Raw genomic sequence first — 60,948 nt, forward strand, 5'->3', positions numbered from 1 at the left:
GGAAGAAAAAAAAAATAACAGGCTCAAGTGGTATTGACCAACTTTGAGCAGAAAATCGATTCGTGAAAAGAAATTAGAATATAGCTATGAGGCTAAATTCTAATCGACTTCGAACAAAAAACCACGAAAAAATTTGTCTCGAATAGTGGTTGCACTGATTTAAGATGACCCCGCTCTGATACCAATTGTTGGATCGAGATCGCGCTAGAGGGGGGGTGAATAGCGCTCGTGGCTATTTTATTCGATTATCGGAATCGTAAGAATTATCGGAGTAATTAAGCAGCGGAATAAAACAAAACAAGCACACAGAGACAGGAGGATTTTTACTTCGTTCGGAGCCTTGATCGACTCCTACTCGAAGGCCCGCGATCCTTGATCGCTTCCAGTGGGCAACAACTATAAGCTCGATAAAAGGATTATAAGATGAGGTACAAGTAAATGGAAAAACTAGTTATACCGACGACAAGAGTAGAATTTTAAAGCTTCGGGTCGTCGGAGACTTGTAGCAGCACTTCTGGGCGTCTTTCGGAGTAGCACGTTGAAGAAGGAAAGCCTCAAACTTGATTGCTTGAAGTGCTGGTCGAAACCCCCTTATAAAGGATGTTCAAGGCGCCTCCATGCTGCCTAGTCTTCCGCGTTGATTAGATCTGAACTGGTCGAACTTCATCCATTGGAGGCGCCTTATACCCTGCTCAAGGCGCCTTCCAAGGCGCCTTATACTCCCTTCAAGGAGCCTTCGATGAACTTTCGCAGCCAGCTCAGCTTTTGCACCCGAGGCGCCTCCAAGCTCCATGGAGGCGCCTCGGACACTGTTCATCCGAGGCTTTAGGTTGCTCTTTTGCACCTGCAAGATACGTTAGTCCCAAACAATATCCTGCAACACAAAGTTAGCACAATAAACATGATAAATGAAGTATAGACAGTCTCCGGACTGTCCGAGTCTGACTTTGGATTTTCAACCGGAAACCCTAGGTCGACCCGACGCCTACTGTTCCCTCTACGGGGAACGCGTCCTCACCTACTCCACTCAGGAGATTTACCTGTTGCCAGTCGATCCTCTAGATCGACTGGACTTTTGCTCAGCACTCGACGCTTCCAGACTTTCTGCTGGACATCCGCTTCCCGGCTAGTCTAGTCTTTCACCTGGTTCGCGACACCAGGACTTTCCACCTAGGGTTTCCACCCCCTAGGACTTTTGTCTGAAGCCATCGACCTGCCAAGACTTTCCGCATAGGGTTACCACCCCCTATGACCTAGGGTTACCACCCCCTAGGGTTTTCCTCTACCTAGGGTTACCACCCCCTAGGACCTAGGGTTACCACCCCCTAGGGTTTTCCATTTGCCTAACCGCAGCTAGGACTTATGCCTAAGTTCCACTTAGGACTTTTCCTGCAAACTTGTTCAACATATTAGAAACCAAAACACCTTAACTTTGAACCCTTTGACATAATCAAAACATAGGTTCGATCGTCGGATGCTTCCCGCACCAACAACGCATTCCCGGGAATGGAACACTAGGCGTCGATCCGGCTTAGATCCATTTCGGATATCTAAGTCGAGATCGTGACTAGATTCCGGTCTCGGAAAGACGGAATCTAAGTCATACTTTTTCTGTTAATTCATTGTGCTAACAATCTGTGTTGCAGGGTATATTTTACCTTGGACTAACCTTGTTTTGCAGGAGAAGGAATCTCTGGAAAAAGGTGGTCCGGGCGCCCGGAGGTCCGGGCGCCCGGAGGTCCTGGCGCCCGGAGGTCCGGGCGCCCGGAGGTCCTGGCGCCCGGAATGGATCCGAGCGCCCGGAGGTCCTGGCGCCCGGAGGTCCTGGTGCCCGGAAGGGATCCGGGCGCCCGGAGGCAAGTTTTATCCTCTGCGTCGCCTCGCCACGTGGAGCATCCTGACTGGACTTGCCACGTCGCACCAGGGTGCCCGGAAGGGATCCAGGCGCCCGGAGCAGCATATAAAAGAAGCCCCAGGGGTGGAGCTTCAAAAGTACATCTCTCAGAATTCCCAGATTGCTTTGCTGCTCTGTGCTCCAGCGACGCTAACAAAGCTCCGACAACGCGCCCTTGCTCCTTAAGTTTTCTTTTCTGTCGGTACAGCTTTGTGCTTTGTTTCATTAGTATTTCTTGTACTCTTTTTGTAATCACATTCGAATTGCTAGTGATTGCCCAACGAAAGTGGTCAAGGACCACGGGCCTTCGAGTAGGAGTCGTCACAGGCTCCGAACGAAGTAAAATCAATTGTGTTCATTTACTTTTCCGCTGCGTACTTTTACACTCGAGTTTTCGAATCGATATTCACCCCCCCCCCTCTATCGAACGATCACAGTCCTACAAGTGGTATCAGAGCAGGTACCGCTCTGATTTGGTGCAACCACAAATCAGACAGGGGGTGAAATTTTTTTTTTTTTTCGATTTTCAGTTTTATGTTTAATTTCAAACTGGTATTATTACCTGCTTTGAATTTTTTTTCGTTGCAATTAAATCTAAATTGGTGCAACACCAATTTAGATACTTTTATTATTTTTCTTCTTCCGCGCTACTAATCTAAGACCAAGTCTTGGGATTTTTGTTTTTCTTTTCTTTCTTCTGTGCACAGGACTAAAATGTCTCAGACAGAAGGATTCAGCACAGTACGACCTCCACTCTTCAACGGGGACGATTTTCCGTACTGGAAGAAGCGCATGGAGGTTTACCTCAAAATAGACTTCGACCAGTGGATGAGCGTTACGAGACCTTATAAAATTTCAGCGGACAGCTCCGGGAATATACTAGATCCTGAAGACTGGACAGCATATTTGAAGAAAAAGGCGTCAATAGAAAATAAAGCGATCAACACTCTACAGTGCGGATTAACAAGAGAAGAACTGAACAGAGTCGGTCCACACAAAAATGCTAAAGAGCTGTGGGACAAATTGATCAAGTTGCACGAGGGAACGAGCGACGCCAAGGTAACAAAACGAGACCTGCTTTTAAATAAAATTCTTAATATAAAAATGCAGGAAGGTGAAACGGCGAATCAGCTCCACGCGAGGATCAAGGACATCCTTAACGGGCTTCATGCGATAGGCCACCAGATGGAAAATAGAGACTTAATAAGGTACACATTAAATGCTTTTCCACGTAATAGTTTGTGGGTATCAATTGTAGATGCCTACAAAATTTCTAAAAATCTTTCTAAGTTAAAATTAGACGAGCTTTTCTGTGAATTAGAATTACATGAACAAACTAATGCTGGAGCCGAGAAAGGTATAGCTTTATTTGCAGGTTCCTCCAAAGAAAAGAAGAGCAAGCCTGAATATGAAGAAGATTCTTACCAAGACTCCGAAGACGAAGAACACCTGGTGAACTTGGTAAGAAAAATGTTCACCAGGAGAAAAAGGAGCTTCAGCAAAAAGGACCTTCAAAAGATCAGTTCTCCCTCAGAACAAAAGAACGTGACTTGCTTCGGCTGCAATAAAAAGGGACACTACAAGAATGAATGCCCAAAACTAAAGTTCGACAAACCGAAGCCAACCAAAAAGAAGGCCCTCAAAGCAACGTGGGACGACTCCTCGGACGAATCGGAGGAAGAAGAGCAGAAACATCAGAGCCACCTCGCACTGATGGCCCGCGAAGCTGAAACAGAAGACGAGTCGGAAGATGAAGACGGGTCTGAACCCGAAACAAGCCACGAGTCCGTACTCGTTTCCGAAGGCCCGAATGAGGTATATTTTAATTTAAACAAAAAAATTTTTAGAATCATTTCCTGTTTAAATAGTAAATTAATTAAAATAGAAAATGAAAATAAATCACTTCTTGAGGAAAATCAAAACCTCAAGGAACAAATCAAAAATTCAAATCCAACTCAAGATCTAACACTTGAGGAGGAGAATTTATCATTAAAAAATGATATTAACAATTTAAAAGAAATGCTAGAAAAATTTACAAAAAGATCAAAAAATCTTGACTTAATCCTGAACAATCAAAAAGCATGTTATAATAAAACCGGATTCGGATATAAGTCGAACTCAAATAAAACTTTTAAGTCATTAATATCTCAATACAAATCAACTAATCAAGCTTGGGTTCCAAAAGCGTGTCTGACCACGCAAGTAGAACTTAATCAATATTATATACCTAAAGAAAAAGTATATTATATAAACTCGATTAAACCAAATAAAAAAACCAAAATACAAACCTAAATCGAAAAATTCAAAATTTAAAACTCAACAAAATATAAACTATCATCAAGTTAATTATAACTATAAAAGAAACAGACACAAACCTAAAATGAAAATTTAAATTAAAGGTCAATAATTCAGGGGAGGCTCCAGAATAGCTGGCACCTCCAAAATTAACTAACCCGGCAGGGTGATTAGGATTAGTTAAAAAGAGACCAAGTTTAACTTGAATCATGGTACTGGTGAAGTTTTTGGATGATAGTACGTTAGGGAAGCTTGGGCATCGCATGTCTAGAAAGATATGGTTTCGATCTGGTGCATTTGGCCAAGTGGAACTGACCGAAGCTACCCTTAAATGAATCCTAACTAGTTAGACCAAGATTTAGTACTAAGCTCTGTGGATAGGACTATTCGGAAAACCTCGAAAGGTTGGTTACTACTAATGACGTCCATGTGACTCACCAAGCTTAGAAGTTTATCCGAAGATTGCCTATTTGTGGAGACCAAAGCTAAATCTGAATCTAACACAAGTTAAACCAAAACTCCATAATTAAAAATCCAATTTCATCTCACAAAATCATAGGATTCCCTGATTGATAATATAGATCGGGTGAGATGAATAAGGTTTAAATTTATTTAATTAAAATTAATTTCAAAATTTTAATTTTAAACTTAAAAATTAATTTCAAAATTTTAATTTTAAACTTAAAAATTAAATTTCAAAATTTTAATTTTAAACTTAAAAATAAATTTCAAAATTTTAATTTTAAACTTAAAAATTAATTTCAAAATTTTAATTTTAAAACTTAAAAATTAATTTCAAAATTTTAATTTTAAATTTAAAAATTAATTTGAAAATTTTAATTTTAAACCTAAAAATTAATTTCAAAATTTTAATTTTAAACTTAAAAATTAATTTCAAACCTAATCTCTAAATCTTAAAAAAAAAAAAAAAAAAAAAAAATCAGCCCCTGGTATTCACTTCCGGGGCGCCCGGGAGGGAATCCGGGCGCCCCGCCTAAAATCAACTCCGGGTGTCCAGAATGGCTCCAGGCGCCCGGAGCTCCCTATAAATAAGGGGCAGCGGGCGCCCCCAACCCTTGCCCCACAAAATCTTCACTTTTGCCAAGGTTCACTCCGAACCTCCGTGCGAGAGTATTTTAAATCAAAATTTTCTTGCGGTGAAGACGCTGCTGCGATTCAACCGAGGTCGTCAGATCTATATTTGTCGATGGCTCCTCGGTAAAACTTCTTCCCCTATCTGAAAATTTATTAGAATTTGTCTTCTCATTTTTCTTCTTAGAATATCTTTTTTATATACAGTAGGAAACGAACAAATACTGGTGCTGGACCCTCTAATGCTAGCACTGACCCTAGGTTTCCCACAGATGAACTAAGGATTAAGTTTGAGTCAACCATTTATAAGGCCATTAGGACTAACTGTATAGATAGATCGTTCTTTCTAGGTTTATGTGCCTCCGTTATAGAGGTTATAAACCACTATAACTTAAAGAACCTTGTCGAATGTACCAGTCCAGTAAACATAAGTCTGTGTGCTGAATTTTGCAATAATCTAGTGAAAGTAGACGATCTCACCTATACCACTAGGGCAGCGGGTACTGATATCACGTTTTCCCCTATGACTATCCGAGAGTTTTTAGAGTTACGTCCATCTACTTGTCCTTTCTTGTGCTATCCTCCCAGGGATCTACCATTCGGAGATCCCTACTCACATATTACTCTCGATACGATTTATTCGTATTTTTTTGGAGGAGAGCGAGATCCCACTGTGACCCAGTTTAGGTCGGTAGAACTTCGAGTCCAGGACTACGCTCTTTATAGGGTCTTAGTCCTTTGCATTTTACCACTGACTACTCGGGACATCGCTGTGATGCGCCCATTCCATTCATTTTTACTCTATGCCCTGAGTCATAGGTTAGATATTGACATCAGCCTACATATCTTCTCCACCATTATCTACTCTACTGGATACGTGAGTGATAGACGAGTCCACATGCCATTCTGTCACATTCTGACTATCCTCGTTGCACATTGATGTCACTAGAGGAGGCATTGCCTATATGACCGAGTTCGATGTTATAGCAGCTAGGAACTTCTCCCTAGCTAGTATCCACGTAGATAGGGATGACGGGACTATGTCTTGGCGGAGGGGGGCACAACACCAGCCCGATCCAGACGCACAGGGGGATGAGTTCATGCTTGCACTGTTTCCAGAGGAAGCCGCACTGGCCCCACCACCGCCCCCAGCTTGAGCACCACGTCATGCTCCCCGCACTCTAGCCGACCGTATGATCGAACTAGAGAGAGCTATGGCGAGTCTCCAGCAGGAGAACTCTGATTTTCATCGGGACATACGGCGAGAGGTTGCCGAGTTACGAGCTGCCGGGGAGACGCGACACACTGAGCTGATGGCGCTTCTCCGATCCTTGGGATCTGGACCACCCCCTTCATCATCTCGGTAGCTCTAGTTATGACTCACTTCTGTAGCTACACTACCTGTAAAATATTTTGGATCTATCTAGTGATATTTCAGACCTGCATTGATTATATTCTATCTTGGTAGCCTAGGAATTTTGAATTTCAGAAATATTTTCAAAGATGATTGTTTTTAACTCATAAGTTCAAACATGAGTCAGTTTTTAAAACCTTCCTATTTTTAGAATTTTAAATAAACTTTTAGCTTTAGACTAGTTCAAAATCCTTAGAGAACATGCACCCATAGGACTAGTTTTGAGCATCTCACCAAAACCCTAGGCTTACCTTGCTTGTGTTTGCCGAACAATAGAATGGGGTGAGATGCATAGGCCACTTGCCTAAGACTTAAGATGCTTATTTCAGTGCATCGACATAAGTCTGGGTGTTAAAAACAAAATATATATTAATCAAGTTAAGATTGACCTTAACTTGACTAACCAAGTGAAAGCTGCTATCTTTTGATAAGTCAGTCAGTAATTAACTGGTTAGACATTTGATTTAATGTCAGGTCCAGGGGGAGGAATCAATTAAAATTTTTTCAGTTTTTTTAAAACATTTTTATTAAAAATTTCTTAAACCTATTTTTGAAAACTAAGCTATTGAATTTCAAAATTAGATTTAACGTAGTTTTGAAAATTGAATTTAAAAATCTAGTTCTGAGAACTTGACTTTACTTAATTCTACTTAATTCTACAAAAATTAATTTTTGTAAACTAAGCGTAAGTTTATAAACTAAGTCTTTTTAAAATTTTTAATCTTTTACAAACTTAGTGTTGAAAATTAAACTTCAATCAATCTTGAAATATATTTTAAAACTTAGTTTTGAAATTTTGCTTATGTTTGAAAAGAGTTGAAACCTGTTTTAAAAAAATTATTTTTCTTGAAATTTAGAACTTATTCTTAAACCTTAACCTTAGAAGCTATACTTGAAAAATTAGCTATTTTTCACAAAACTTAGCCTTTAAATCTGGATTTTTTTATATATACACCTATTTTTGAAAACTAGCTTTAAAAAATCAAGTCTTTTATGTACTTAAGTCTTGAAAGTTGAATCCTTTACCAACTCAGTTTTAGAAAATCAATTTTACCTAGTTTTGAAAAATAGATCTTTTAAACTTGTCTCAAAACTTAGCTCTTTTACAAAAGATAAATTACTAAGTTTAACTCCCCTAGAGTAACTTGACATGATTCCTTACTTTGTCTGAAGTCTATATTTTTAATTACTTTAAACATGCTTATTTTTTATGAATGCCAAAGGGGGAGGGTTAGGTGGGTTAAGTTAGCCAAACCAATTGAAAATACAAACTAACTTAAAAAACCTCCACATAATGATGTTATCTGTTTTTTTCTTGCAAATGTCTTCACTAACTTAACCAGGTTGTCATTCCATCAAAAAGGGGGAGATTGTTGGTGCAGTTAGCACTAACGATTTAACCCAGGTTTTGATGAATGACAAATAGGTTAAGTTAGGTTTATTGTTGATCTAACACTCTGATCGAGTGTGCAGGATAAGTCCAGACAGGTCGACGGGCTGACCAGATGTCTGGCACGAAGCCCAACTAGGTCGACGGGCTGACCAGATAGCTGGCACGATGTCCAAGCGGGTCGACGGGCTGACCGGACGCTTGGCAAGAAGTCCAGCTAGGTCAATGGGCTGACCAGATAGCTGGCGAGAAGTCCAGACGGGTCGAAGGGCTGACCGGACGTCTGGCAGGTAAGTAAGGTAAGTCACTGGAGGGGAGTGATTGCGAGGACGCGTTCCCGGGAAGGGAACACTAGGCGTCGATCCGGCTTAGATCCATTTCGGATATCTAAGTCGAAATCGTGACTAGATTCTGATCTCGAAAAGACGAAATCTAAGTCATACTTTTTCTGTTAATTCATTGTGCTAACAATCTGTGTTGTAGGTATATTTTGCCTCGGACTAACCTTATTTTGCAGGAGAAGGAATCTCTGGAAAAAGGTGGTCCGAGCGCCTGGAGGCAAGTTTTATCCTCTGCGTCGCCTCGCCACGTGGAGCATCCTGACTGGACTTGCCACGTCGCACCAGGGCGCCCGGAAGGGATCCAGGCGCCCGGAGCAGCATATAAAAGAAGCCTCAGGGGTGGAGCTTCAAAAGTACATCTCTCAGAATTCCCAGATTGCTTTGCTGCTCTGTGCTCCAGTGACGCTAACAAAGCTCCGACAACGCGCCCTTGCTCCTTAAGTTTTCTTTTCTGTCGGTACAGCTTTGTGCTTTGTTTCATTAGCATTTCTTGTACTCTTTTTATAATCACATTCGAATTGCTAGTGATTGCCCAACGAAAGTGGTCAAGGACCACGGGCCTTCGAGTAGGAGTCGTCACAGGCTCCGAACGAAGTAAAATCAATTGTGTTCATTTACTTTTCCGCTGCGTACTTTTACACTCGAGTTTTCGAATCGATATTCACCACCCCCCCCTCTATTGAACGATCACAGTCCTACAGCTATGTCCGTGGCGGACGCTTGGCCTACAGCGAGAGCTACAAGGTCGGTCGGCAGAGAGTACATTGCGAAGGAGATGACGGAGAGTACCAGTGGCCGACCGCTGATGGCTGAGAGGCCACCGACGGCTAGCTGGAGACTCCAAAAAGGAAGGGAACCGGGCTGGGTGGCGCCTACGCGGAGAGGGAGAGGCGGCACGATGGCTCCGTTGAGGGTCGGCTGTTGCAGTGAGGAGGAAAGGAGATTTACGGAATGAGCTGACCGTGGTCGCTTGTGGCTGACGGCGTGCGTGGCTGCGGCACAAAGGCCACGGAGTGCGACGGCAACACCCTAGGCAATGGAGCGAGTCGAGGTGGCCAGCGGACGACCGGCGAAGGCAATGTCGCTGGAGGCGACGACGTCTGGTGGCGTGGAGAGGAGAAACGGGAGGAGAAGAAGTCATCATGCTCGCGTGAGGCCCCGTGCCTAAGAGCAAGGAGTTGCCGACATCAGACGTCGCCAGTGTCGGAGGCAGCGAAGGTGGCCTCTTCCTCGTGATCTTCACGGCGGCGGACAAAAAATGAAAAAAACTGTTGGTTAGTCCTAGGAAAACGTACCGGTTCCACTGTACAAAAATTTTTGTACAAGTGTCGAACCTTTCCTTAAATAACCTATTGTGTTCTTTAGAAGTTAAATTAGGAATCGCAGACGGAACTTAACATCATTGATTCCAAATTTAGCTTATCTGTTCTTAATGGTTTAGATTTGAATCGCAAGCGGAACTTAACTATTGATTCAAATCTACCTAAGTTATTAATTCCATAAATATTAATTTCTTAAATTGGCTTCCAGAACTGCATGGCGAGGCACATGACCTTCTTGGATATGTGAGCAACCACCACCGCCTAGGCAAAGACTTTTAAGGAAAGTCAATATTTATTTTCTTAAATAACTCTAGGTTAACCAAAAGGAACAATCGAATCACAAATTTCGAAAAAGAAGAAAACACAAACTCGAAAAATAAATTCGAAAAATTAGATCTAATTGCCTCTTGTATTTAGAATTCTTACAAAGAAAATAACTAGTATGATGCTGAAGAAAACTACTAGTTATACCTTCTCTTTGTAAGCTAATGACCTCGAGATCTTCTGTCGTATTCCTCGCCTCGCCTTGGACGTCGTGTGGGCGACGATCCTCCAAGATGAACACCACCCAAAAGATCTTATCCTCCTTGTAATATTCGGCCACCACCACCACAATAGAAAAGAGAGCAAAGGGAGAAGAGAGGGAGAGAGGGGCCGGCCACCAAGAGAGTCTCCAAGCCAAAGAATAACGGTTGAATCCCGATCTATGTGTTGTCGTCATTGTGTTCTAGACCGCCAGACGCGGTTGTATTTCGCATTGTGTGTTTTAGGTCTTTTCCCGGCCTGCACGTCGGTGTCATATCTCGACCTTATGCCGATGTCATAGCCCGGCCTACGTGTCGAGATCGCATCCGATTTTGTGCCACCGAGTCCGGCTCTGCATCATTAGATCCAGCTCTTCATCAGACTCCCGTGCACTTGCTCTTCCGGGTCACGACAACTTGAGCAGCGTCCCATCCGAGGGCACCCCCTGGCCAGGGTAGTTTTTCCGTATTCACCCCTCATTTGTCTCATTATTATATTATTAGCCTGTTATTCATATATTCGTTGGATCTACCTCGAGCCTTGGGGTACCAGGGACCGGGGCAACCCGACCGCTAGCTGCAAGTAGTGTTGACCAGAGGACTTTTGAAGACTTGGTCAACACAAAAGTCATCTCAGCACACCCTTCCTCCGGGACATCACGACTCGGTCAACATTCTATCCACCTCATTCGACGATCCGTCTGACTCAGATTCTGAATAGGATCAATAGTAAAATTACACCAAGAGAAAAGATAGAAAAATGAGAGAAAAATAAGACTCAACAGAATTTTTTTTCACACTATGTTTTTTTTGTTTTTTTTTGTTTTTTTTTGCACGATTTTTTCTTTTTTTTTCAGCTCGTTTTTTTTTCTTTTTCCTAACAGAAATGGAAAATAAAAAAAAACAAGGAAAAAAATAAAAGGAGAAAAAAATTCCACAAACAAATAATAATTTCGATGTAGAAAATTCTATAGCTGTTGTAATAAAAATTTAGAAGAAGAAAATTAAGAAGAAGAAAAGATACTCTGATACCCTATTGAAATCATCTTGTTACTAAAGTCAATAGACTTATTTATACAAATTGTCAACACAATAATAGAAAGATTAAATAAGACATACAATTATAATAATTATAAACATAAAAATATAATATACTTAGAAATATTATTTTTCTTATTTAATTCATCTTGTGTGCCAAATATAATAAATTCTAATCGATTGAAATCAATTAAAGATTATTTTCATTATTATTATTAATATATCTTTTATTATTCCAATAATGCATGATTATAAAATATTTTCTAGTGAAAAAAATAGTAAGATTCTACCTTCTGTAAGTTCCTGGTTTTCAGTCTTGGAATCTATTTCATAGTTATGCTTCTTCTTCTTTTTCACGCCACCTCCCTTCACATCCAATGCTTTTCCTTTCAGTTTAAGCTTCCCACCAACATGAAACATAACTTAGAGCGAAGGAAAAATACAATATGTGAAAGATCCTACATAGTTAATAGGGGTGAGTATGTCACATATCCAGTAACCACTAATAGAGTCAGTCAAACAGTCTCATGACCCTAGAGATACCTCCTAGAGAACATGCAGTCATATAGCCGAAGCTAACAATAAATAACAATATCAGTCATAAGTTACCGTATCAGTCATATTTGGAAGGGCCCTTCCCGAAGCTCATCCCGGGACACCCAACCCGTACTGTCACCACATATGCTCATACCCATCCAATTAGCCACATAAGAAAATATGCTCAATCCACGTTATACCTATAACAATAGTACATTCAATTCATTCTATATTCACAACAATTCATAAATCATGTATAACATAGGATAACTAACGAATAATAAGGACTCATGCATAATAAATAAGGACTACAGCTCTAGTTCTTCCATAATTCTACACCTCCTAAGCAGTTAGGTGAAACAACTACATTAAACTTCAATAGTGCAATAACGTTCAAATTTCACAGAATTGATGGATCACAACTACCCAAGTTCAGCTATCATGGAATAAAATTCAGCTAACTAGAAGATGTGCACACCATTGAAAGAAAAACCCCTCATCTTTGTTACTGCCAGGAAGAGGAAACCCAATGCCAACTCAATTGAAGAACACTTAAGGGTAACTAAGAAAACTGAAATCCACAGCTGCTTGGGTACAGAAAAACAACGATGCAAGGAAGTCCCATAACATTCCCATTTCGTCCAATCTTTACCGAACACAAACGGACAACATCAAGAACCACAACAAAGGAACAGAACAATCTCGAAAGGTAATATTCCATATCAAAGCCCAATTTCATCCAGTGTTCTCGAAAACAAAAAAGGAATGCAGCAAGATCATCAACAAACCCTATAAAAATCCCAACGACCTTTTCCAAAACTTCCAGATGCGCAAAAACAAATTTAACATCATTACAACTAATCAAGGCTGCCAAAAACTGGATTCCAAGCTCAAATTGACAAGAAGAAACCAATCAAAACTCATTTCAACCACAAACCATAGCAAAAACCTCATGGAAACCCAATCCGAAATCAAGACCTAACAGAAATCTCAAACCGAATCTAGAACTTCACAAAAGTGTTGGTGCAAGTTGCACCAGAATCAAACCTGAGTTTTGATGTTGTCAAAGGTTCCAAGTTAAGTCTTGTTGTGATCTAACAAGTTGATTGAGTGTGCAGGATGTCTACTCAACTGGAAAAGTCCTAGTTGGAGGCTAGGCAGAAAAGTCTTAGCAGATCGTGGAACCCAGGTGCAAGTCCAAGCAGGTCAAGGGGACCCAATGCTTGGCGGTGTGATCGAGAAGTCTGGAGGACTGAAGATCAAAAGAAAAGTCCTGGGGAGCCGATTAAGGCTGAGTGAAAAGTCCAAACTGGATCTGGAGGATCAAAGTTTGGCAGGTAGGTTGAGGTAAGCAAACTGGAGGAGCGACAGTGAGGTCGGGTTACCAGAGGGAACAACCTTAGGTCGCTGATCCAACTAAAGAAACCGGGAAGGTTTCAAAGTTGAGATCAAGACAGTTCTACTGTCTTTTATATTACTCATGCATTATAATATTATTGTGCTAACCTTTATATTGCAGGATGTTTTTGTCCTAACACTGTTTTGCAAGTCAGGCTTGATTGGTCGACCGAACCAGAGGATCGGTCGACCGAAACAGAAGTTATCAAAGCAGTGTTTCAGATCAGACCAAAATAGACTGAGGGCGATCAAAGCTTGATCGGTCGACTGAACAATAAGATCGGTCGACCGAACCTTGGTGACTCAGCACAGCCAGTGCATCAGACACGATCAGCAAGCAAAGGAAAGAAGGGATGATCGGTCGACCGAACAAGAGGATCGGTCGACCGATCCAATCAACATTAAACGCGCATTAATTCAAGATTCTGGCAGACTTCAACGAACAAGGTAAAAGCTTGTTCGGTTGACCGATAAAAGGGTTCGGTCGACCGAACCATTAAAGGCCAGTTAATGCAGAATTTACGAGCCAGCGTCAGACTCCAGCTGTGGATGATCGGAGCTGGTTCGGTCGACCGAACAGAGGGATCGGTCGACCGAATCTCAGTGCACCTATAAATTAAGGCTCGAGGTCAGAGGCCAGTAACGATTTCACTAATAAAAAAAATTATTGTTCTGCAAGCTGCTCGAAGCAACAAGTCTCCATCAATCTCTGCATTCGCACTGACCACAAGCTTCGACTTTCAAATTCATTTGTCGGTAAATTTATTATTGTTGCACTTAAATTATATAAGATAGTAGAGCTATTACTATCTTATATCTCTTGTACTTGTACGATCTGCTTCTCTCCGAGCGAGAAGAGTTTTAGTGCTTTGCCCATCGGTGCGGTCAAGGACTGCGGGCCTTCGAGTAGGAGTCGAGCTAAGCTCCGAACGAAGTAAAATACCTTGTCTCTCTTTATTTTCCGCTGCACGACTTTGGTTTCAAAAGAAAAGAATAGTTTTAAAGCGCGCGATATTCACCCCCCCCCCTCTATCGCTTCAAACGATCCATCAATTGGTATCAGAGCAGGTTAGCTCTGAAATTTCTTAATCAATTTTCAAAGTAACTTTTAAAATCTTTTCTTTTCACTATTTTTTTGAATAATTTTTATTTTTTCAAGCACTACTAATCCCAAGACAAAAGTCTCGGAAATACTTTTTCTTTTTGATCTCTATTTTGCAAGGATGTCGAACTCATATCAAGAAGGCTATAGCACAGTTTGACCTCCACTATTCAAGGGGGAGAATTTTAGTTACTGGAAGAATAGAATGGAGTGTTACTTGAAGTCCGACATCGAGCTCTGGTTCACAATTTTGAAATGATATACTGCCCCAACGAAGGATGGAACAACAATAGAACTAGAAGAATGGACTCCCCAAATGATCATGAAGGCACAACTGAACTACTCAGATTCGGATTTTGACAAAGCCTTCTTGGGTATAGGAGCATCCACCACCGCCTAGACAAATCCTTTTAAGGAAAGCTAATATTTAATTTCCTTATATAACTCTAGGTTTAACCAAAAGGAACAATCAAATCACAAATTCGAAAAATAAAAAAAAACACAAACTCGAATAACAAATTCAAAAAACTAGAATCTAATGTCTCTTATGTTTGGAATTCATACAAAGAAAAATAACTAGCATGATGCGGAAAATAATTACTAGTTATACCTTTTCTTTGTATGCTAATAACCTCAAGATCTTCTGCCGTATTCCTTGCCTCGCCTTGGATGTCATGTGGACGACGATCCTCCAAGATGAACACCACCCAAAAGCCTTCTTTCTCCTTCTCTAAAATCCGGCCACCACCACAAGAGAACAAAAGAGAGCAAGGAGAAAGGAAGAGGGAGAGGGTCGGCCACAAGAGGGAGCACCAACTTGAGAATAAGAATTGATAATACATGAGGCCTCCTCTCTCCTTTTTTTATATTACTTGCCCAAGGCAAATAAGGAAAGATTTTTTACAAAAATTAAAATCTTCCTCTTGTTTTTCCTTTTCCCCCTTTATTTTTCCTTTTCTTTCCTCTTGATTGATTCAATCATCAATCATTGATTTAATTGATTAAATCATGGATGATTGGATGCTTTTAATGGTCGGCCCCTTGTTTGGACACCAAGCAAGGGTGGCCGGCCACATCATCATCAAGAGAAATAATTTTTTATAAAATTTTATAAAAGAAGAAATCCTCTTATAAAATTTTACAAGCTTTATTTCCTTATATGGATGTTAAAAAAGGAAAGTTTTAAAAAATTAAAACCAAGTTTTAAAATTTAAAACTTCTCTTCTAAAATTTTCTTTTTTAACATGGTTACAAAAAAGGAAAGTTTTAAATTTAAAACTCTCTTTTAAAAAACCATGAGGATGGTTAAATAAGGAAAGATTTAAAACTTTTAAAACTCTCTTTTAAACCATGTGGCCTAATTCAAATAAGGAAAGTTTTAAATTTTAAAATCTCTCTTTTAAACTTGTAGTTATCTATAAAGAGAAGATTTAAAAATTCAAAACACCCCTCCTAATTTGAAATATAGTGGTTGGCCCCTCCTTTGCTTTGGCACCAAGCATAGGGTCGACCCTCTTGAGGAGATGGTGGTCGACCCTTGGCTTGGTCACCAAGCCTTAGGCAGGCCCCCTTCTTGGACACCAAGATGGACTTTTATTTGTATGGATTTGAGGTTTTAATGAGGCTACGACAGGGACCTAGAGGAGAAATTGATTTTGACCTTCCGACGAGTTTGAGTATTCTGAGTTCGCCCCGAACACACAACTCAAGTTCATCAACAATAACTCATTCCACTAGAAAGTTATTATTGCACTGCCGCACCAATCCCAAATTACATTATGGGCTCCTTCTCATCATGAGTGTGTTAGTCTCCCTATGTTTAAGATATTGAATGCCCACTAATTAATTGAGTTACTGACAACTCATTTTAATTAATGTCTTAGTCCAAGAGTAGTACCACTCAACCTCATTGTCATGTTGGACTAAGTCCACCTGCAGGGTTTAACATGACAATCCTTATGAGCTCCTCTTGGGGGCCTTCTCAACCTAGATGACTAGAACACAGTTTCCTTCTATAATCAACAACACACACTATAAGTAATATCATTTTCCAATTTATCGGGCCTATTGATTTATCGAGCTAAATCTCACCCTTTGATAAGTTAAAGAAATAAATACTAAATATATATGTTTGTTATTATATTAGGATTAAGAGCACACACTTCCGTAATAACTAAGGTCTAGTTCTTTTATTAAGTCAGTATAAAAAGAACTTACCTAAAATGGTCCTACTCAATACACTTAGAGTGTACTAGTGTAATCTATTAGTCAAGAAAAACTAATACCTAATTACACTATGACTATTCCAATGGTTTGTTCCTTTCCATCTTAGTCGTGAGCAACTGTTTATAATTTATAAAGAACTAATAACATGATCTTCTGTGTGTGATACCACACACCATGTTATCTACAAGATAAATTAATTGAACAACTATACTTAACAAATAAATGTAGATATTTGACCAATGTGATTCTTTTATTTCAAAAATAAATATTTACAAAAGCTAGGCTTTTAGTATACACTCTAACACGTCGGTGGATCGACCGGCGGAGATTCTAACGGATCTCGAACGCTGGCGCCACCTACCAGAGGCTTATGAACAAGGTGTTCTAGCGGATGATCAGCCGAAACATAGAGGTATATGTCGACGACATATTAATAAAATCTCCAAGAACTGTTGATCTTTGCACAGACATTAAGGAGACCTATCAAACTCTGAGGGCTTATGAAATAAAGCTAAATTTGAACAAGTGCATGTTCGGCACCAAGAGCAATCGATTCCTGAGATACATCGTCATCGAGCGGGGGATCGAGGTGAATCCGAGCAAGATCAAGGCTCTACAAGATATGCCACCGCCACGCAACTTGAAGGAAGCCCAACGGCTGACCGGGCATATTACCGCTCTATTTAGATTCATATCCAAATCATCTGACCAGAGCCTACCATTCTTCAAGGTGTTGCGTCAGGCAACAAAATTCTAATGGGATGCAGAGTACGACTGGGCGTTTGAAGAGCTCAAAGATTATCTCAACTCCTTACCTATCTTAGCTAAGCCGAGCGTAGGAGAGCCGCTCTAGATCTATCTATCGTCCACCAAAAATGCGGTCAGCATGATATTAGTTAAGAAGAATGGGCAAGAGCAACAACCTGTGTATTTTTTATGTCATATATTGAAATATGCTGAATCCCGCTACACTGGTCTGGAAAAATTAGCTTACACTTTAGTACTAGCCGCTCGAAGACTCCGCCCATACTTCCTCTCCCATCCAATCGTCGTAATGACCAATAGTACCTTGGGAAGAGTCCTCCTCAACCTAGAAGCATCTGGTCGGTTAATCAAGTGAACAACTAAACTAAGTAAGTTCGACATCCAATACCAACCTCGAATGGCGATAAAAGCTCAGGCCTTGGCTGATTTCATCATAGAAATCCAAAACAACGAGCTAGAAGTAACTTGGAGAATATATGTTGATGGCTCTTCCACCCGACAAGGCAGCGGGATCGGCATCCTGCTCATTTCCCCAAGGGAAGACCGAATGCAACTTTCCGTTCGGTTGGATTATCACGCCACCAACAATGAGGTTGCGTATTAATCCTTGATAGTCGGCTTGCAAGCAGCGAGGCATGTCAGAGCTGTAAAGGCCCTCATTCACTCGGACACCCAATTGGTCGCCCAGTAGCTATCAGGGGCGTTCGAGATTAGCAACCCCCGACTCAAGTTATATGCAGAATCCTTCGAGAAGCTAAAGATAAATTTTCACGAAGTCACTATACAGAAGATTCCTCAATCGGACAATCAAGAATCACATGAACTGACTAATTTAGCTAGTTCATTATTACCAGTCGTGATCAGCCAGCTGATCGAACATGTTTCTTTGATGGTGCATATTGACCGGATGGAGGGAGTTGTCTTTTCGAGCGACTGAAGAACACTGTTAATCAAATTTCTCTGATCAAGAAGTATGCCAGCCAACCAGGGCGCGTCTATTAAAGAAGAGGGTCGGACGATTCACCTTAGTCGGAGATTAGCTGTACAAAAGAGCCTTCTCTAGGCCTTTGCTCAAATATGTTGGACCAGAGGACACAACGTACATCTTGCAAGAAGTGCACCAAGGCTCCTGTGGAAATCATCCGGGCGGTCGTTCGCTAGCTCGAAAGATTCTCCTGGCCAGATACTTTTGGCCAACGCTCCAAGATGATGCCACTCAGATGACAACCACATGTCTGTTCTGCCAAAAATATCACAATATTTCGCACCGACCGACCGAAGAGATGAAACCGTCCACGGTATCCTACCCGTTTGACTAATTGGGCATGGACATTGTGGGGTCATTTCCCATGGCAACAGGTCAGCGAAGGTTCCTGCTCGTTGCTGTGGACTACTTTTCAAAATGGATGAAGGCTGATCCCCTGGCAAAAAATAAGTGAGCAGATGGTTATCAAGTTTATCTGGAAGAACATCCTCTGTCGGTTCGGTATCTCCCGCCGGCTCGTCTAGGATAACGAGAGGCAATTCACGAATCAAAAGCTCAGGGAGTGGTGCGAAGGCTATGACATCCAACAGGACTTCACCTCAGTCGCCTACCCCCAAAGCAACGGCCAAGCGGAAGTCACAAACCGGAAGATCCTCAGAGGCTTACGAATCCGGCTCGACCACACTTGAGATAGTTGGGTCGATGAGCTTTCAAGTGTCTTGTGGGCACTTCGCACGACTCCAAAGGAGGCGACCGGCATAACACCATTCCAGTTGGTGTACGGAGGAGAGGCGGTGGTTCCTATAAAAGTGGGAGTAGAATCCGACCGGGTGCGACTCTATGACGAGGAAAATGGCAAGCGAAGATTAATGGAGCTCGACTTGGTGGATGAAGCGCGGGATAAAGTAGTCGTGGGGCTAACGGCTTACCGACAACGGATGAGGCAGAATTACAACAAGAGGGTGATCCTGCGGTCCTTCCAGGTCGATGATCTGGTGTGGAAGAAAATCAAGCCAGTCAACGACGTCACCAAACTTGAGGCACCATGGGTGGGACCTTACAAGATCGTACAAAAACTCCGCTCAAGGGTCTATTACTTGGAAGACGAAAATAGAAGACGACTCAAGCGACTGTGGTGCACGAATCATCACCAATCCTACAAGTCTGGGTGAGAGCTGCGTGAGCAAATATAAATGTACTTGTGTATATGCCTTCTGGATGCAGGGCCAACATGAATAAAACCAAAGCTTTCCAGACTCTTGGGTCGATCAGGTCAAATTAAAAGTCGAGCGACGACTATAAACCCTTGTCTCCATCAACGGTCGAGCGACGACTTTAAACCCCTGTCTCCATCAATGATTGAGGGGCAACCTTAAACCTCTGTCTTCGTCAACAGCCGAGTGACGACCTTAAACCGCTGTCTTTGTCAGAGGTCGAGTGGCGACCTTAAACCCCTGTCTCCATCAACGGTCAAGCGGCGACCTTAAACCCCTATCTCAGTCAGCGATCGAGCGGCGACCTTAAACCCCTATCTTCGTCAGCGGTCGAGCGACGACCTTAAACCCCTGTCCCTATCAGCTGTCGAGTGGAGACCTTAAACCCCTGTTTCCATCAACGGTCGAGCGGCAACCTTAAACCCCTGTCTTCGTCAGCGGTCGAGTGACGCCCTTAAACCCTTGTCTTTGTCAGTGGTCGAACGGTGACCTTAAACCCCTATCTACGTTAGCGGTCGAGTGATGACCTTCAACCCCTGTCTTCATCAGCCGTCGAGCGGCGACCTTAAACCCTGCCTTCGTCAGCGGTCAAGCGGCGACTATAAACCCATGTCTTCGCTAAAACAGTCAAGCGACGACCTTGAAAACAAAACAAATCGATCAGCTAAGTTGATAAGTCATTGCCAATCAGAAGAAACACGAGGCCACACTTAGTTTACGCGACGCTTGAAAATAAGTCGAAAAATTAAAATACTAGAAGAATATAAAGGACGGACAAACATTCAGTGAAACTTCAAAATTTTTTACAGAGGCAGAACTCTCAACAAGTCCACTCCAGATAATCTAAGATATCATCAGGCAGTGACTCATTCAGCTTGTCCCGATTGATAACCTTGCTTGATAGAGCGGCGGGGAGGTAGCCGCCTTCCCTGAGTTGGCCGAATGTCCTTTCGATTGCCAGGTCGAACAAACGAAGTGCCCGATCGACCACCTTGTCATTAAAAGCATCTGAGCGGATGTAAAATCGCTTCATGAGATCGAACCTACTTGACTCGGCCTCTTGATAAGTCTCTAAGGCTGTTCGGAAGGCGTCCAACTCTACCTTCAGTGCCACCAGCTCCTCATCTTTTGCAGCGAGTTGGATTTTTGTGACAATTTGCTCAGTCAACCGTCCGTCCCGCTCTGCTTTCAGGGCAGCTTCAGCTTCCTTCAAGTTCTGGGTCAACACCTGAAACTCTTAGTTTTTGATCTCCAGATCTTCAATAGCCCGGAGTTTCCTAATGTTGGCTGAATGGATTTTGAATTTAAAGGTGCTAGCATGTTTATTAAGCCGAGCTAATTAGTTGGTCTGCTCAGCATTTTTCCCTTCTCCGCCTCCAGCTGCTCGGCGCTCTTAGCTAGATCAGCTCTTAGTTGAGCCATCTCAGCATTCATTTGCTCGAACTGCACCTCGACTGCTTAACTTCCTACTCTAGAAAAGCAAGCTTTTGGCGCATGGCCAGGCTTTCTACCCAATACTGCGAGGAACCAGGAAAATATAAGCGTCGATCAGAGATACACTAAAACATACAAAACACTTACCCCAGTGGACATCTGGGTATGACTGTCCGCGAGCACCCCCTGAGGCATGACCGCTACACGGGCTCGTATGTCCGCCCATATTTGTGCGAGCGACCCCTGAATGATTATCTGGTGCTCAGGGGCTCGAGATTTAGCATCGTCCGACTCACGCCATTCCTTAGTCGAAAGATGGATAACCGTTGTTATGTGGCGCCGACCGCTTAGGGCTGATTGGGTCGAGGTTGCTCTGTCGGATGACTGAGATGTTGACGGCAGCCGGATACCAGACTTTTGAATCTTTGGCGGTGGCAGCATAAAAGCAACTGGTGGCGCGTAAATAGTTCCCTGTGGCAAACCGGACATGGATGGTGTTTGATCCGATGATGTAGGGGGAACAGTCGCCATGGCGGGAGCTGGCATCGAGGTTTCAACCCGTTCGGCGAAGGAAGGCACAAGCTAGTCCTGGTGGGGGCCCGCACCATGGAGGAAGCAAATCGCAATGTCGCCTTCGCCCAACGCCTCTTGCGGCTTATTAGTGGTTCCCCAGAAGAGGCCGAATCCGAAGCCCCCCTCAATCGGAATCACCGGCAACCGTGCGGAGGGAGGGTTCGATGCACAACCGCTCCACCGCTAGGCATCCGGCTAGCTATCCCTTCGCTCACCAAGGTTGGTGATCCCTAGCTCGCTCTCTCCAAGTGGGTCTTATTGTGATTCGATCGGCTGCACACCTCGGCTCTCCAACTCGGTCACGACCGCCGCATTGATCTCAACGTCCGTGAGCTTGGATTTGCCTGCCAGACGTGCACGCAACTTGACTTAGGCTACAAAAGAAAAGGAAAAATTAGTTAGATTCAAAAGTTATAACCAAGCAGGAGCATACCTAGGTTGGACGGAAGCTTCGTGCAAATCGGGCTCAAGATAAACACATAGAGGAACCCCTCGTGCCGCAATTTGTGAATATGACAGTTTTTCCCGTCCAATTGTGAGGCTGCATGGAGGTAGTACGAGCGGCTCTTGTATTTTTTGAGCTCTGGTGGGTTCGACACCTCTAATTGCCAGCCGGTCGGGAAATCGGGACGATCGAGAAATTTGACAAAAAAGTAGTATTTCCTTCGATGTTTATTAGAGGATGACATCTTATTGAAAAAGACGAAGCCCACTCGGACTTGAAATAAGAAGGTCCTTGGCTCGGACAATTTGGGATAATAAAAATAATGGAAGAGTCGAGTAGTAAGCGGAATGCTGTGCAAGTGGAATAGAACGACGACCCCGCACAACAGTCGAAAGGAGTTCGACACTAGTTGGTGGAGAAAAATATGAAAATATTTACAAACAGCATAAAAGAAAGGGTGGATCGGTAGTCGCAGACCGGCAGTAAATTGGTCCCTGAAAAGTGTTACGAAACCGGGCGGTGGTTCGGTCGAACGATCAAAGGCAAAGGGGAGACCAATTTAATAGTTAGGCGGAATTTCATATGCATCCTTCAAACTCTCTGCATCGCCTGCGTCGAACCTAAACTCCATGGAAGTGTATCAGAGTCCAGGGACAACGACGAGAGACTGAGATGAGCTTGCCATCGAAAGAACAAGATCGAAGATGAACAATAAACGAACACTAGACCGAATCGATCGAAGACCTTACAAGGAAGACCATACAAAATCGATCAAAGAAGCGAGAGATTACCGGAGTACAGGGAGATCACCGGCAAAGAAGTGGAATGCCACAACAGCGAAGCTCGAAGACGAAGACACAAAGTGGAGAAGACGACGGCACACGCGAGGCTTATAAACCTCACGGTCGATCGCTCTCAACCGTCTGATCCAAGGTTTCGAAAACCTAGAAGAAGATCTAACCGTGGAATTCAAAAAGGCACTAGTCACCTCAGCAGAAGATATTCGCATGTCTTATTAGGCGTGCGACGGCAGAAAGAGGGTCACGTGACATGCAGTTACCGGACAACATTTAATGAACTTAATTAAAAAGGATGGTCACGTGTTCGACCATAATTGTCAAGGATTTGCATAGGTTTCGAGAAATATAGATAACATCAGCGATGACTGCGCTCGCTGGAAGAAGCGCATTTGGAAATTCTCGAAAGTATTAGCGCTCATCGTCTCGATCTACATAAGGTTAGACAACGATCGAGCGGTGTTGGTTGATGCACCGATCAGATACTAGGGACCGAACACTCCGATCAGATGTAGAACTCACCAAGGAAACTTGTGGTCCAGTCAGTCGGAATGCAACCTCCTTCGACTAGACTTGAGGGGGAGGCTTGTGATGCGGTGATAAAGGGGAGCCCACCCGCCACGAGTCAATTGACACAGTGTCGGTCAAAGTCAAGGCGGTAAACGGCGAGGCTTACAAAAAGAGCCTCGGCCAAAGGTGGATGTCTGATTATCCCGATCGACAAAGGAGTGACCGAGTGGATCACCCGGCCGGTTAGACAAATATACATCATTGGTCGGTCGGACCAATAGACAACCCATAGTTGGTTGTTTCGGCTGACAGATAAACGAACCACTCGGACCGTCCGTCCGATAGAAAAATGAGCCGCTCGGACTACTCGTCCAACGTAAAAATGACACTACACAAGAAAAGACGAGAAAATAAAAGAAAAAACTCCGTCTATTATCATTAAATACGAAGAAGTCAAGATTAAGAAAAAACACTCTATTTATTATTAATGCATAAAAATCAAGCAAAAATTTTTTTCTATGGTAATTAATATTATTAAATAATGACAGATGAATGATAACAAAGAAAGATATAAAAAAATATGCTAGGTATATATGAGGAAAGACAAAATTGATCATTTTCTTAATTACTCATTTTCTCATTTTAACTTAAACACCTGTCCTAATTTTATTTTATTTTACATGATTAAGAACTTCATCCCATCAATAATCATCTCATCCCTAACTTTCCAACTTCATTCGGACAGATCACTCACTATCATCTATCTTCACACTAACTCAAATGATTAGATAATATATTTATAAAAAATAATTACTAACTCCTATAATTCTAAAAACTAGCTGCCAGCGCTTACGTAGCTGAATAATTAAATAATAAAAATATTTTAGAAAATCACTTTAAAAGAGAGAGTACTCATTTGACTTTATTCCATTGCAGAAGAGACGCTCTCAAAAACGGCCAAAAACTCAAATAGATTTACGCCCAAAAAAACTATCTCTTTAGTCTGTCGCCTTCCTCTTCCTTGTAATTGGTGCTGTCATCATTAGCCGCTGCGATTTTAGTTTGTTACGTAAGTTTGAGCTTTTAAATAGATTTGATAAGAAAAGAAAACGCTCAAATTCTGATCTGTTTATCAAAAATAGCTTTCGAGATTTACACGAACGATTTTGAGATTTCCTTGCTGCTGCGCTAAAACATCATCTCGTTTTATTGTTAACACTTTTGAAGATCAAGTCGGCGCGTGTCACAAGTCGAACGGGGAGGAGTTGACAACAATGTGCTGGAGAGGGTTGGCGACCTCCACGCCACCGGCGTGTTTGACGAACTCTGCAGGGGTGAGGAAGCTGCCATGGCAAACGCACACTATTCTCACCTCCTCCCCTTTCCCGTACTTGTACAGGAACCCTTCGACCCGCCTCCCGTTAGGACCTTCGCCCTGCGTCGACACGAACGGCATCCTCTCCTTCACCTTCTTCCTCGCCATCTCCTTCGCCCCGCTTTCGCTCGGAGCAGCTTGAAGATTTGTTACCGTTTCATTGCTCTTCCTCGTCATCGAGGAGCCCGAGCCTGTCATATAGCAACGCGTATTGAGATTCTGGAAGAAAATATGGGACTAATCGGTGATCTACCTTGAGGCGCCGGGGCTTCTAAATCGGCCGTGCTGGTGCTGCTGCTGCCGCCGCAGCTCCCCTGAGATCCAATAGACCCCTGCGAGATCGGAGGAAAGCTCCCCATTCTCAAAGACTGAGCCACCGCGCATGTTGGTCGGCCATGCCGCGCAACGGCATTTCTTGCGCCGACGAGATGGTTGCGGGATTTTAATCCGAGGTAACTATTGTTAGCCGCCATCTGCTCCACGGCTGCTGGATTCGAGCCTTTTCTTCCGCTGGCATCCTCGTCAGGGTTCTCGCCGGGCTTCGCCGACCCCAACCTGACGGAATTCTTCCTCTCCAATCTCTTCCGCTTCGCCTCCAACCTCTTCAAGCTCTGCATCTGCTTCCGCTTCCGTAGCTCCTCCTCCGTCTCCGTCGGCAGCGAGCTCGTCCTCGTCAAGGAGGCGGCGGGGACAGCCGGGAACTCCGGCTCCCTCGGTAGCGTCATGAACGACGCGATGGAGGAAGAGCGGACCAGCTTTTCCCTCTTAGAGTGATCTACTGCGCCGAAGCACCCGCCGAGGGAGAGCCCGAGGCTGAGCTCGATCTCGTCGGAGTCCCCTTCCGCTACCTCTGTCGGCTCGTCTTTGAAGCTATTACCCACGAATCTACGCAAAAAATCTCTCGGATACTTCTCCATTCCCGATAGATTCGGCCTTCTAAGCCTCGCCCACCACCAACGGGAGATTCGAACAGAAAGTCCGAAACCGAAGAAGCCGGAAAAAAAAATTCAAATGAAACTACAAAATTTGCATCAAAAAGTCGGCTTTTGCATACAAGTTCGAACTTTTGATCACCGGATCTAACACCTCTCCCTGAACTCAAGTTCAATTCGAGTTCTCATGGGAAAATCGCCGGTAACAAAGCGAGAACATGAATACGAGACACCGGCCGCGAAGAAACAAGTAACGGAAAGATCTTTCCGCATCAGAAAGAGCAAAAAGGGAAGTTTTAGAAGGCGAAGGCAGCGAGAAGAACCGAACAGGACGCCATTAGAGAAGGACGGAGGCGAACGGAAGAAGCGGAGAAGAAAGGAAGAGAGGAAAAGGAAAGGGAGAGGGCGAAGGGCAAATTGTTCACCGGCTTCGTGCCTGTTTTTGGTATCCCAAAACGCCCTCCCCGTCTCCTGGATTCATGGCGGCTCGACACGCGTCCAAATCGGACGGCCCGTCACCTCCACGTGACGGTTGTGCCGAATGAGCTGTGTTGTCGCGATACGAGAGGCTCGACGACTCTCCGCACCACCCACAGGTGGGCCCCATCGGTAAGTCTGGACAGGTGTCGTTCTGCTAAAGGAAAAGCCGTGCCACGCTTGTCCTTCTGTCAGTCCTCCGCCCTCGTGATGATTGGTTTCTTTTTTCCTGCGCCGCCCACCCTCTCACTACTTATTCGCATAAACCATAATTAATAACTGCTAAATCGAGACACTTATTGACGATTTTGCCATCTCTAATCACCATGCGGTCCGTTACAGCGGCCCCACAATATTCCTCCAATCGTGTAACTCAGCAGGAAAAGTCGTCTATCTTAATCCGTCCGTCAAAAGAAAGATCAACGGCGATCAGGGGAGGCGCGGCTGCCGAACGTTGACGTACGGTCAAAAAAGGGTGCGACGATGACCCGCGGCCGGCCACGTGCCCCGTGTCCGACCTAAGGACGAGGTGACGCATCGGGGGGACCACCCGTAACGGGGGGATTCGTGTCGTCGCTCCCTCAAGTTGCGCGACATCGTAAATGCGAAACGAAGCGTGGAGGGCAGCTTCCACCGCTACGTAGGCCACGGCGACCTAATGACAGCTAGCGCATGAGGGCAAGTGGCGCCGTCGTGGGACGCGTGTCGACTTCCAGCCAGTGAGACGGCGACGTCGACGTCGCGCGACATGGTGGGGAGATCTTCTCCGGATTCGGTCTGCCACGACACGTCACCTGCGGTGGCGTCACTGGGACCCGCCGCTTGTCGTGCCTTCTTTTTTACGTGCGCCACCCGATCGATCCAAAAACGTGGGGTGGGCACCTTTTCCCGCCGTTGGATGCATCTACTCGTCCGTCAGCGGCCGTTCATCCAATTCTAGATCTCTTTTTCTGTTTATTCATATTAATTTAATTCTACATCGCCGTGTGCATTCCTGTTAGATTTGTCCTGTTTTTCTGGTTTTCATTTTTTTTTTTTTCAAGTGGATTGAAAACTAATTCAATTATTAAAGGGATATATATCACAGACTGTTATTGTTTTATATTTTACCTTAGATGATAAGGAAATGCAATTGTTCTATGAACGACGTCGTTAAGTTTAGGGGGAAAATATCTTCTAACGCCCTTTATGTTATATTTTTGAATATTATATTTAAAAAATAATATTTAATTCTCTTTTGACTAAAGAAGAAATTATAAAAATTGATTATGCTCTTATATTTTTGATTTTTTTATAATACTAAAAGGAAAAAAATAAATTGTATTGTTGTATAAAAAACATTACATAGGTCGTTGAGGTCGGATCTTTCATTATGAATTAAGGATTGATAGTATATATAAGAAGAAATATATCATAAAAGAATAAAAAAAATATAAATTCATCCAATGAAGATGTCCTTTGTTACTCACTCGAATTTATAGTTGATATTGATTTGTTAATACGTCCGCTCTCAATGTCCTACAAAGTAAAATTTTGCTTTATCACCTGAGAATTAGTGTTGGAATTTCAAGGTTGTTTTGATATAATTAAATAAATTAAGTTAGATCTTGTTGGTTTTTGATCCCTATGTCTAAGTGTGCAGGAGCCTAGGAGCACAAAAAGTCAAGCGGAAGACGCGATTAGCGAGAAGAAAGACAAGGGAAGGGAGTTGACGGGCTCGATGCATCCGAGGGACTGAAGAGCTATGGAAGAGTACATCGGTGGACGAGAAGAACGTACACGACATTCGAGGGACGAGAAGCCGGAGCGGAAGCCTGCTCGAGGAGAAGGTAGAAATTCGGTTCGGGTGAGGCTTATTTCTGTTGGCCGAAATCACCCAAACGAGCGGAGCTGGAGCAGAAGACCCGGACCGAGGTGAGAAGCATCAGAGCAGAGAGCCCGGACCGAAAAAGCAAACCTTGTTGACTTTAAGGGTCGGGGTGCCCAGACCCATTCCGAGCGCCCGAAACCTCTTTTTATCCACGGTCGACGTGGATGTTGACCGTTGTGAAGGAGATAAAGTTTTATCCCCTTCTAGGTGCCCCGACCAAGGTTATAAATACAGCCTTGGTCCAGAAGCTTGACAACAACAAGAATTACTGAGCAACACTTGTATACACTTTCCACTTGTTTAACTTCTTCATTTTTTATGCGTAAATTGCTGTAAAGAGGCTTCTCCGCCTGAAGGAGAAAGTAGTGCGATTCATTTCTGATCCTGTCCGAACGCTGAATCAACAGACGCTGGGCACGTGGCGCTCTCCTGGTTGCTGACGTAGATCCTCGACCGGTCACACGGAGCTCCGGCGAACCTGAAAAGAAGTCGGGCCGGGAAGGAGTTCCCGGCGACGACCCTCCGACGCTTAAGTCAGGCAAGTGGACAACAAAGAGGTGGCTTCGAATATCAAAGAACGTGTACCTCCCCTGAAGTGTGAGGTCCTTTATATAGAGCTGCGAAGAGGCTCACGCACAAATACCGAGGCGCGTACGTGTCCTCAGCCCATACCTCAGCATGGGCTTGTCAGACAAGCTTACCTGACACCATACTGCTACAGTCCGAGCACGTCTCTGATGGGACAACGGAACCCTCTGTCATAAGATCCTGCTTATGGCCTGCTCGTTGGACATACCCGCTGTCAGAAGATGTTTCCTTGTCCTTTTCTCCTTACCCCATGCCGAGTGTCCGACCGGTCAGCAGTCCCATTACGTCCGACCGGTCATACGTGCGGGTCCACTTTGGAGATTCCCTGTAGTGTGCTCTGTGAAGACTGTTCGCAGTATTGCTACTTTATTCCTTCGACCGAGCGGGCAACCCGCTCGGCCGTACGATCCTGTTCAACATGAGCGTCGGAACCCCAACTTCCGCCGGGGTGCCTTACACTTCAGTTAGACACCGGTAGTCGGTCGGTCCAACCTTTCCGGTCGGTCGGTCGGCCCACCCTTCTCCGATAGTCCTTTTGACCTCCACGTGGCGCCGACTTCTCGGAACGGGGGTCCCCTGTTCTTACCGCCGGATCACTTGCCTCCCCTTCAAGTCTAGTCGAAGGAGGCGATTAGTCCGACTGACTGGACCATCAGTTGGGCCGAGCGGCATTACCATCCGCTCGGAAACAAAGGGGCAGCCAAAACGCCAGTCAACTCCAACATCACTCAGCATCTCTTCGAAGTTTCCGCCAATCTCCATCATTAAGGTCGAGCACGCGCTCATTAAATGCGTTCCAATGGTTGAATGCCACGTGGCGGTGCTGGCGTCATTGTACGGCAGCGGCGTGGTGTTCTGATGGGATCGAGGCGGTTCGAAATGAACGGCGCGATGCGTGCTCCGATTCTCGCGACCTGGATCCGACGGTGGAGGCCGCTCGGGCTCCACCCTATAAAAACTTCTCTTCCCTTCGCCTCAGTACCGCTGTCGCGTGCTCACCGCTTCTTCTTGCATTCCAGCTTTCCTGCGATCTCGCACTTCTGTTTTCGGCGATCTCCAGTGCTTTTCCCTCGATCCTCCTCTTCGTTGTAAGGTTCTCCTTCTTCCTCTCTTTGGTTCTAGCATTTTCTTTGCCTTTCTTTCCCAAGTTTTCGTCCTCGGGCTACTGTTTCGTTGCCATCTTCTTCCTTTTATCCGTTCATTTTCTTTTGATTTCGTCCGTTCGGACAATGGCTAGTTCTTCCCATCCACAAGATCAAGCCCTTGGCCCATGGTATACCACCATGGAGTCGCGCTTCGATCGGCGCGATGTCGACATTCTGATAGACAATTTTGACATCCCCTCCAACCTTGAAATCATCCTACCCACAGATTCCGCTCGGCCACACAAACCGTCGTGCGGAGCTTTTTGTGTTTTCCGCGACCAGTTTATAGCCGGTCTGCGATTTCCGATCCATCCCTTCTTTATGGAAGTTTGTAACTTTTTCGGCATTCCGCTCGGAAGCCTAGTCCCCAATACCTTCCACCTCTTATGCGGCATTGTCGTCTTATTCAAGATCCATAACATTCCCCTCCGACCGGAGGCCTTTTATTATTTCTATTACCCTAAACAGTCCGAGACGGGCACTTACATGTTCCAGGCTCGGCCTTGTTTAGTTTTCTTCAACAAACTACCCTCTTCCAATAAGCATTGGAAAGAATTTTACTTTTATATTCGCCTTTCCGAGCGGACCCCCTTCCTTACGAAGTGGCAGACCAGACCACCAACTTCACCAGAGCTGAAGAGATTCAAAACCCGGTCGGACTATCTCCACACCGCCAACATGCTCGCCGGTCTGCGCTTTGACATCAACAAATTCCTTCCAGAAGGGGTTATGTACATATTCGGCTTGAGTCCGATCAGAACACCCCTTCCGAGCGGCTTCGGTAAGAATTTTACTTGTACAGTTGCCTTGCTTGCTAACTGATTTTTTCCTTTTTCCTTTGCAGCGAATATTGTCATGGAGTCGGTGATGGCTGGTATCTTGAAGAGGAAGGCGGCGACGCTCGAAGCCGCGGCGGCTAAAGAGATGGAGGAGCTCCGCATTGAGCCGGTCGGCTCGCATGAAGGGGAGAGCGGGACTCACGAGGAGTCGGCCGCTCAGGCTTCTCTCCCGGAACTGGCGGTGGGAGCAACTATTAGCCAAGAGCCTTCCGCCCGGGAGGAAGGCTCCGCTCAGGCAGGAGAGCGGCCTCTCCGACAAAAAAGGCGCCGAGTGGAGACTCCCCTCCGATCGGCCACGTCCGCGGTCCAACCGCCTGAACGGGCCACAGCGGATTCGCGAGGCAAGGCTCCAGCAATGGAGACTATTTCGTCCGATCGGACTCCCTCCCAATTGGATGCATCCGTCGACCCAATTGAAGCCGCTCCGATCAGCTCCCTTCCGCCGGCTCCCCGTCCAGTCCATCTCTCAACCATCTTGTCCCAGTTTTCGGCGCCAGCTTCCGATCCTCCCCCGGCTTTTGCCTAGACGACCCCCGGTCGGCGCCGCACTGTCCGAGTCTCACTTCACCTCCCAACTGAAGAATTGCTGCCCGAGGCCAATCGACCCACCGCGCCCGAGCATATGATCACGATGAAAAGCCCCTTAGCCGAAATGTGGGCCGACGCTCGGGCGCGGGTGGCGATGATTCCACTCAGCAACTTGGTTAATAGCCACATGCAACAAGCCACCGGGGTAAGTGCATTTTCTTTAAGCCGTTTACACATTCTTTCCGATCGGCTACTAATAATTTTCCCTTTGTCAGAGATGGGTGGAGGAGATTGCGGTCTCCAATCGGCTTGCCATGGTGGACGAGGAGCTCAAACGGCTACGGAGTTTGGGCGGCGCTCCTTCCCAAGGCCCTTCATATGCCGATCTTCAGAAGGAGCTCAAAAAGGCCCAAGATCTGTTGGAGGCCGAGCGGAAGAAGACGGCCGATCAGGGCCACACTTTGGGCGAGCTCGAGCGTATGAATAAATCTTTAGATCGTAAGATAAACCTGGCGACCGAGCGGAAGAACACGGCTATCTCCGACCTGGAGAAGAAGAATGTAGAGGCTCAGGGGCTGGAGCAAAAAGTGAAGGAGCTGATGGAGCAGCTGGCCAACGAGAAGGATGCCCGAACGGACGAGGTGGCAAAGCTCGAGGCTGCTTTACAAGAACACAAGGCAGCCGCCGATGCTTCCCGAGCGTCCTTTAAAGAGTACCAGGAGGCCGAACCAAGCCGGGTCGCTGCCCTGAAACAGAAATACATCCGTTCGGTCGAATTTTCGGAGAAGGTCTGCGAGCGGATGTACATGGCCTTCGAGCTTGCCATGAATGCCACAACGGAATACTTGAAGTCCAAGGGGCAACTTCCCGAGTCCGCCGTCATCCCGGCTAAGGACCAGGCGACACTTCTCAACAACAACCCGACGACGCTTTATGATTATATAGAATAGGAGTCTATATGTAATTCTACCGTTCGGCTTAAAACTATCACTTTTTGTAATTCGGCCGCTCGGCCTTAGTTTCCTTAATATGACATCCTTCTGCTTGCTTTGTCCTTTTGTTAGTCAATAGGTGTGTTGTCCGCTCGCCTCTTATCACACCTCTCTTGTGTTCGAAAGGAATTTTGACGAAGTATTTTATGAAACATTTCCGCTTGGCCGAATATGTCCTTCTTCGACAGAAGAAGTTGTTCGCTGAATGGTAATGAAGTACCTTTGGGTACTGGGCCGAGCGGACCGTAGAGGCGGTCGAACGATATTTACAGCAAATATCTTTGGGTACTTGCTCACAAGTCCTCTTCCGCTCGGATGGTTTATAGTCGCCAGCTCGACTCTCGATTTTTAACGTCGGAGCTCGACGGTCTTCCGCTCGGAGGGTTTATAGACGCCTATTCGTCTCTCGATTTTTAACGTCGGAGCTCGACGGTCTTCCGGCTGGAGGGTTTATAGACGCCGGTTCGTCTCTCGATTTTTAACGTCGGAGCTCGACCGTCTTCCGGCCGGAGGGTTTATAGACGCCGGTTCGTCTCTCGATTTTTAACGTCGGAGCTCGACGGTCTTCCGACCGGAGGGTTTATAGACGCCGGTTCGTCTCTCGATTTTTAACGTCAGAGCTCTACGGTCTTCCGACCGGAGGGTTTATAGACGCCGGTTCGTCTCTCGATTTTTAACGTCGGAGCTCAACGGTCTTCCGGCCGGAGGGTTTATAGACGCCGATTCGTCTCTCGATTTTTAACGTCGGAGCTCGACGGTCTTCCGGCCCGAGGGTTTATAGACGCCGGTTCGTCTCTCGATTTTTAACGTCTGAGCTCGACGGCCTTGACGGCTAATTTTAACACAATCGTTCGGCGGAGATATTTGCCATCTTATATCATTTTGCTTCCTGCATTACAAGGATATAGGCGACCAAAACATATATAAAATTACATTAGCGCACCTCTCACCAAGCTCGGTATGGCTGGAGATGATTCGCGCTCCATGGTCGATCCAGCCGTCGTCCGTCTTCATCTTCCAAATAATAAGCACCCGAGCGGAGCTTCTCGATGACTTTAAAGGGGCCCGCCCAAGGAGCCTCCAGCTTGCCAACGTCTCCGACCGGCTTTACTTTCTTCCAGACAAGGTCGCCAACCTGGAATGCTCTGGGGATTGCGCGCCGGTTGTAGTTTTGCTTCATCCGTTGCCGGTACGCCATCAGCCGGACGGACGTCTTGTCTCGCTCTTCGTCAACCAAATCTAGCTCCATGTTCCTCCGCTCGGCATTGTCATCATCATAATTCTGGATCCTGACGGACTCGACGCCGACTTCGACCGGAACAACAGCTTCGCCGCCATACACCAAATGGAAAGGCGTGACGCCCGTTCCTTCCTTTGGGGTCATGCGGATGGCCCATAAGACACCTGGCAGCTCGTCCACCCAGCTTCCTCCCATGTGGTCCAGTCGGGCTCGAAGAATTCTAAGGATTTCTCTGTTGGTTACTTCCGCTTGGACGTTGCTTTGTGGATACGCCACGCAAGTGAAGTGTTGTTCAATGTCATAACTTTTGCACCAGTCTTCGAGCTGCTTTCCCGTAAATTGTCGTCCGTTATCAGATACGAGCCGACGAGGGATGCCGAAACGACAAATTATATGCTGCTAGATGAATTTCTTGACCATCTGCTCGGTGATCTTGGCCAGTAGCTCGGCCTCCACCCATTTGGAAAAATAGTCGACAGCCACCAGTAGAAACTTCCGCTGACCGGTCGCCATAGGAAATTGACCCACAATATCCATTCCCCACTGGTCGAACGGGCAGGATACGGTAGCTGCTTTCATTTCCTCCGCCGGTCGGTGGGAGAAGTTATGATACTTTTGGCAGGAAAGGCACGTCGCAAAGGTACGAGCGGCGTCTGCTTGCAGGGTTGCCCAGAAGTATCCGGCCAGCAGGATCTTCTTAGCCAATGATCGTCCGCCCGGATGCCCTCCGCACGATTCTTGATGCACTTCTTGGAGGATGTATGCCGCGTCTTCCGAGCTCACATATTTCAACAGCGGACGGGAGAAAGCCTTCTTGTAGAGTTGATCTCCAATGAGCGTGAACCGACCGGCTCTCTTTCTTAATTGCTGGGCTGCTTCCCGATCGGATGGTGTTGCCCCCGACCGAAGAAATTCTATGATGGCTGCCCTCCAATCGCTAGGAAACTCGAGGCCCTCCATCCGGTCGACGTGTGCCACCAAAGATACTTGTTCAATTGGCTGCTGGATGACGACCGGCGTTATTGAACTTGCTAGTTTGGCTAACTCATCTGCCGCCTGGTTTTCCGCTTGGGGTATCTTCTGTATAATGACCTCTCTGAAGTTGGTCTTGAGCTTTTCTAAGGCTTCAGCATAGAGCTTGAGCCGAGCGTTGTTAATCTCAAAAGTGCCAGAGAGCTGCTGAGCGGCCAACTGAGAATCTGAATGCAGCATCACCCGACCGGCCCCCACATGCCGGGCGGCCTGTAAGCCGGCTATAAGAGCCTCATACTCGACTTCGTTATTTGTAGCTCTATAATCCAGCCGGACGGATAAGTACATCTTTTCTTCTTGAGGAGAGAGTAATAGTACGTCAATCCCGCTTCCGAGCCGAGTGGACGATCCGTCCACAAATATTTTCCACATAGCTTCGGGCTCTGGCCTTTGCACTTCGGTGATAAAATCTGCCAAGGACTGCGCCTTTATCGCCAAGCGGGGTTGGTACTGAATATCAAATTCGCTCAACTCCGTTGTCCATTTGATAAGTCGTCCGGACGCTTCTGGGTTCAGCAGCACTCTTCCCAAAGGGCTATTCATCCGGACGATGATAGTATGTGCCAAGAAATAGGGGCGAAGCCTCCGAGCAGCGAGGACCAAAGCAAAGGCTAGTTTCTCGAGCCCAGTGTAGCGAGATTCAGCGTCTTTTAAAATATGGCTTAAGAAATACACGGGTTCATCTCCGCCCGCCCTTACTAATGCCGAGCCCACTGCTTGCTCGGTCAAAGATAAGTATATACAGAGCGGCTCACCCACAGCTAGCTTGGCTAGCACAGACAGCGAGTTCAGGTAAGTCTTCAGCTCTTCGAACGGCCGATCGCACTCTTCGTCCCAATGAAATTTGGTAGCCTTGCGCAAGATTTTGAAAAAAGGAAGACTACGATCGGCCGTCTTCGAGATGAACCTGGACAATGTTGTTATCCGACCGGTCAAGCGCTGGACTTCCCTCAGATTTCTTGGGGGTGGCATATCTTGTAATGCTTTCACCTTGCTGGGATTTGCCTCGATGCCCCGCTCAGTCACTATGTAACCCAAGAAACGTCCGCCTTTTGCTCTGAACAAACACTTCTGGGGGTTCAACTTAACTCCATACCTCCTCAGCGTTCGAAAAGTCTCCTCCATGTCTTTAAAGAAATCGACCGATCGGACTGACTTGATGAGAATATCATCCACATACACTTCCAAATTCCGTCCGATCTGCTCCCTGAACACTTTGTTCATCAAGCACTGGTAAGTTGCTCCCGCGTTCTTTAGTCCGAACGGCATCACATTGTAGCAGTACGTGCCGTTGACTGTAACGAAGCTAACCTTTTCTTGATCTTCTCGGGCGAACGGCACTTGATGGTAGCCCTGATAGGCATCGAGCATGCATATCAACTCGCAGCCGGCTGTGGAGTCCACCAGTTGATCGATTCGGGGTAAAGGATAAAAATCCTTTGGGCATGCTTTGTTGAGATCTCGAAAATCGATGCAAACTCTCCACTTGTTGCCCGGCTTGGAGACTAGTACTACGTTCGCCAGCCAGCTCGGGAACTGAACCTCGCGTATGTGACCGGCCTCCAGGAGCTTCTCGACCTCCGCTCGGATAATGGTATTTTGTTCGGCGCTGAAGTCCCTCTTTCGTTGCTTCACCGGCCGAGCGTCCGGTCGGACGTGGAGCTCATGCTGCGCTATACTCGGTGAAATTCCGAGCAGCTCATGCGTCGACCAAACGAAGACATCACAGTTTCTCTGGAGGCATTTGATTACTTCCTCTTTCTGGCTTGCCTCCAGATCGGCCGCAATGAATGTGGTGGCCTCTGATCGGGTCGGGTGAATCTGCACTTCCACTTTTTCTTCATAAACCAAAGTGGGTGGCTTCTCGGTTATAGCGTTCACCTCGATCCGTGGCATCTTCCGGGCGGCATTAGATTCAACTCAGACCATCTCGACGTAGCAACGCCAAGCCGCCAGTTGGTCTCCTCGTACTTCTCCCACTTTATCCTCCACCGGGAACTTGATTTTCTGGTGGAAGGTGGAGACGGCCGCTCAGAACTCGCTGAGCGCCGATCGCCCCAAAATGACGTTGTATGCTGAAGGAGAGTCAACCACGATGAAGTTTGCAGTCCGCGTCCTTCTGAGCTGCTCCTCTCCCAGCGAGATAGCCAGTCGGACTTGTCCGACCGGCAGAACTTCGTTGCCCGTAAACCCATAGAGGGGGGTTGTCATGGGCAGCAACTCGGCTCGATCAATTTGTAGTTGGTCGAAGGCCTTTTTGAATATGATGTTGACCGAGCTTCCTGTATCAATGAAAACGCGGTGAATAGTATAGTTGGCTATTACCGCTTTGATGAGGAGAGCGTCGTCATGTGACACTTCGACTCCCTCCAAGTCCCTGGGCCCGAAACTGATTTCAGGCCCGCTCGCCCGTTCTTGGCTGCAGCCGACCGCATGGATCTGAAGCTGCCTTACGCTCGCCTTCCTTGCTCTGTTGGAGTCTCCGCCGGTCGGCCCCCCAACAATGATGTTGATTTCACCTCGGGAAGTGTTACTTATATTTTCTTCTTCCCGAGCGGACGGCCTAGGCTGCTCCCTAGACCTCCGGGGATTGTCCTCACTCCTCGGAGTATGATGCCGCTCGGGAGTCTGTCTCTGCCGCCTGTCGGATATCATCCTATCGGCTTCACGAGAGCGCTGTCGCCTGTCGGATGATGGCGATCGACGGTGGCCACCCCGAGGCACGGGGTGGGCGATCAAGGGAAGGCTCCGGTAGTCTCTTGTATTATGAGTGTCTGTCCGGTGAAATGAGGAAAACATTGGGGTCCATACCTTCTTTTTAGGCTTGGGCCGCTCGGCAGACACTTCTTGAATGGCGTGGGATCTTGCATGTTGCTGGGGGCGAGCTGCTTCAGTTCGTGGTCCCCTAGGCGGCTGATGAGCAGTGTGTGGCTTCCGCTCGGCGGGGGGAGCCCGCTCGGTTGGTGTTTCCTTCCTCCGGGCTGCTTGGGCTTCCTCCACATTGATGTATTCATTGGCCCGGTGTAGCATATGATCGTAGTCTCGGGGCGGCTTCCGAATGAGCGAGCGGAAGAAGTCCCCGTCCACGAGGCCTTGCGTAAATGCATTCATCATTGTCTTGGAGGTGGCCGTTGGAATGTCCATGGCCACCCGGTTGAATCACTGGATATAAGCTCTGAGCGGCTCTCTGGGCTCTTGCTTGATGGCGAATAGGCTGACGTTAGTCTTCTGGTAGCGCCGACTGCTTGCAAAATGGTGGAGAAAGGCCGTGCGGAAGTCTTTGAAATTTGCGATGGATCCGTCCGGCAGCCTCCGAAATCACCGTTGAGCCGATCCCGAGAGTGTGGTAAGGAAAACCCGACACTTCACTCCATCTGTGTATTGATGAAAGGTAGCTGTGTTGTCGAACTTACCCAAATGATCGTCTGGGTCAGTGGTTCCGTTGTATTCACCGATCGACGGGGGCACATAGTGCTTTGGCAGAGGGTCTCGCAGGATGGTTTCTGAGAATTGACGGTTAACCCGCTCGGGAGAGGTGTCCGCTCGGGGGGCCTTGCCTTTTATGTTATCCCGTATTGGCACTTCATCTGACGAAGATCCTCGATCCCGATTAACTGCTGCAGTTTCGGGAGGCGTGCGAAATAGGGCCCGAGGGAACAGAACCGTGGCCACGGGTGCTTCCGCTCGGCCTCCCGGTGTGGACGTCGCTTGTTGCTCCATCCGCTCGGCTTGCGACTTCTGCCTTTGTTGTTCCACTAGCTTGGCTGCTCTGGTTTCGATTAGAGCGTCGAGCTCCTCTGTGGAGAGCATCACTGAGTGCAGTCGTCCAACTTCGTCCATTGCTTCCGATCGGATGCAGGAGCGTTCCCACAGACGGCGCCAACTTGATCCTGTCCGAACGCTGAATCAACGGACGCTGGGCACGTGGCGCTCTCCTGGTTGCTGACGTAGATCATCGACAGGTCACACGAAGCTCCGGCGAACCTGCAAAGAAGTCGGGCCGGGAAGGGGTTCCCGGCGACGACCCTACTACGCTCAAGTCAGGCAAGTGGACAACAAAGAGGTGGCTTCGAATATCAAAGAACGCGTACCTCCCCTGAAGTGTGAGGTCCTTTATATAGAGCTGCGAAAAGGCTCACGCACAAATACCGAGGTGCGTACGTGTCCTCAGCCCATATCTCAGCATGGGCTTGTCGGACAAGCTTACCTGACACCATACTGCTACAGTCCGAGCACGTCTCTGATGGGACAACGGAACCCTCTGTCATAAGATCCTGCTTATGGCCTGCTCGTTGGACATACCCGCTGTCAGAAGATGTTTCCTTGTCCTTTTCTCCTTACCCCATGCCGAGTGTCCGACCGGTCAGCAGTCCCATTACGTCCGGCCGGTCATACGTGCGGGTCCACTTTGGAGATTCCTGGTAGTGTGCTCTGTGAAGACTGTTCGCAGTATTGCTACTTTATTCCTTCGGCCGAGCGGGCTACCCGCTCGGTCGTACGATCCTGTTCAACATGAGCGTCGGAACCCCAACTTCCGCCGGGGTGCCTTACACTTCAGTTAGACACCGGTAGCCGGTCGGTCCAACCTTTCCGGTCGGCCGGTCGGCCCACCCTTCTCCGATAGTCCTTTTGACCTCCATGTGGCGCCGACTTCTCGGAACGGGGGTCCCCTGTTCTTACCGCCGGATCAATTTCCTTGGATTAACAATCTCCCCAGTTGTAACCAAGTAAAAATTCCGGAGTATCTTTCTTTTCTGTTCATTTAATTATTTTTTGCAAGTGTTCGTTATTTAAGTTAATTGTCCGAGAAGGGTTTCTTTTGTAATTTGTGCAAGGCTATTCAACCCTCCTTCTAGCCTGTCAACCGAGTCCAACAAGTGATATCAGAACCAAGACGCTTCAGGAGGACTAACCGCCGAACGAAGCACACGAAATGGTCAGACCAAGCATCTTCCCACCAAAGTTCGAGAGGGAATTCACCAGCTGGAAGAAGAGAATGGAGGTATTTTTCAAAACATACTTCGATTTTTTATTAATAATGGAATTCGATTTAGAAGCACCTGAAGGCAAGCAAAAATATCAATGGATGAAGAAGGAACAAGCTGACTTCGTGGCAAATGGAAAAGTAGAGTTTCATCTGTTAAGCGTCCTCCCGCCACAAGAAGTCAACCGGATTAGAGCTTACAGGTCCGCTAAGGAGCTCTGGGAAAAATTCCTGGAACTTCACAAAAGAACCTTGGAGGAGAAACTTACGAGACGGGACTTACTTCGGAACTAGATCAGCAACCTCTGATTTGAAAAAGGCCAAACGATTGCACACCTTCACTCGAGGATTAAGGAGCTCATCATCAGACTTTCGAATCTCGGAGAAACGGTAAGCAACCGAGATTCACTAAGGTACGCTCTTAATGCATTCCCTAGGAATACAAAATGGGCATCACTAGTAGATGTCTTCTATATCTCTAAGGATCTAGAAATTGTTACCTTAGAAGAATTATTTTGATGTACAGATATGAAGAAGGAGCCAACGCACAATATTGCCTTTGAGGCAAGGATGGACGAACAAGATTCAGAATCCTCCCTTGAGGACAAAGAAATGACAACGATGGTAAGGCGATTTAAGAAATTAATTAAATCTAGAAAAACTAACCATTCGCAGGGTAGAAAGAAAAGGATGATCAGATGCTACCACTGCAACGAAGAAGGACACGTCAAAGACAACTGCCCCAAGCTAAGGAACAACGACAAGGACAAAGGAAAGAAGCTTGTCCAAACGAACAAGTACAAGACACTAAAGGCGACGTGGGACGATACGTCGTCCGAATCGGAAGTCGAGGCTTTCTCCGGACTTGCATTAATGTCAAGTCATCAAGAAGATGAACACGAAGCAAGCTCGCCCGAAATGAGCATCGAGAGCATCGATGAAGGGGGAGCTAGATCGGAAGAAAGCAGCAGTTCAGGGGAAGCTACGGATAAGGAAGTCGGCAAGGTAAGTCAGATACGATCTCTCCCACCTGACAAGTTATTTAAGTTTGTGAAATTATTAACCAAAGATTGTTGCAAACTTGAAAAAAAAATAAAAATTAAAAATTAATTCTAACAAAATCTTGCCCATTAGAAGAATTTGACAAGATTAAATTGGAAAATGATATTTTACAAAAAGAAATAAGTAACTTAAAAAATAATACATGCTCATGTAACACAAGTTTTAGAAAATTCAATAATCTAAATTGGTATTTTAGATATCACAAAGGATAAATTAAAAAGATTCCAAAGAAATATATTTCTAAGAAATTTTTAATTAATCCAGTTGGCTGGAACCTATTTTGGGTTCTAAAGTCTTGTCTAACTTGAATTTTAATTTAGACTTAGCCCTTTCAGCAAGAAAATTAAACGTTTAATTTCCTTATGCAACTTTGTCTAGAAGTGGTTGATGATTCAATAACCAAGAAGGTCTAGTGTCTCGCCACAGCTAGAAAGTTAAATATTGAAATAAAATATTTAATTGACTAATTGAAAAAGCATTAAAAATTGAAATTAGATAATACTATTCATTTAAAAATTCTAATCTATTTAACTTAAAGTTTTTTTACTTGTGTTTTACCAAAATGTATTTTACATGTTGCACAAATTTAAATTTAAAAAAACTTAGTAATTTTTTAAGAATTTTTTTTACTTAGAATTTTTTTTTTACTTAAAGTTTTTTTAAAAAATCAGATTTATTTTACCAAAATTTCTACAAAAATTAATTTTTGAAAATTTGTTTAACTGAGAAAATTTTTCATTTTTTTAGAAAATATTTCTAAAATTATTACATTTTTAGAGCTATCAAAATTGTTCTCAATATTTCCATTTTACTTAAGAATTCCTTTTTACTTGAAAATTTTTCGTTTTTAAACTTAGATATTTTTTTAAAATGTTCTTACTTAGAAATTTGTTGATAAGTTTTAAAAAAAAAAATTATTACCCTTAGATATTTCTTGGTACCCTATTTTTGTGTGATCAAAATGGGAGAAAGAAAAGATTAAGTCGGGGTAGGTAGATTTTTAAATTAATATTTTTTTAATTTTTGCACTTTATTCTAGAATTTATTGTTTTAACTTTATGTATGTTACCCTATCTTAACTTGGGTTACTCACATCAAAAAGAGAGAAATTGTTGGAACCCCAAGTTTATTTTGATGTGATCAAACAAGTTAAGTTAGGTCATGTTGATTTTTGATCTCTGTGTCTAAGTGTGCAAGAGCTTAGGAGCACGGGAAGTCGAGCAAAAGACGCGGCTAGCGAGAATGATAGCACGGGAAGGGAGCCGACGGGCTCGGTGCATCCGAGGGACGGAAGAGCTATGGAAGAGTACACCGGTGGACGAGAATAACGTATGCGATGTTCGAGGGACGAAAAGTCGGAGCGGAAGCCTGCTCGAGGAGAAGGCCGAAATTGGGTTCGGGTGAACCTTATTTCAGTTGGCCGAAACCACCCAAGCGAGCGGAGCCGGAGCAGAAGACTCGGACCGAGGCGAGCAACACTGGATCGAAAAAGTCAACCTTGTTGACTTTAAGGGTCCGGGCATCCGGACCCTCTTTTTATCCATGGTCGACATGGATGTTGACCGTTGCGAAGGAGATAAAGTTTTGTCCCCTTCAAGGCGCCTGGAACCCTTCTAGACGCCCCGACCAAGGCTATAAATACAATCTTGGTTCAGAAGCTTGACAACAACAAGAATTACTGAGCAACACTTGTATACACTTTCCACTTTGTTTAGCTTCTTCATTTTTGTGCGTAAATTACTGTAAAGAGGCTTCTCCACCTGAAGGAGAAAGTAGTGTGATTCATTTCCTTGGATTAACAACCTCCCGGTTGTAACCAAGTAAAAATTCCGGAGTATCTTTCTTTTCTGTTCATTTAATTATTTTTTTCAAGTGTTCATTATTTAAGTTAATTGTCCGAGAAGGATTTCTTTTTGTAATTTGTGCAGGGCTATTCAACCCCCCTTCTAGCCGGTCAACCGGGGTCCAACAATTAGCATTATCTGTGTTAACTTCTTTGATGGTCAAGATAGTGATGAATTGAGATATGAGGCTCTTGTGCATGTATGAGAAAGCAAAAAAGGTTGAAGAAAATGAAGAAAATTTGTCTTCATGTAAGAAAAAAAAATTATACATTCACCTATTTTTGTAGAACCTTATATAATCATGAACAAGGACGAATCTAAAATTTTAAATTTATGGGGAAATAAAAAAAATAATTATACATTATATTCCAAGGCAGTGTAGCCAGGGAGACAAAAATATACATTTAAATTAGTTAATTTTATTTTATTCATATAATTAAGTATTGATTTTATACATTGTTGAAGGTTACACAATGTATTGATTTTATTAGTAAATCGATAGTTATGCACATTTTAAAAATATCAATTAGGGTCTTGAATTGTCTAGAATTAATTCAGATATCAAAAAAAGAAACAGAAGTAAATGTAAATTATCAATAAATTCAATATGATTTTTTGCTCTTAAGATTATCAAAAACATATAAAAAAGACAAGAACATAATTCAATATGGTTAAAGGGTGTTAATGCTATTTTTAAAATACAAGGGGAAAAATACCTCTTCATAGAAAATAGAGGGGATTAAAGATATTTTTCCATTAAGTTTATGAAATTATTAAATTGGGTAAGTTAATTATAAAATTATCAAATCATCTATCGGTTGGAGCAATCTGGGTACCATAGGTTTTGATGTTTAGGAAAAAGTTTAAGTTAGGTTTATTGTTATATTTAATATGCATTGTAAGTGTGCAGGATACAGGTACAATAAGGAAAGTCCAAGGGTGATCTTGGCAAAGGAGAAAAGTCCAAGGATGAGTCTTAGCAGTGTAAGTCCAGTATGTAGTTTTGGCAATATAAGTCCAAGTGTGACTTGGCAAAAGATGAAGTCCCAGAGCGTTGCTCTTGGCAGTGAAAACCCGACAATGATGACAAGGCTAATCGAAGCTCCAGAAGACAAGGCGTGAAGGATGGGAGACATCCGATGGACGCAAGACTGATGGAGGAGGCTAGAAGGCTAGGTCTTGGTTGTGTGGGCAAGGACGAGTGCATGAGAGATTGTACTCAGGGTAAATTTTTATTGTGCACTGTAGCAGTACTGTAGTGTTACTGTCTATAGCAGTCGACTGGTGTTTTCATCAGTCGACTGGTGGCTTGTAACGGTCGAATTTCACTTATGATCAATCGATTAGTGGTTGTACCAGTCGACTGGTGGCGAGAAACACAGCTAGGTGTTTCCTCCCGAGCTCTATTTAATAGAGCTTAGGGGTGCTTGGCCAAGGTTAACGTAAATAGAGGTCGTTAACCTCTATTAGAGTCTCCAAGGTCTTCTTGAGTGATCAAGAGCTTGTACGAGTTTGTGGTGAGGTTTCTCCATCCATAAGGAGTTACTCGAGCTAGCCAGAGGTTTTTCGGGGAGTCATCCACCGACGGATCGAGATCGTCCACCTTATGGACAACCGTGGAGAAGGAGCTTCATCTCCGAACCACGTTAAACAACGTGTTAGGTTTGCCTTCTTTTGTTAGTGTTTGTCTTGTATTTCCGCTGTGCACACTAACCATTGTAGGAAGCGGCGTTTTGGGTGAGGCACTATTCCCCCCCCCCCCCCCACCTTTAGCTGTCGTTAAGGTCCCAACAACACTATTCACTCCTCATATTACCCCTAATCATCAAATAGCTAAGTTTTGTGATTTTTTGAGCATGAATATATTCAAAAAATTTAATTCATATTTTAAAAATCACTACTCTCACTATATTGTAAGGATGTAAATAAACCAAACGGTTCGCGAGTTATTCGGAGCTCGATTAGGTAAAAGTTTGTTCTAGTTCGTTCATTTAGCTTATCGAGCCGGGCTCGAGCTCAATTTTGAGCTCGACACTTTTATCGAGCCAAGCTCGAACTTAAGGATATTCGGCTCGTGAGCTCATGAATATGTTCATTTATAGGTTTACAAGCTCAGACTCGAGCTTGACTCATTTAAAGGGCTCGAGAGCATGTTCGTTTATAGGCTCGTGAACTTAGGCTTGAGCTCGGCTCTTTTAAAGAGCTCAAGAACATGTTCATTTATAAGCTCATGAACTCGGACTCGAGTTTGGCTCAATTAAAGGGCTCGCGAACATGTTCAATGGTATGTTGAGTTTGGAAGTTTAATATAGTAGTTTAGGATGTTCAATGATGTATTGAGTTTATATTATTTTAGTTGTTAGATTTGTTGAATATTTATTCAAATGAGTTTTCGAGCTCGCTTAACAAGTCTATAAAATGAACCTTAAAATGAGCACAAAAATGAGCTCTAAAACGAGCCTAAAAACAAACTCCAAAATGAGTCCGAAAACGAGCCCAAAAATGAACCCGAAAACGAATGCGAACTCGTTTAACGAGTTAGGCTCGTTAACTATGATAATCGAGCTAATAACGAGCCGAGCCTGTTCGCGGGCTTAGTAATTCTAAAATGAGTCGAGCTTGAGCCTTGTAATAAAAGTTCAATTCGCTCGAGCTGATCTCGAGCCCGAATATAACTTAAACGAGCCGAGCTCGAGCTTAATACTGTTCGGCTCGGTTCGGTTCGTTTACATCTATACTGTATTAGATCAAATTGATATTTGAGGATATGAATATAATAAGGAGAACTAAATGAACACTAGTTCTTCTGATTAAATCTATGCCCTTAAATATTAATTTGACCCAATATATTGAAAGCAATGATTTTTTTAAACATGAATATATTCAAAAAAAAAAAATCTAATTCTTATTCAAAAAATTATTATTCTCAATATATTGGGTCAAATTGATATTTGAGAGCATAAATATAATAATAAGAACTAAACAAACATACAAAAACTAGTTTCATGTCAATACGAGAACGTTTGATTCATCAGCAGATTTCGTGTTCAAAAAATCACTTCTCTCGATATATTGAGATCAAATTATTGTTTGAAGGCATGAATATAATTAAAAGAACTAGCCAAATATATTGGAACTAATTTCATATCAATTCAAGATCATTTGATCTATCAATCGATTTTGCTCAAAATCGACTTTGGTATAAAATCAAATTGATTCGACTAATTATCAATCGAATCTTCTGCACATAGATATAAATCTATTTGCTTGGTATTAAAAATCAGTCGTTTGATGTGAAAATCAATCGATTGATTTATTCGAAATTTTGACATACAGATAAATTAATTTGATTAGTGTTAAAAATCAATCGACAGATTTTTTAATAAAAATTGATTTGATTAATTTATTTTTATCAGTCGACTAATTCGGCATAAAATAAAAAGTGGATACATAATTTAACAATTTCAAAACTAATCTATATAATTTGGTAATTTCAAAAATTTACAGGTTCGATAAAAAAAATGATAAGAAAATGTTTGTGTTGTTCTCCTAATGATCACGAAATAGAGTTGGGATAATCATCCAAAATGAAGTCTAACATTCTTGTATCTGAATAGAGTAGTGAAACACTAAGGGGATGTTTGGTTGATGGATTTGAGAATGAGAAAATGGAATGATAGTAAAAGATAGTGTTTGGATTGTGGGTTTGGGAATGACATTTTAGGAATGATTACTAGATTTATGAGAATCAACCAAACTCATATAACTTAATGGGTTTCATTTTCATTCCTATTCTCATTCCACCCTACTATCAAACTCATATCCATAGTGATTCACATCATTTAATCAAACGTCCCCTAATTTAAGGCCAGTGGATTGATCACAACCTTAGAACACGAAGCACCTATTCCACATGAGTAAAATAGGTTTTTATTATAAAATGAAAAAAGAAAATTGATAGAACAAACTAGTTGCATGTTTTAGTTTGCTTCACCTACAATTTCATTGATCAAATCCTGAAATATCAACCTTCCAATCTGCATTGGCACCCTTATTTTCTCCATGCAAAAGTCTTCCCACCCTTCGGATCGACCAAGAATGTCCTCACTTGATATCAGCTCTGCACAATCCTCGGAGGTGGTGGACCACCGTGTGCTCATAGCTCGAAGTCCTTTGATCTCAGTGCATATTTCTCCCACCAATTGCTGCCCATTTAACATTCTTCTTCTCGGCAGAAAGAACTCACAAGGATTCTTGTAGACGAGCTCTCCCCTCTTGTGAGCTAGGATCTCACTGACCACATCAAAAACAAGCTTCCTGTGATTCTTCTCTGCACTGGGCTTCTGTTGCCCATGCTGTTTCTCCAGAACACTAAATAGATCAGGTTTTATGTGTTGCTGAAGTGGAATCGCACTTTCCTTGTTTAAAAATCCTGCTGCAAGAAGTATGTCTGAAACATACTTATTGTCTGGGTTTTGCTTGATGAAGTCGAACATTTGGCGTTCCTCGTGCTCATTTGAGCCCAGCACTTTGTGCTGTGCAAGTTTCCTATTATCTTGAAATGAATTTAATGTGCACGGTCCATCATCTGTTGAAGGAATATTGTGATTAGAAGAAATCATTACTGAATTTTTCTATTTCATAAGCTATTAGCTCCAATCAACAATCCGAAATGTATGGTTGTTTGAGCTTGCAGATTCCATATAGTGATTACTGAATAATTGCTTACCTTGGACTGTGTAAGAGCCTTTCTTCAAAGGGGAAGGTAGAAACTCATCGTGGCAGAATGAAGCAACTGTTTCTGATGCATCTTGATGCATGGATAGTATGGATTTCTGAAGCAGAAGAATGACAAACTAATGAGTAATCATACAAATGTTTGATCATTCATGTACTCGTAAAATAAACTTAATCATAATTCTTTAAAATGCATGTGTATTTATCTCACATACCTTTTGTATCTGGATGCTTTGCTGCAGAACAGTCGAATGTAATGCAGACCTAGTGCTTCTGTTTGAAGCCGGTGAAGATTCATCATCCCGGCAATTTGAAATCTTTCTCCCAGAGATAATTTCATCAACGTGGCCTCTGTTCTTTTGTTCTTGTGATTGCTGTAACCTAAATCTGCCTCTTGGAGAAACTGAGTTTGTTTTCGTTTGCTGAGATCTGGGACTCCAAGTGCTTGGAGTTGCAAGTGATATTCCATCGTTTTTTCCCAGAATCTGCGTTGAATTTGATTGACATCTGAGTGAATAATTACTTGTGGCAGACCTCCGAATGAATTGCTTATGACTCAGTTCTCCGTCAGTGATACCAGTGTGGAGCTTAGGAAGAGTTGGTAGGCCTTCCAATTGAATTATTGAGTGACTTGAAGCATCTGCCATGTTGATACTCTTTGAAGGCTTCATAATTACAATTGGAGGTTCGAAGGATCTCGGATCATCCCCTGCTTTTGTTGGCCATTTTCTGACCTTTGGCGATCTCACACTCTGATTGTTTCCTGTGGGAGTAGTATTCTTTGCCAGCCTCTGGGCCCGAATCTCGTCCACCATATGCATGAAAAGCTTCAGATCCTCACTCGGCATTTCCTTATGCAAGGACCCAGTTTTGGTCATGTTTGCACTATGGCTCCTGTCCTGTTGCACCACCCAAGGAGTTGCTTCACTTAGGATCCTCGACGTCAGTTTCAGATCTTCTGTTGGCTTTTCCACGATCGTCTCTCTTCTTCGATCGGATTGAGAAACTTGATCATGTTTTGCATTCATTTTTCTTCTTATTACTGCTACTTGAGCTGGTGAGCTTAATTCAGGCATGTCTTCTATGCCCATGAGCTTTGCGACAACACCAGGATGCCTCTTTTGGCTACTAAGATCCTGAAGCAGATTGGAAGCTCTATTCCGGCAGGGACTCGTGTTGGCTTTGTCCAAGTCTTCCAGAGTTAAACTTGCTTTGGAAACAATGGCGGAAGTACTCCTTCGAGAACATTGCCTGCCATCCAGCGACAGTCTCGGCGGCTCTCTGATTTTAGCAGAAGAATTAGAGAGCTCCCTCTCGTCGCACGAGAACCTAGGACTCTTCTGCAATATCTGCGCCAATGAGGCATCTTTTGCTTCGCGATCAGCAAAACTCCAAGGAGCTTTTTTAAGTTCGATCAGAACTCTAATTGCTTCGTTGAGATCGGCAGGCATATTGTCCGCGGGGTAGAATGAAGGCCTGGGGGAGTCTTGGTGCTTGTAAGCATGGTTTTTCAGCTTGCCATCGGATGAAGTTTTGATAGTGAAATCAGGGGATCGCCGGCCGGACTTGGCAGCTGGACTGGTAACTGAACTCCTGCAGCTCGACGAGTTCTTCAGAGACCTCTCTGAAAAGAACGTTTTATCAAAGGAATGCACGTCTTTGTGAGATGATTTATCGAATTCCAGAGAAGACGAGGAACTGGATAAGGAGGAGCAAGAGGCTCTTGAAGATTCCATCGAAGCTTTCTCATTTTCGTACCAGTTCTTGGCCAGATTTTTCTCCTGAGTAGTAATACTGAATTCAGAATCTTCTATTTATACTGTTACTGTGAGTCTGCGACAATACCTGAAGAATCCCTGACGAGTAGGGGTTTACCTCTGTCTCATGCCTGCTGCTCTTCAGAAGTGCATGACCTAGAATTATCAAGATTTCCATTTACAGTTTCCAAATTAGTTCTCTCGTTCTTGCTTGTGAGAGAGCGTGCCACAGATCAAACGAAAGAGAAACAAGAATTAAGCCCTGTCGGAATGATACCTGAAGGAATCTTCTTATGCTGGTGGCGATTGCGCTGCTGCCTCGCGAGGAGAATGTGGCGGTCAAACATCTGAAAGATCGCGGCAACGCACCCAATTTGCTTCTCTAAATCTTGGTCTTCGCCGGCAAAACTTCCGAGCCGCTCGGAAGCCATTTTGGTCTCTTTCGTTCTCCGACTTCTCAGCTTCTGCATTTGCTCAGGGAACCCTTCAGCCAGTCATATAAGCTCAAGAAATGGCAGCCCATCTTTGGACGGAAGTGATTCAATGCATTAAAAACCTACCGCTAGCTCTGGGACAACCTATTCCAGGTCATTGAACCATCAAGCTTTTGGAGGAATTCCAACCACTCTGCAACTAATGGCTCAATACATTGAATGCCATCGGAGAACTACTTCCGATGGATGAAATGCTTCATTGTGGTCGTCGATCTTCTTTGCTCGAGCTTCAAGGGAGAGATAGAATTCACTGCTGCGACGGCGTTGACAGATTCTGGCTCGGAGAAGAGAACGTTGAAAATGGATGAGTGGGTCAGAGGGGTTCCTTTCCCTCCTAGCAAGGTCATGTGGGCTGATGGATTTCTAGCAGACTACATGGACATGTGAAGTTTTATCATCTTAACTAAACTTTCCATCTCGATTTATAGCTTAACATGAACAAGACAACTCTGCAATCTTACCTTGAATATTCATCCGTTACCACTTGAATTGCCGTGTTCTATCAAGTACAAATTAATCTGAATAGTCTTAGTAATTAAGAAAACAGTGCAATATTTATTGCAGTGCATTGATGGCTAGTCATTCCTCATTGTGGTTACCTTGAATTTAGCTGATTATTCTGACAAAAAGTCAGTTTGGAATACCATCAAACAGGACGAAGATAACCAGTTTGCACAAAGAATTTTCTTCCGTATTTACTTCTCAATGTCGGCATAGAGCAGACAAAGATGCACAGAATGTGGCTCATACGACATCATGATCTCCTGCTTGCTCTGTATAGTACAGTACAGATAGTTGATATCCCACAAACATCATCTACAAGGGTCGGATAAGAATAAGGGAAGCAAGGCCACATGCATAAAGTTCGAAATCCCACATGGAGCTGCTCTGCTGCTTTCAGTAGCTCGATTGGAGCAAGGTGGAGAAGAAATGCCCAAATGGGTTGAGTGGTCATGTTGATCTGAGTGAGATGCGGATAACCATGACTTACCACTTCTTCTTCATCTTGTCTGAATCAAGTATCTTCGTAGATAAAGACGGAGCTCAAGGAGGGATTTATGACTGTTAACCCGTACACGCTCGACGTCGATTGAGGATTAAGAAGGGACAGCCTCTTTATTTCTCCTGTTTCTTGTGCATGAATCAAGATGGACCACTGTGCGAATACCTACATGTTAGACGGGATGGCAACCATTTGACAACCAAGTGGTTACTTAGTCCATCCAAAGTCTTCTTCTTGCTCATTATTGTGTTTAAAAGCTGGAGGTGACGGTGATTGCGGGCCACATGTGTCTGTCTTCTAAATCGGTAAGAAGAAGCTACACGAGTTTCCTAACCTTGAAGTAATTTCCCACACGTTTTTGTGATTCTTGGGAGTCGAGCCGTCACTTTAGCGATCCTTTTGAGGGGTCTTGTACGCTTTTGGAAGGGGTTAATACTTTGTAGTTTGTATAGAGGAGGTCAGTAAGTGAAATATTTTGTATCTCATATAAATTGATGATTTATTAATCATTCATACAGATGGGGACACATGAATAATCTTTTAAGACAAAAAATCTGTAATCCATTTTAAGAAGCACACATATTTAATATCACCGTATCCTTATCCTCATATATAAGTCATAACACTAAGAATATTAGATATTTCTTTCTTGAATGTTACATAGTTGTATCAGTTATATATACATGTGGCGATGGGATGTATGTTTAACACATTTCACAAAATATGCGGTGAAAATAAAAATTGTTGGGGTCTTGATCATCGGCTAGAGGAGTTGAATAGACGGTCATCACTTCATTCGCTTTCCTATACTTGTTAGTGCAATGAAAATACACAACCTAATATGAAAGCTAAAGAAGAAAGAAAACAAACCCTAACACGTTTGTTACATGCTTCGAAGATGATGCTCCTACTCCACAGCTGTCCGTAAGGTAGACGATTCCTCAATTCATTAGTAGATTAATCCCTGAAACTCCGGCTAATTCAATCCTCATTGTCAGTGGAGAAACATCATCATATTGGTGGAGCAATCTAGGTGCCTTAAGTTTTGATTTTGGGGCAAAGGTTTAGTTAGGTTTATTATTGTATTTGATGTGTCTTTAAATGTGCAAGTACAAGAAAGTCCAAGTGGGATCTTGACAATGGTGAATGTCCAAGTGGAGTCTTGGCGGTGTAAGTCTAAGTATGTAGTATTGGTGGTGTAAGTATAAGTATGTAGTCTTGACGGTGTAAATCCAAGTATGTAGTCTTGGCAACATAAGTCTAAGTGCGACTTGACAAGGTTAAAGTCCTAGAGGTGAAGAGTCTTTTAGCATTAGAAGACCTGACAATAAAGACAAGGTTGATGGAAGCTCCAAAAGTAAAGGCGTGAAGGATAGGGAGACATCCGAGGGATGCAAGGCTGATGGAGGAGGCTAGAAGGCAAGGTCAAAATTGTGCGGACGAGGACGAGTGCTGAAAGATTATACTCGGGGTAAAACCCTATGTTTAGGGTTTACCAGTCGATTGGTGTATATATGAGTCGATTGGTAGTTAAACTGGGAGAGAACAGAATGTTTCTGTTCTCTCAACCAAAGTGGGTCGGGTCAACTAGTCCTGACACCAGTCGACTGGTATCAAGCCGTTGAATTATAACGGTAGAATTCACATAGGACTAGTCAACTGGTGGTGTGACTAGTTAACTAGTAACGGCAGGAACAACAAACTGTTCCTCCCAAACTCTATTTAAGAGAACTCGAGGTGAGTGGCTCAGGTTGACAAAATAGACTTGGTTAAAGTCTATTAGAGTCTTCCAAGCTCTCGTGTGATCACGTCTTCTTGTGCGAGATTGTGACGAGGTTTCTCCACCCACAAGGAGATACTTGAGCTAGCCAGGATTTTTCAATAAGTCATCCACCTTACGGACAACCGTGGAGTAAGAGCTCTAATCTCCGAACCACGTTAAATGCAACGTGTCTATTTGTTTTCTTATTATTGTCTTCTAGGATTTAGTTTTCTACTTATTAGTTTTATTTTTGTATTCCACTGTGCGCTAACAAGTTGTAGGAAGTGAACGTCGTGGGTGATCGACTATTCACCCCTCTCTAGCCTGGTATCAAGATCCCAACAATTGGTATCATAGCGAGGTTCGTTCATGAAAGACTAATCATCAGAAGGAGTAAGTGCTAGAGGAAAAAGATGGAGTCGGAAGGACCACTAGGATGAGATATGTGAATCCCACCTCCATACGATCAAAATAATTTCGAGTATTGAAGAAAGAGGTTGGAGATGTGGTTCCAAATGGATTGGGACTATTAGACCGCATTGGAAGTTCTTTTCCAAGTTTCAACGGACAAGAAGGGGAAGCATCTCTGACCTCGGTATTGTACTAAGGAGCAAAAAGAGCAATCAAAGACGGATGAGGTAACTAGAATTGTATTAAATTTATTATCTTCTAATATTATGTCATGTGTAGGTGAGTACAAGTGTGGTCATGACCTATGGAGCAAGGTGGTTGCTCTACATGAAAATCATACACAAGTCCAAGGAGTGGAGGAGCCCAAGGAGAAGAGCTCATTGGTCCAAGAGGAGGAGAAGGACCAATCGGATGTGTAGACGAGCTCAACATCTGAAGAAGAGGAAAAAGTGGAACCGTCCACATCTTCAAGTGAGGAAGAAGAGTCCAAGACAAGTAAGGAGAAGTCTTGGAAGTTCAACCCTAAACCTCAACTACCGAGAAGAGCGGAAAATCACACATCAAGTGCTTTGAATGTGGTAAGATGGGACACTACAAGAGTAGGTGTCCATTGCTAAAGAAGGTAAAGGAAGTAAATCCTAAACCCGATAAAGTTGTTTTGAAAACTAATATGGGTTGTAAGAATAATACGAAGGAGAAGAAGCATATTAGATGCTTTACATGTGGTGAGCTAGGCCACTATCACACAAAGTGCCAAGGAGAGAAGAGCTCAAGAAATTGGCATATTTGAAGAAATGGGAGAAGAAGAGGAGCTCAAATCAAGGGGGAGCTCCAAAGGTAAAAGGGAAGATAATCCCTAAGTTAAAATTTAATCCAATTTTAAATTCCTTCATACTTGTTAGGAATAATGAAAATTATATACTCATGTATAATTATGGATTTAGATATAATAATAGGAATAGGATTAATAAGGTAGATAACCCTAGGAAATCATTTTCAAATGATAGACCTAAAAAGAAATAACCTACCTTCCCTAAGAAGAGGAAGGTAGTTGAAAACCTAGGTATTAACCCCAAGAAGGGGAGACATATGCCTAGGAAGGGTAGGTCTAAGAATATCCAAGGTAGACATGCTGGTTCTAGGGTTATAACCCTAGAATTAGAAAATCAAATCTTGAAGGCAAGGGTTAAGGAAATGGAGAAAGTCCTAGATAGGTTCATTATTGGACCTAGAGGACTTAACATGTGTTTGAGTGTTAAAAGACTCAAAAGCGATAGATTAGGTTTGGGATACCCATCATACCTCCCAGGCCAAGAAAAAATATACTAGGGTTGCATATAATTATGGCAAGGATGAGGTGTCTAAGGTTAAGGACAAGAAGAAATTAACCAAAGACAAGATGTCTAAGGTTATGAAAGTTAAGTTTATAGGTCAAGTGTCACCCGAGGTGCACCAAAGTGACCTACCTATAGTGGATAAATCACCTAGGGAGGTGGCTAAGGTTAAGAGCTCTAGGGAGAGCTCGAAGAGTCTTTGGGACATATGGTAAATGGATCTCAAGTGGACCATACTTGGGACTCAAGATAGATCATCAAATGTGCTAAAGTGGTTTGGAGACGGACTTGAGTCTCAAATCCAAGAAATTAGCACAATTGGGTTGAGTTTCATGTATGAAAATATGAAATGAGTTTATATTACATGAAAATTAGTTTCTCATGTATAGATATCATATAAACTAATGTTACGGATGCATTATGATTTAGTATAGGCAGATACATCAAGACGAAGTCAAAACTAGGACTTTAGGTTATGGTTCAATTGAACTATTTAGTTAGTTTTGGATTTTGTATCAATCTTAGGATTTGAGATATATATATTTTTTTAAATATATTTTTTCCAAGTAGACACTAGTAAAACAAACCTCTATATAAAATTTGAAGATTTTTAGATGTCTGTGGAATTTTTGGTGTATTTTTTAAGTTAGATTAGAAATGTTATTTGTGGATGAAAATATATATATCAATCGACTGGTACAGATACCAGTCAACTGGTAACATTGTTCATGAGCACGTTTCTGTGAGCTTCTTTTGAAGAGGGCAGTCAACTGTGGTCAATGACAGTCGACTAATACAGTCTAAAATATTTTTTAGCATTAGAAAATGATCAAAAGAGTGGTGAACATATATGTAATCTTATGGGAGATTAATACATGATGTTTATAGTCATTAAATGTTAAAGAGTCTAATAATTAGGATATTATTGGAGCTCTTTTTGATATATGACAAAGGAGAAGTGTTGGGTTTAAGTGAGAAATCTACACACCCTTGCAAGAAAACTTAGCTCAAATGAGAGCTTAGGTGAAGAGGAGTGATTGCTCATTTATTGGCAAAGGGGGAGAAGTTTACCTTTGCAGGAAAATCCTAGCTCAAGGGGGAGGTTAGGTGGAAATCAAATCTCTCTGTCCCCGTGTCCCACACATCGTCCCAGCCCATCGTCGGCGGTCTTCGGCTATCGTCCTGATCAACACTATAACCTTTGGGGAAGGTGAATCCAAGGGAGTCACCATTGGCACGATCGGGACCGGAACCCGGCCGGATCTGAGCATGAGCTCAGATCGACGGTAGAGGAAAGTCTACTAAGATCCGGCCAGATTCCGACGTCGATTATGCCGATGGCGACTCCCTTGGGTTCACCTTCTTTAAGGATTATAGTATTGATTGGAGTGGCGGCCGGAGACCGCCGGTGGTGGGCTGGGATGATGAGTGGGACACGGGGATAGGTGATATTGGGGACAGGAGATTTGAATTGGGTTAGGTGAAGGGGGAGCTTAGGATTAGGTTCCTTGACTTATGCATAAATAGATTGCATGTTGAGTTGCACTGTTATTACATTTATGTTTCCCTAACTTAAATGGGTTACTAAACATCAAATAGGTGAATATTATTAGAGCAATCTAGGTGCCCTAGGTTTTAATGTTTGGGTAAAAGTTTAAGTTAGATTTGTTATTATATTTGATGTGCCTTTGAGTGTGCAGGTACTGGAAAGTCAAAGTGGGATCTTGATAATGGTGAAAGTCCAAGTTGAGTCTTGGCGGTATAAGTCCAAGTATATAGTCTTGGAAACGTAAGTCCAAGTGTGATTTGGCAAGATTAAAGTCTTGAAGGTGAGGAGTCTCTTAGCAATGGAAGACTCAACAACAAAGACAAGGTCAATGGAAGCTCTAAAAGGAAAGACGTGAAGGACCGGGGGGGCATCCGAGGGACACAACACTGATGAAGGAGGCTAGAAGGTAAGGTCAAGATTGTGCTGACGAGGACGAGTGCTGAAAGATTATACTCAGGGTAAAGCGCTAAGTTTAGGGTTTACCCGTCGACTAGTAATTAAACTAGGAGAGAATAGAATGATTATGTTCTCTCAACCGAAGTGAACCAGTCAACTGGTTCTGACATCAGTCGATTGGTATTGAGCCGTTAGGTTATAACAGTCGAATTCATATAGGACCAGTCGACTGATGGTGTGACCAGTCAATTGGTAACGGTAGGAACAACAAGTTGTTCCTCCCGAGCTCTATTTAAGAGAGCTCAGGGTGAGTGGCTCAGGTTGCCAAAATAGGCTTGGTTAAAGTCTATTAGAGCCTTCCAAACTCTCATGTGATTAAGCTTGCTTGTGCAAGATTGTGGCAATGTTTCTCCACCCACAAGGAGCTACTTGAACTAGTCGGGGTGTTAAATCGAGTCGCACATGGGGGGGGGGGGTGAATCACGTGATTTTTGCAAACTAATTTTTCTTGTTAAAAACAAAGTATATATAGCGGAGAATAAGTAAAACAAATGAAAATAGAAAATACCATAAAACACAGACAATTTATTTGGTTCGGAGCCTACGACGACTCTTACTTCAAGACCCAGGCCCCGCGGACCTATCGATGGATAATCCACTTGTTGGGACCGATGTGCCCTCTAGAGGGGGGTGAATAGCGTCTCGTCGCACGCTCGTCGGTTGCATCTTGATGATATGCAGCGGAAAGAAAGACACAATAAACCAAAACGCTAACACCTAGGATTTACTTGGTATCCACCTCAAGAAGAGGTGACTAATCCAAGGATCCATACACCGACTCACTCCTCCACTATGAAATACTCCTTCTCGGTCGCAACCGGAGGCGGAGAAGCCTTGTACAAACACACACAACACTACAACACTCATACAAGAAGAAAATACAAGAACACAATTGAAATACACCCTTCTTCTTGCTTACTTGTTGCTTGTTGTTGTTGCCTCTTGAATCTTGGAGATGCACTCCAAGAACCCTCAAGAACTGGCAAGAATCTCGGAGGAGATCGCTAGTGAAAATCACAGAAAACCACAGGAGAAGAACACAAAGTTCTAACGAAGAAAACGCTCCGCCCAGGCTTTAAACAGTGCTCCCAATCGATCGAATTCATCCCCAATCGATTGTCAAATCAGCACCGCTCCATCGCAGCTATCCATCACTTGCATCCTGCGCAACGGTCACTTCCCAATCGATCGACCGATCGATTGGGACTTCCTGAATCAATTGCCCGATCAATTCAGAACCTTTCTGTGCTCTCGCATCCGCGTGAGAGCTTCTGCTGCCCAATCGATCGACCGATTAATTGGCAACTCCCAATCGATCACCCGATCGATTGGGAAAGCTTCCGTGCTCGCAATTTCATATCCCAATCGATCGATCGATCGATTGGGCCTTCCCACAATCGCAGCACACTCTAATCGATCAGTCGATCAATTGAATCCTAGTTCAATCGATCGCCCGATCGATTGACCAGCCTGGACTTGACTCAAACTCAAGTCCAGAATCTCCAACCCAACTCCTGGTCAACCGTGACCTGTTGGGTTTCCATGCCTAGCATTTGGCCACACCCGACCAACCACGAACTAGCCTTCTAGCCTCCTCCATCAGCCTTGTGTCCCTCGGATATCTTCCATCCTTCACGCCTTGTCTTCAGGAGCTTCCTTCGGCCCCATCCTAGTTGTCGAGTCTTCCTTGCCAAGTCATACCAGGACTTACGTTGTCAAGACCACATCCTTAGACTTACACCCTTTGCCAAGATCACACTTGGACTTTCCAATTGCCTGGCTCCTCACCAGGACTTTCTCCTTTGCCAAGATCACACTTGGACTTTCCAACTGCCTGGCTCCTCACTAGGACTTTCCACTTGCCTGGCTCCTCACCAAGACTTTACAATTACCTGGCTCCTCACCAGGACTTTCTCCTGCCTAGCTCCTCACTAGGACTTTCCAGTTGTCTAGCTCCTCACCAGGACTTTCCCTTGCCTAGCTCCTCACTAGGACTTTCCCGTTGCCTAGCTCCTCACTAGGACTTTCCAAATGTCTAACATCCAGTTAGGACTTTCCCAGTCAATTCTTCTGTCAACCTTGACCTACTTGACTTGTATTCTCATCAACCTGGTCAACCTTTTGACCATCTCCACACCCGGACGATTGCTCCAGCAATCTCCTTATATTGTCAAACATCAAAACTCAAATCCTGACTCAAGCTTGACTCAACTCAAGCTTAGTCAAACTGGTCAAACTTGACCTAGGGAAATTGCCCCAACAATCTTCCCCTTTTTGATGTTTGACAATACCTCTAAGTTATGTTAAATCCCATAGCCTTAACTTCTTCTTTATACCAAGGCTAAATCTCATAGCCTTAACCTCTTCTTTATACCAAGGCTAAATCTCATAGCCTTAACCTCTTCTTTATACCAAGGCTAAATCTCATAGCCTTAATTAACCTCTTCTTTATACCAAGACTAAATCTCATAGCCTTATACCAAGGCAAAATCTCATAGCCTTAACTTGCTTCTTTACACCAAGGCTAAATCTCATAGTCTTAACATCTTCTTTATCACAAGGCTAATTCCCATAGCCTTAACTCTATGATAAAGCATAAATGAAGGTTTCCTTCATCCTCTCCCTTTCCTAGAAGGCAAACTCCCCTTCTTGGGATGAAGATCTAACTTAACTTCCAATTCTTCCCTTTGTCACACATTAAAAATTGAAAACAAACTCTTCTTCATAAGAGTTAACTCTATGTTTTTTACAACCTCATATGTTGTTAACAACCCCACAATGAAAATCTCATATTCTTCATTGCTGCATAAGCTCCCCCTTGAGCTCTACTTCACTTCACAATGCTCATCCTAGAGCATGCATTAACTTTCCAATGAAGCTCCCATTCATTGTATTCAATGCTCCCCCTTGAGTATTAACCGACTCCACAATGCTTATCCGAGAGAATTTATCATCCTAACAATGAAGATAATTAATCTTTCATTGTTCTCCAATATTCAACCCTGAGTATTATCCATCACGAAGGTTTAACCCCCTTCCAAGGTCCTTGAAGCTAAATATTCATACATTCAAGGAGTAGCTCCCCCTAAAAATATGGTCAAACTTCTGTCATTGCACCAATAATGACTTGGAGTTCCTAAACAATTAGGAAAATCAAAACTTGAAGTTTTAAGGTTCAAAATTCAATAATTAAACTAAACCCCCAACCTAAACTTCACCTAAGTCTACCTTAACCAATCCATACTTGCTTTCGTCATGAAAACTCCCCCTAAATGTATACAAGTGTATTCCAAAGGGTTAGGAATGGTTAATGACCATTAAAAATCAAAACTTGAAGTTTTGAGGTTCCAAAGTTCGAGATTGAAACTAAACCTCATCCTAAACTTCACCTTGATTTATCTTAACCAATCCATACATGTTTTCATCAAGAAAACTCCCCCTAAATGTATACAAATGTATTCCAAAGGATTTAGAATGATTATTGGAACTTGAAGTGGCTTAAAGTGCTGAAATCAGGCTTTTCAGGCCAAAATCAGACTTCCCAATCGAATGAAGTTGGGACTCAATCGATTGAAATCACTTCAATCAATCCATTGATCGATTTCGCAAGCTACTGCTCGCAGAAATTCCCTCTGAATCGATCGGTTGATCAATCCAGCCTGGGTCAATTGATCGTCTGATCGATCCACTGACTCTCTGTTCACGGGAATTGGCTTCCCAATCGATCGACTGATCGATTAAAACCATCCCAATCGATCGGTTGATCGATTGAGTTTCTGATTTCTCTGAAATTCAATTTCAACAGACTTCAGAAACTCTCCAAAAATTCTACAAACCTCTAAAAATCATGAAAACTCATGTACGACATAATTTAGGGTATATCCTATCAAGGAAAAATAGTTTTATATGAAAATACTTCCTATTTTCAAAAATTGACAGAAATTTGAAACCTTGTAAAAACTGTTAGGACCAAAAGTAGCTAGAGGGGGGGTGAATAGCTCGTCGCGTTCGCTCGGTGCTCGGCGTTGCTTGTTCCTTCAAAGATGTGCAGCGGAAATACAAAGAACAATCACACAACGCTAACACGGTTGGTTTACTTGGTATCCACCTCACAAGAGGTGACTAATCCAAGGATCCACACCAACACACACACCCTCCACTAAATAAAACTCTCCTTTATGGTAACTACCAAGGGCGGAGAAGCCCTACAAGACTCAATACAAGAAGAGAGGGAAAGGATACAAGAAATACAAGCTTACAATGAGTATAAACTCTAACCCTAGCTTCTCTTCTTGGCTTTGATCCGCCTCTTGACTTGGAAAACTTCCAAGATCCTTCAAGAACTGGCGATCTGAGCTTTGTGAGTGCTGTGGAGGAGCTGGCGAGAAATCTGGAGTGAATCGGAGAAGAGATGCCGAAGGAAATGAACGCCTGCGGCCTTTATCGACGCCAACGGTCGGATCCCGATCGATTCGAATATTCCCAATCGATCGGGGAGGCTTTGGATCGATCCACGGATCGATCCAGAGTGCCTCTGTGCTCTGGAAAAACGCCTGGATCGATCCACGGATCGATCCAGCGCTTATCGCGCAAAGCGGCCGCGTCCCAATCGATCCACTGATCAATTGGAACATCTGGATCGATCCACGGATCGATCCAGAGGCTCTCTGTTCGCTTAGGAGAAGCCTGGATCGATCCACTGATCGATCCAGCTCCTGGATCGATCCACTGATCGATCCAACACTTGGTTTTTGCCCAAAACCAAGTTCCAAGCCTCTCAAACCAACATCCGGTCAACCTTGACCTATTGGTACATCATGCCTAGCATCTGGTCACTCCTTTGACCTGCTAGGACTTCCCACCAAGTGTCTGGTCAATCCCTTTGACCCACTTAGACTTTTCTATTCATGCCTGGTCACTCCCTTGACCTACTTGGACTTCCATCAGATGTCTGGTCAATCCCTTTGACCTATCTGTATTTCCTCGTGCCAAGTATCCAGTCAATCCTTTGACCTACTTGGACTTCCCAACACCAGATGTCCGATCATCCTTGATCCATCTGGATTTTCCCTTGCCTGGCTTCACTCACCAGGACTTTCACCTAGCTTCACTCACTAGGGTTTTCCATCTGCCTAGCTTCACTCACTAGGGCTTTCACCTGGCTTCACTCACCGGGACTTTCACCTAGCTTCACTCACTAGGGTTTTCCTTCTGCCTGGCTTCACTCACCAGGACTTTCAC

The 60,948-nt window shown here is 43.9% G+C and overlaps 2 protein-coding genes across 6 annotated transcripts; both read right to left on the reverse strand.

Annotated features, from left to right (window-relative positions):
• Window positions 1-24,388: 24,388 nt before the first annotated feature.
• Window positions 24,389-26,028, reverse strand: LOC122037374 (ninja-family protein 6-like). The gene is made up of 2 exons (XM_042596825.1): window positions 24,925-26,028; window positions 24,389-24,862 (listed from the first exon to the last, which is right to left on the reverse strand). The coding sequence occupies exons 1-2, from the start codon at window positions 25,586-25,588 to the stop codon at window positions 24,540-24,542; spliced, it is 987 nt and encodes a 328-aa protein (XP_042452759.1). The 5' UTR covers window positions 25,589-26,028; the 3' UTR covers window positions 24,389-24,539.
• Window positions 26,029-46,118: 20,090 nt separating this feature from the next.
• Window positions 46,119-50,455, reverse strand: LOC122037382 (protein LONGIFOLIA 1-like). 5 transcript variants are annotated; one of them, XM_042596834.1, is made up of 7 exons: window positions 49,792-50,455; window positions 49,654-49,691; window positions 48,976-49,563; window positions 48,787-48,854; window positions 47,157-48,722; window positions 46,934-47,039; window positions 46,119-46,792 (listed from the first exon to the last, which is right to left on the reverse strand). In XM_042596834.1, the coding sequence occupies exons 3-7, from the start codon at window positions 49,166-49,168 to the stop codon at window positions 46,185-46,187; spliced, it is 2,541 nt and encodes an 846-aa protein (XP_042452768.1). In that variant the 5' UTR covers window positions 49,169-49,563; window positions 49,654-49,691; window positions 49,792-50,455; the 3' UTR covers window positions 46,119-46,184. The 5 variants fall into 5 exon arrangements, with proteins under 5 accessions (XP_042452768.1, XP_042452772.1, XP_042452769.1 ...); XM_042596838.1 differs by lacking the exons at window positions 49,654-49,691; window positions 49,792-50,455 and having other exon boundaries at window positions 48,976-49,162; window positions 49,259-49,616; XM_042596835.1 differs by lacking the exons at window positions 49,654-49,691; window positions 49,792-50,455 and having other exon boundaries at window positions 48,976-49,182; window positions 49,259-49,616.
• Between the last annotated feature and the right edge of the window lie 10,493 nt (window positions 50,456-60,948).

The sequence above is a fragment of the Zingiber officinale genome, unplaced genomic scaffold (genome assembly GCF_018446385.1).
Source record: "Zingiber officinale cultivar Zhangliang unplaced genomic scaffold, Zo_v1.1 ctg30, whole genome shotgun sequence".
In the NCBI taxonomy this organism is placed as follows: domain Eukaryota; kingdom Viridiplantae; phylum Streptophyta; class Magnoliopsida; order Zingiberales; family Zingiberaceae; genus Zingiber; species Zingiber officinale.

Coding starts and splice junctions, on each gene's coding strand:
- LOC122037374 (XM_042596825.1), bottom strand. CDS start 25,588: ATGGAGAAGTATCCGAGAGATTTTTTGCGTAGATTCGTGGGTAATAGC. Junction 24,863..24,924: donor AGAAGCCCCGGCGCCTCAAG/GTAGATCACCGA, acceptor GCTATATGACAG/GCTCGGGCTCCTCGATGACG.
- LOC122037382 (XM_042596834.1), bottom strand. CDS start 49,168: ATGCAGAAGCTGAGAAGTCGGAGAACGAAAGAGACCAAAATGGCTTCC. Junction 48,855..48,975: donor GCATAAGAAGATTCCTTCAG/GTATCATTCCGA, acceptor TGATAATTCTAG/GTCATGCACTTCTGAAGAGC. Junction 46,793..46,933: donor AGGCTCTTACACAGTCCAAG/GTAAGCAATTAT, acceptor TTCCTTCAACAG/ATGATGGACCGTGCACATTA.